Raw genomic sequence first — 72,089 nt, 5'->3', positions numbered from 1 at the left:
TACAATGTTTGTATTTTGTGAACGATTTCCGAAGTGCAAATTGAAACATCAATAAACTTATTTTAACCTTTAATTGTGGCTTATTCATATGTAAATAGTAATTATTACCCTATGAAACGAAGCCGAAAAATAACTTGCAAAATTCAAAAATTACTGGGCGTTATTTTTGAACTGGAATATCTGGGAGAAGTCAATACACAAGGCGTATTATCTCGTGGTTATCGAAACGTTAACTGTGTCAAGACATTTAATAAAAAAAAACGACGTTTTTCATTCATTTCAATATTGTGAAAAAAAGTTCTCGGCTCGACGGTCGATGCAATAATAAATATTAGTAAGGTACCAAGAGCACGAAGTTCATAGTTTAAACCACACTCTTTTTATACCGTCTAGTACGACGCTTCGGTCTGCGAGACTTGGCGCCACCGCTGCATGGTTAAAAAATATTTATAAACAAAAAATATACTGCAAATTATACCCGAAACTGAGCATGTCACTATCGGCTGCAGTTTGAACTCTCACCATCTAGGTTGGGGCAGCAGAGATAACAACGCTCGAGATGTCTCTTTATGACTATATTATTAGAAAGGATTTTGTATATCTTAAATAGAGGCATCGAACCTATCTCTATTAATTTTCGTATCCAAACAGTCATCGATATCACGTTAGCAAGGGCTAGCGCAATATATAGAATGTAAAATATAAAATGTAGAAATATCGAATAAAATTCAGAACTGGCAGATATCGGAGGACATCTCTATGTCTGACCACCGTTGGCTAACCTTTAATATTAGTCTGGAAACAAGGCTTGTCACATCTCGCTACCCTAGGATGATATAGGTATAACTCTATAGCCGACTTTTTTAAATACTCTGCAGAATTAAAAGGCTTTAACTCGAGTAACTAATACATAATTAAAAAGGTATACGGTATCTATCCAAAACAAAATAAGCTATGCTTATAAAAAATCCTGTCCAACAAGAATGGTCCAAGAAAGTCGCAAAATCAAATCTTGGTGGTGCACTGAACTGTAACACAGGCAGATAGCACGAACAGCTTTTAATAGAGCAAAACGCATCAAACTCAAAGAGGATTGAGATTCTTATCAATCAAACCTCAGAGAGTTTAAGAAAGTCTACAGAAAACGACAAAGAGCTGTTGGGAGAACCTTCTGTGAGAAAATCGAAGATTTTCAATAGGCTTCCAGGCTACAAAAAGCGCTCTCAAAGGATCAACATTGGCATATCGGCATATTAATGAAGGAAGATGGAAGCAAAACTTCTAACCATTGCGGAAGTGCTGAGATCCTAATAAAAACACACTGGATAGACAAAGGAATCATACCCTCACCAAACGACCGGCATCTCGCCAGAACAATGATTAATGAGGAAAAAATAGGATGGGCCATATTGTGCTTTATCCCTTTCAAATCACCAGGGGCTGATGGCATATCCAGCCCTACTACGGTGGGGACTGGATATCCTTCTGCCGCACCTTGTGGAAATTTGGCTCTTAAATATATTCCTAGGAAGTGGAGAGAGGCCCGTGTAGGCTTCATACCAAAACCAGGTAGGATGGACTCCACCCTACCAAAGGCTTTCCGACCAATTAGCCCAACATCGTTTCTCTCGAAAAAGATGGAAAGGCTATACGAGAGGTACATAAGGGATTGGTTCTGGTTCATAACCCACTTCACCCAAATCAGCATGCATATACTTAGGGAAGATTTACTGATTCTGCACTTAATTAAGTAGTGGGAAAAATTAAAAGATCGCTGGATAATCCGAAAGAAAGAATCCACAATAGGTATATTCATAGACATTGAGGAAGTGTTTGATAAAACCACATTCCCAACCATCACCCAACAGCTCAATGTCAGGAACGTTCACCTGGCCGTAAGCAAATGGATATTCAGTATGCTTTCTAATAAAGCAATAAGCATAAATGTAGAAGACGTTTCTGCTAGAGGCATCGCTACGAAGGGGTGTCCACAGGGAGAAGTCCTATTACTACTCCTCCGAAAAATAGTTCTAGGTACCCTGGTCGACCAACTCAGCAACAACGGTTTTCACACAACAGCCTATACAGACGATATTGCTGTCCTGCAAAGCGGTAAGTTAACACACTATGTGAGAGACTACAAGTTGCTCTTAAACTAACAGAAACACTCACTAGATACAGATACAGAAGAATTTTTTTCAATTGTTAATAATTATTAAAATTAACAATAAAAACATTTAAAACGCATTTCATAATGTGAGCTTTTATGTAGTTACTATTTTGTAAAAGATGGCGAGAATCGGTCAAGTAGTTTGTAAAAAATTATATATTTGTTTGTCTCATTTGAGAGGATAAAGGTTATTTTCAAATGGCTGTACAGCTGCTTTGTCACACTTTCAATTTTTTTTTAATGATGTACCATTACTATTATATTGGCAACATCCCTAACTTATGCTGTGCAGTATATATTAACGAATGTTAATTTATATGTAATAAGTGTATGTATAATATGTATTGAAGTTTTATTGAATTATTTAACGTTAAAAAGTAGCATTTACCGGATTTTCTGCTACGATTAGGATATTTATCAGCATAAGTTCTCTTACAAAAGTTCTGTAATAAATAAAATTTTAAGATGTCTAACGAAAAAGAGAAAATATCTAAAATAAAAATCAGTGAGGGAGAATTCGTAAGTCAGTTTTTCTTCCGTTATACCGAATCGATATAGACAAGTTTGACGCTTGTATTTGGGAAAAACCTCTCTCGCTTGCATAGATATGATTTCTAAAAGATGTAAAAGAATTTGAAGTAGCAAAGTTTAAGGAAGTGTAAAAGATATATTTTATATATCCGGCAAGTTATCAAGTTTGTAGAAGTAAACGTTTAAAATATCCAATGTTTAGTATTCACAAAGCATAACCTTTGTTTTATCTTTTTAGTTAAATAAGTCAAAATTTTCTTAAAAATACACGGTAAAAATATATCTAAAAAGTAAAGATTATAGTAGATAATATGTATACAGTTGTAATAGTGACACCTTCTAACGCCAATTAATTTTCTGCAAGATTTGATTAAAATTTTTAACAAGCAGCTACTCAACATGATAGAAAATTTTAACTTAGATACTACGCTTACGTGTATCAGATTTTCGTTTATTAAAATGTGCTAAACAGCACAAACCGCTCACAAAAATTAAACAATATCCTTATTGTCAATAAATAACAGACATATAATAAAGTTCGAAGTAGTTATCAGTGATCTCATATGTATACACTGCACTGCATAAGTTAGGAATATTGCCAATATACTGGTAAGGGTACTTCATTCTGCCTTAATTATTTGTAAATAAACAAGTAAAAATTAATATCTTCTTCTTTATCAACTATTTTCTACCCACTCCTAAATGTAGGTATCTCCCCCTTGCTTCCATCTTTCTCTATCTTGCGCCAATCTAATCCACTGTTTGCCTGCCACTGCTCTTATGTCATCTACCCATCATTTTTCAGGTCTTCCCATGCTTCTTATTGTCATCCTTGGTCTCCATTCTAGAATTCTCCGTGTCCACCTGTTTTCATTATATCGGACTACGTGACCTGCCCAGTGCCATTTCATTTTTGTAATTTCTTCCACAATATTCCTAATCTTCGGTCTATGTCTTATCTAGGTGTTTCTAATCTTGTCTCTCAGTGATATTTTAAGCATGATTCGTTCCATTGCTCTTTGCGTTGTTTCTAATTTCTTAGCAGATTCTTTGGTAACGGCTACTGTCTCCAAGCCGTAGGTACAACCTGGTAGTATGCATGTGTTAAACACCTTTTTCTTTAAGTTTACAGGAATGGAGGTGTTTTTCAAGATATATGCTAGTTTGCCGAAAGTACCCCATGCCAGTTGTGTTCTTTTTTAATTTCAGCATCTTAATTTGGTTTTCCTAGTTTGATGACCAGACCATAATCCATTAGTAGGCGTAATGCAGATATAATTGAAAAAGATCCAAAAACAAACAAATATACCACGGTTTGATGTCTCAAAGATAAAAGAAGAACCTATACATCAGAGCTTAAAACAAGAAATAAATGATAACTTAAAGAAAATCAAACAGGACGTGATAAAAACAACAGATGTTAATGACAAATGGAACATGGTACAGCAAAACTTTAATAAAGGCAGGAGAAAAGCTACTGCAGACAAAAATAAGAAAAAAACAGAGATGGATGACTTCAGAAATTTTAGATCTAATGGACAAAAGAAGGAAACATAAAGGCAGGAGTAAGGCAAAATACAAGGAACTACAGAGATTGATAGGAAAGAAAATAAAAGAGGCCAAATACACCTGGCTTGCTAATCAATGCAGTGAAATAGAGGCATATGCTAAACAGTATGATAGCTTTAACATGCATAAGAAAATAAAGGAAATGACAAATACACTGAGAAAAAAGAAAGATGCCCTTCTGAAAGACGCAAATGGAAAAATCATTATAGAAATTAAAGAGAAATTAAAAAAAATTGAAGACATACATAACAGATCTGTTTGAGGATAATAGACAAGAACCGGAAGAAATCGGCAGCGAAACGGGGCCAGAGATCATAATAGAGGAAATCGAACAAGCAATACGAAACGCAAAAAACGGAAAAACTGTAGGTCCAGATGAAATACCTGCGGAACTACTGAAATGTCTAGACGATGAAACTCTACCTGTACTTCTGGACCTATTTAATGAAGTATATAAAACTGGAAAAATCCCACAGGAATGGTTGGTGTCGACCTTTGTAGCAATACCAAAAACAGTATATGCCAAAGATTGTTCAGACTATAGGACAATATCACTAATAAGCCATACCCTCAAAATATTTCTAAAGGTGATTCATGGAAGATTATATAGAAAACTAGAAGATGATATGGATGAAACTCAGTTTGGGTTCCGCAAGGGACTGGGAACGAGAGAGGCATTATTTGCTTTTAATGTCCTCTCTCAAAGATGCTTACATATGAACCTAGATATTTATTCCTGTTTCATCGACTTCTAGAAGGCATTCGACAGGGTGCGACATGAAAAACTAATAGAAGTACTGAGAAACAAAGATATAAACAGACGAGACTTACGAATCATTATCAATCTGTATTGGAATTAAAAGGCCAATATAAAGATAGAAGAACAAAAGTCCAAAAATATAGATATAAAGAGAGGAGTAAGACAGGGCTGTGTTCTGTCACCATTACTGTTTAACGTGTACAGTGAAGCCATATTCCAGGAAGCGATAGTCGATCTGGGTGATGGAATCTCTGTAAACGAAAGAATAGTAAATAACATAAGATTCGCTGATGACACCGTTATAATGGCAGACACCCTGGAATCGCAACAAGAATTGGTAAATAGAATTAACGATTATTGCATTAGATACGGACTAAAGATAAATAAGGGAAAAACTAAATTTATGATTGTCTCAAAAACGCAACATGGAAATGAAAGATTAATGATAGAGCAAACCCAAATAGAAAAAGTAGAAACATACAATTATGTGGGAACCTGGGTTGATAACAAAAATGACCAAAACAGAGAAGTCCAAATTGAAACTGGAAGGCAAGCATTTGTGAAAATGAAGACAATACTTACCAACAGAGACCTTCAGTTGCATCTCAGATTGAGGGCTCTAAGATGTTACATATTTTCTATCTTACTATACGGAATGGAAGCTTGGACATTGAAGAAACAACACATAAGAAAAATAGAAGCGTTCGAAATGTGGTATTACAGAAGAATATTAAAAATTCAGTGGGTTCAAAGGATTACCAATGCTGAGGTACTACGACGTCTAAATAAGGAGTTAGAATTTATGAACAGCATAAAAAGAAGAAAACTAGAGTATTTGGGTCACATAACCAGAGGAGAAAAATATGAGCTGCTGAGAATTATTATGCAAGGAAGAATCCAAGGAAAAAGAAGCATAGGAAGAAGACGCATCTCCTGGCTGAGGAACCTTAGAGAACGGTTTAACTGTAGTTCACTACAACTTTTCAGAGCAGCAGCCAACAAAGTGACCATAGCCGTTATGATATCCAACCTCCGATAGGAAATGGAACTTTAAGAAGAAGAAGTTGATGACATGACCCAGATATACATAATGTTCAACATTTTCTATGATATGATTTTGTATTGTTATATTTGTCTGGTTTCGGTTCAGTATTTGTGTTTTACTGTAGTTTATTGTTAAACCTACCGCTCCTGAAACTGCATTTAATTGTTGTAATATATCATTTATTTCTTGGATATTATCAGCTATTAAAACTATGTCATCTGCGAATCTCAAGTGGTTTAAGTATGATCCATCGACGTTGATACCATTGTTGTTCCATTCTAGTTTCTTAAAAATGTCTTCTAAAGCAACGGTAAATAGTTTGGGAGAGATGGAATCTCCTTGTCTTACTCCCCATTGTAGTCTTATGGAATTAGCTTTTGTGCTTTCGTCCAGTTTTATGTGCAAGGTGGCAAATGAATATACTTTTTTAAAAACATGTTAATTTGAGATTTTATAAAGGAAATCAGATAAAAAAAAGGATTATTTTAAGTTTTGACAAAACACGTGTACCGCCATTTGAAAATGACCTTTTTTTCTCTCAAATTGGATAAACAAGGGTTTATAATTATCTTAATAATTATAAACAACTGAAAAAATGCTTACTTTAAGGTTTAATTTGAAATAAATTTTTTGTTTATAAACATTTTTTTATTTAGATAATCTCATTTTAAAAACAACTATTTTCAAAAAAGTGTATTGAACGTTTTTATCTAGAATGCCTAGTTTTATCACAATATTGAAATGAGTAAAAAAAGTCGATTTTTTTGTTTAAATGTTAATAAAAAAAACATGACGCAGTAAATATTCTTCTCTGGACTTCCTCCACATACTCCAGTTAAAAAATAGCGCCCGGTAGTTTTTCGATTTTTTAAGTGATTTTTGGGCTTCGGTTCCAAAAATTTAATTTCAATTTAATTATTTATTTCTTTAAATAAAAAGAAAAGTTAAAACAAAAAACTAGTGTTAATTGTTGATGTAGATATGTGACTTAATTGATTTATACTGTTTCAGAAGTGAAAATTTTGACTAATTTGTGCTCCAAAGAAATAATATTTGTCTTATTTTATTAGAGCAGTAGCATGCTTTTGCTGAAAGTTCCAATCGTTTGCACATTTCGATAGCCCAAAAGAACAGAGATAATAAAACGTTCTCTTACCTTGCTGTCAAAGTAGATGGCACCTCTGTGAGCAAACCACTAAAAGTGAGAAGATTTTGGAGACATTAGTATAGTTTTTCTTTCAATCTGAATTTGCTCGAACAGCTGACGAGGTAGGGATACCAAAATAACAATTAGGTAAATAGTTTTAATAATTCCGATTCAGATGAGAAAAGTTTGACTAGTTTGTGCTCATTTTTCGCTTCTCGTTGCGCAATTTCTGCTGAACTAATATTTTTGTTTACTTCATCACTGTACGAGTTATGACGTCATTATCATTTTTTTAAATAGTAATACCTTATTTTGACACTATTATCGAAAAAACGAATATTTTTGTATACGAATATCATATTTTTTCTTATGTCGCTATGTCACGTATGTTCGAGAAATAAAACATATTTAAACGCAATTTATAAAAATATAAACAGGACTAAATAAACCTAAAAATTATTAAATGTCGACCTCTTTGCCTCTTGACAATATGCAGGATAATGCTGAAACTCTTTTAAAATAATATTAAGGGCATCAGCATTAATTAAATTAATTTATGTCATAATTCTTTCTTTATGTTCATTAGTTTTATTAGGTCTGTTAACGTAAACTTTAGACTTAAGTATCCTCATAAGAAAAAATCTAGCGGGAACAGATCAGGAGATCTAGTGAGCCAAAAGAATATAAATTTTCGTTGTGTAAGATATTTCTTGCAAAAGATTTTGAAACTGTGGGATACATGGCAGATAGTCTTTCCAGTGTATTCCTCATTAGTAAAAACCATTTTTGTTGAGTTGAACTTATTGTGTTTGAATGCCACAAAGTAAAATCTAAAAGAGAAACTTCACGAACTGACAAGAATTTGACAACGAAAAAGGTAGGTTATAGTTCTGTTGACAGTTCAAAGACTACTAGTGCAAAAAAATTTATTTTAACTTTCATGACGAAAAAACTAAAAATTTTCTAATCGATTTTTCTGGAAAACAGTATAAACCTACCGACTTAAAATAAGAGTATATTTTAATACTATGGTTTGTTTTTTTACCAGGAGGAGTAATTCAAATTTACCGTGTAGTAATGCTTGTTTTTAATGATGACATTAAATTATGACATTTTGACACTAATGACATTTATGAAATTTTAGAATTCAAAATTTATATCGACGATTTTTTGTATTTTCTGCGTTATTCGTTTAATTTTTAGATTTTTTGTTTGCATTTATATAAAAAACAATTCTTTTCAGAACTATTTAGCCAAGTAGATTTGGGTCATTTATCATCAAATGAAAAATAATGCATTATAAACATGTACAAACAAATAAAAATTAATAATCCTGGAATAAAAATAACAGTCATGGTAGCAAAAATAACACAGGCAACAGGTTAGTTTTGCGGAATAGTTATTGTTAAAATCAAGACTTACTAAAGTAATGTGCTAATTTTAGGTATTGCGAATTCAACTATTTACAAAACAATTAAGGAATATAAGCAGACTGGAACGATGATTAACAAGATGTCCCAGACAATATGTAAGCCTATACCTGTATATTTGAAAAATGGGCAGTCCAATAAAAACTGGTTATATTCCCATAAAATGGCATACAATATTTGTTGTTTAAATTAATGCGCTGATGAAATCTTGTAAAATTCCATTGGATTTTAGATATAATTTTATCACGAATACATCGCTTTTGTATACGTTTCAGGCGATTTTCTTCTACAATGTGATAAATAAACTCTAAGAACTCTTCAAATTCTTCATAACAATCCAACATTTATTTATTGTGATTAGAAAAACAAAAAAATATATATATAAATAAATATAAGGTTGAATGCTCGAATAAATGAACTTTGATCAAATAAAAGGCATATATCGAGCACAGTTTAATTTAATCTTGCCCAAGTACTTTCGATCCCTCGATCATTCTATCTCCGGCTTCTGCACGCAATGTAGCTTTCCTTCAATAATTTTAAAGTGTTTGTTTGTCCTTTTGTAGTGTATTGTGATGTACAATTATATGTTTATGAGATTTTGTTCTTGTCGGATAGGCCGCAATTGATGAAATGCCCCTGAAGATGATCTAGGGATCGAAAGTACTTGGGCAAGATTAAATTAAACTGTGCTCGATATATGCCTTTTATTTGATCAAAGTTTAGATATGTGATCTGCACCTTTTGTGTCGGATAGGCCGCAATTGACGAAATGCCCCTGAAGATGATCTAGGGATCGAAAGTACTTGGGCAAGATTAAATTAAACTGTGCTCGATATATGCCTTTTATTTGATCAAAGTTCAAAAAAATATATATTGGAAGTGAAAAAAATATAACTCAAACATAAACAAATAAAGTTAGGTTAGAATTGATTACTGGATTACCGCAAGACCGAGATAATCAACCAAAAAATAAGATTTATTTCGTGAATTTTCTAGTAACTTTCTTGGATGTGAATCTGTCTTTTTAGTTTACTCCTCCTGGTTAAAAAATAAACCATAGTATGATGAATGCTTAAAAGTTACAGACAAAAAAGTTATGCGTTAAAATACCCATTGATCTACCCAAAATGGACGCCTATGAACGGTACTAGGAATTAGCAATTAATGAAATCGATTCAACTCTGGAGGATAAATAATCGTACCAGTTTTAATTTTTCTAAATAGAAGCGTTCTGGAGGTATTAAAACAAAACTACTTACAAGGCGTCATCTTTAAAGAGCTCCAGCTCCCTTAGGAAGCATTTTCGGACTAGCTGAATTGGGTTAAATTGTCTTAAAATTATTTGAGGAATCTCCGGTTTTAGTTTGTCAGGAGAGTTTCTGGACACCCTGTATAAGAACATTCCTTGTATAGGCATCAATTTATTTTCCCCACCGGAGACCTGAGGAAACATAGTAAATTAAAGTATGCAAAACCGGTCGTCTGTGGTAGAATATATTGATTGTGACCAAGACCTTTTTATTTATTAAAGGAAAAGACCAATATTTTTTTTTACATACTTATGACTAGACTTCGGCAAATATGCAAATAAAAATGTAGAAAATATGCGCATAAATATGCACGTGTTTACCCGAAAATATGCAAATATTTTACAAAATATGCATACAAATAAATAAAAAAATCGTAAAATAGTAACAATTTTATTTAAAAAAAAGTGTACATAACTAAATATTTCCTACTATTCATTAAGATTTACATTTATTTTAAGTAACTACATCATTTTTAAGTATGAATAAACTTATTTAGAATTATGGTAACAATAAATGACCAAGTGGTGTTTAATATTTTCTAACAAAAACTTGTGGCTTCTGTCTGAGTACATATATTTATATATGGAAAAACTTCGTTCAACATCAACTGATGTAACGGGAGCATTTTTCAAACTAACCAAAACATTTGGTTCTAAATTAATTGTTTCCGAAATATTTCCAGCTAGAACACTGACTACTTCAGAAAGAATATGGTAACCTTTATTTTTTTCCATAGTAGCTTCAAATTTTTTTAAAACATCTTTTCCAATATTACCTCTAACGTTCCGACAACATGACGCAAATTCTTTTATTAATGCTGTACTTTCGAACAATGACAGTTTTGGTGATTCTAACTGAGTAATTGTTTTTTGAACAAAACTAAAATTTGATTTTATAAATGAAAGTTCTTGTTGAAGCAAGTTACTCTGAAAAGTTTGTTTAGAATCCAAAAGAGATTGGGAACTTTCATCTGTTAACGTATCAATTATGTTCTTTATTTTAACAAAATGATCTGCATACAAATTAGCTGCTTCTAACCATGTTCCCCATCGCGTTAAAATAGGTTGTGGTGGAAGAAGAATGTTAGGTAGCATTTCTTTATAAAGTTGAATTCTTATAGGAGATTTAAGAAATACTTTTGACACTGGATATCATGGTATTTACAAGAGGACTGCTTTCACCATATAAGGAGCAGCATCCGATAAAATAAGCAGTAATTTATTAGAAGGAATAGTTGTCGGAAGAAACAAAGTTGCTAAATGTTTCTTGTATAAAACGCGAAATTGTTAAAGCATTTGTTTTCTCAAGTTGCTGGCATGAAATAAGATAAGATTTTGGTAAGGTATCTTCTTTAAGAACACCAATCAATAAATGAGCAATATACTTTCCTGAAGAATCAGTCGTTTCGTCTACAGATATGTAAAAATAATTATCTGCAATTTCTTCCTTAATATTAATTAACACCGACGAGTATAGCCCGTTCACATATTTCTTCTTAGAGACCGATCACTTGGAACATTAAGTTTGCAATATTTTTTTAGAAACGAACTAAAATTTACATTTGCTAATTTTGAAAGCGGTATGTTTGCAGACACTAATGCGCGACACAAGTCTTCATTAAAAGTTTCTTGCTCATCTAATTTTTTTGAAGTAGATTGGAAACATTTAGCCATTGAAGTTTGATGTTTTCCTCCTATTTTTCCTTTTTTTGCAATGTGTGAAGAAGTTCTCACATGTTGGTCTATCTGAAATTTCTTCTCACATGCTATCTATAAATAAAAATAAAAACCTTTATTTTAACCCAACCTTTAAAATATACAAATATACAAGGTGTTTTTGGTTAATCAAATAACTGGTTTGGAAAAAAAAAACACTCGCTAAGTGTTTTAAATGCAGTATTAATCCACAAATTAGTTTTTGTTACTAACCATTAGTACATCATATAACTTTTTAAAATTCAACAAAAGTTTTTTTTTTGTTAATTCAATTACAATTAAAATAATTGTGTTTTAGAATAGCTGACTTCATAAAAAAAAGTAAAGGTGAAAAATTTTTCTAAATACACACCATTGTATTGTACCATGGACAATTTTTTCTCACTAAAGGAAGCTATTTTTCATTTAAAAACAACCTACGAGTACTAAATTTCAAGTAAATACGTTTATTGGTTTTAAAGTTATTGTTGTTATTAACTAAAAGAATTTAATTTTTTTTAATTTTAACACCCTGTACCTCGAAAATTAAATAAGTTTGACCCCTCATTAACTATATCGTTTTGTTCAATTTTTCGAGAAGTATCTACAGTCAAACGTTGTAAGTGTCATTTGGAAACACCCTGTATGTATGAAATATTAGATATTTAATAGAAAATATTAGATACTTACAATTTTGCCACAGACTGAACAGTAGATTTTTCCCATATCCATAGACAGCTCTTTATAAGGTTTAATCCAAAAAATCCAAAATCACAATCTTCCTTTTTGTTACGCACAACGAGTGTTTACGCTTTGAATATCAAAACAAAAATGATTTACAAATCTGAGCATCAAATTAGAAATGTTTAGGTACCTAATTCAATAAACTGGGAGATTTTGGAAAATCCCTAAATTAGGAACAAAACTATTAGCCGTTTACCTGCTGTTAAGATACAATAAATTGTAGATAGATTTGGGGATTAGATCATAAAATGCAAATGAGCGAACCCTTAGCGATTATCCAATAACTGAATGCCTCAGTGACCGAGACTTTCTAAGAATGTTGAGGGCTACTTAAATTGATCTTCTTTGAAATTGTAAATGATTTTTACCTGTAGAGATTACGTACTTAGATCATTTCTTGATTAAAATGACTACAAAATTTTATACAAGAATTGAAATAAATTGGTATGTTTAAAAATTTTCAAATACAGTATAAAAATCTGAACTTTTATGCACTTTATGCAAACTTTTATACAAATATGCCAAAATATGAAATATTTGCATAAAATATGCACAATATGCAAAATATGCAATATGCATATTTGCCAAAGTCTACTTATGACAAATCGAAAGATGGAAAGGGAAAATATTTTTTAAGTGTGTAAAACATTTTAATTCTTAGCTGAGCGCTTTCGGCTTACAAAGTCATCTTCGGAAATGGTCAAATATTAATCCTTAATATCCTGAATTATTATATTTTTGAAAAATGATATATTTTATGGTAATTTATTGTTCGTATAAGTTCTCTTCTCGAGTTTCTGAGCTTATTTTCAAAAAAAAGTTAACAAAAAAAGTTATTAGCTGTGACATATATGTCACTCTAGGACATACAATGAGCAAAGTAAGAAAAAATGCGAAAGTTTTGTTAAATTCTATATAAAACAAATAATATGTTTTACATAGGTTACTATAGAGAATTATCATGTACGAAACTGCTCATTACAATTAATGCACAATCCCAAATCACACTTTCTACATATGGTTCTAACAACAGAAGTGTAATTTTAAAATGCACACCGTCGTCTTTTCTTGTTTGGAATATACATCAAGATGTGATCTTGTCTGTCAAATCTGACGGTGTCGCTGGTTCGACTACCGAAACTGCTTAAAATTGAAGGTTTTGGTCGACCTACACCTTTATCTTCTTTGACCTTCTACACCATACTTCATAAGATATGACGTGGCTATATCTCTGCGAAAATCGATTTGTTTTATAGAATTGCTGGTCTTTTTATAAATATGCCAAGCATTTTCCAGTGATGCATCTAGTAACCATAAGCCAATAATGGCCACCACCATTTTTTGGATCTAATACCAATCTTGCACCTTCCTATATTTTGATCCATCAAGTCCGTCCCTCCCATCAATGAGTTATATTTCCCTATGAGACACGGACGAGGTACTTGAATAATTTTCTTCTCTTTCTGAGAAAACCTTTTTACGTGTGTCATGGGTTGAATGCCATAAGAGGTAGACGCAGCAGTAACAATATTATTGTCGGACCAACGTACAAAAATTATTCCGTTGTTATGTTCAATAACGTCACTACATTCACCTCGATCTGTCTGTTTTTGAAAATCAGTTTTAGAGGGTAAATGTATACCCTTAGGTAAACGATTTTCACGAATGGTACCAGTGCACCAAATACCATTTTCTTGCATCTTGGATAGTAGGTTAACACTGATAAACAAGTTGTCTACAAAGAGTTTATATGGTAGGTTCCGCTTATTGGTGGGTAACTCACGCAACATGTTTAGCAGTGGAATAGTAGCTTTTCCATATAATTTCTACTTCGCTGGATTTTGGGTTATTTCCTTGATATATATATTAAAATTAATTAGATAACTGTCTTTTGTGTTTAGAGACCACATTTTAAATTCCAAATCTGATTGGCTTTCCTCTTATGACGATTCCTCTATTAACAAAACGATGCTCTATATCTGGTTTTGAATTTGAACATTTTTGAAAAGAGCTTATTTTTTAGTTTCTGACTGTAAGTATTGGAATAACGGGCCATCCCAGAATAACTCGAACAATTTAACAGTGTTAAATTCTCATAATCAGAAAAATTTTATGTTGGTATCCAGACGATTTTGAAAATCACCTCCTTTTAACCAAGAATATGAACATTTTGATGGCTCATCTCTAGGTGCGCTGGCTTCAGTGGCGCCAAATCATTTAAAAGTTTTACCTCGACTTGGGAACGAAGTTGTCTCCCTGGCAAATGGTCAAGATCTCCATCATCAATTTCATCTCCAGATTCTTCTTCTGTGAGGACATTTACTTCTGGAGGTTCTATGTAGATGGCATCTAAATCTTACTCTATATCACCGTAAGCTATTTGAAGTGCTTCTTTAAGGGTAAAACCGCGCCTAAAACTGAAAAAAACCCTTAAATGCGAAATAAGAAATACATTCCCATAAAGGCGTTTATGTATTACATAAAACCAAAATAGTTTCTTTAAATTCTCTGTTGGTAAATCCCCAGATGGCAATAATCGTTGTTCCTCAAATCGCCGAGAATATCGTAATATTTATTATATTATAAACATGTGTGATGACCCAGCGACCAGCGACCGTGAAATTGATACCTATATATATATATATATATATATATATATATATATATATATATATATATATATATATATATATATATATATATATATATATATATATATATATATATATATATTTAGGGATTCTACAGTATTCACTGCCTTCCCTCGCTCAACCGTTTCCATCTCTCTCTGTTGTTCCATTCTCCATCGTTTAGGCCTCTCTTACTGATGGCGTCGTCTACTTCGTTCCTCCAGGATTTTCGGTGTCGTCCTCTTTTCTTCCTTCCTATGGGGCTCCATTCGGTTATTCTCTTTATCCATCTGCTGTCGCTAGTTCTTCTTACATGTCCATACTACTTTAATCTTTTTTGTTCTATATATGTTAGTATGTCTGTTTCTATTGATGTTCTTTGCTTTATTTCGTCATTACTTTCCTATCCATTCTTGTTACTCTGCAGCATCTTCGCAGGCATTCCATCTCTGTTGCTACTATCTTACTGCTGTTTTTCTTGTTTATGATTAAATTTTCAGCCCCATATGTCATAATACCTCGCACTAATGTTTTATAAATCTGCGTTTTTGTCTTCATATTTAGGTGTCTATCCCACCATATTAAGTTGTCGGATTGCTGTTCTTGTTTGTCCTAATCTTTGTGTAATTTCTTCCTCTGTTGTTGCCTTTTTCGTGATTATAAACCCCAGGTATTTGAATTTATCCTTTCCTTTGATTTTTACGTTGTCATCAATCTGTAGATCCATGGCCATGTTTTTTATGACCATGAATAATGTTTTTATTTCTGAGCCTTCAGAAGTATTGTGGACTGTATTCCTTGTATAAAAAATATTTATTCTGACTTTAACACCTTTATTATAATAATTTTATAAAAACTTAAAATTAACAAAACCAAAAAAAGAATGTCTTATTTCTCCTTGACAGCTACGCGCCGTCGTTGTCGCTAGTGTTCGATCCATGCGCCCTGTGGTCCGTGCAGGGACGGCTCTTGCACTGTTGACTGCTGAACATGCCGCCCCCCTTGAAAGGCTTAAGTGATGCCTTTCAAACAACGCTTCTTGTAAACCATAACCATTATTGTTCATCCTTTGGCAGGACGGCTAACTTTACACAAGGCCTTTTGAATTCACCTTTAGAAGTACGCACAGTCACAACCCGCACAACATTATCTGTCCCAGCATGTAGTTGCAATATTCTACCCAATTCCCATTTAGTAGGAGGAAGACCATCCTCTTGAATAATAACCAATGATCCAATTTTCACGTTGTCAGCTGCTGTTCTCCATTTGGTTCGCTGCTGAAGTGAAGAGAGGTACTCACGTGACCAGCGTACCCAAAAACTCTGAATTATCTGAGTCAGGTGATGATACCGTTTCAACTTATTCGGATTTATTTCAGTTAGCTCTTCTTGTGGCAGTGCTACAAGTGGTGCTCCAATTAGAAAATGTCCAGGGGTGAGTACACCAAGGTCTTCTGGACTTTCCGACAGAGGTAATAAAGGACGGGAATTTAGGAGAGACTCAATTTGCGTCAACAAAGTATACATTTCGTCATATGTAAATTTATTATTACACATTACCCTTCGTATATGAAACTTTACCGATTTTACAGTTGATTCCCAGATGCCACCAAAATGTGGTGAGTGAGCTGGAATAAAATGCCAATGAATCTTATGTTCCGAAAAATAATCTAAAAAATTTGATTTTACCGTTGCATCATTCATAAATGAATATAACTCCTGCAAATGATTATTTGCCCCAACGAAGTTAGTTCCATTATCAGAATACATATTTTTACATAGACCTCTTCTAGCAATGAAACGTTTAAATGAATTTAAGAATGAATTAGTACTTAAATCATATACAAGTTCAATATGTGTCGCCCTTGTTGTAAAACATGTAAAAATACATATATAGCATTTAACTACTTTACAATTCCGTAAATAGCTTGTTTTCAATTCAAAGGGACCCCCATAATCTACACCACAATTATAAAATGGCCTTGTAGGCAGAAGTCTAGATTTAGGTAAATCTCCCATAAGAAGAATTTTAAACAAGAATAAAAACATTATTCATGTGGTCCTTCGAGCCGGATTCCGATGGATGAATAATGTTTTTATTTCTGAGCCTTCAGAAGTATTGTGGACTGTATTCCTTGTATATAAAAAATATTTTATTCTGACTTTAACACCTTTATTACAATAATTTTATAAGAACTTAAAATTAACAAAAACCCAAAAAAGAATGTCTTATTTCTCCTTGACAGCTACGCGCCGTCGTTGTCGCTAGTATTCGATGCATGCGCCCTGTGGTCCGTGCAGGGACGGCTCTTGCACTGTTGACTGCTGAACATGCCGCCCCCCTTGAAAGGCTTAAGTGATGCCTTTCAAACAACGCTTCTTGTAAACCATAACCATTATTGTTCATCCATTGGCAGGACGGCTAACTTTACACAAGGCCTTTTGAATTCACCTTTAGAAGTACGCACAGTCACAACCCGCACAACATTATCTGTCCCAGCATGTAGTTGCAATATTCTACCCAATTCCCATTTAGTAGGAGGAAGACCATCCTCTTGAATAATAACCAATGATCCAATTTTCACGTTGTCAGCTGCTGTTCTTCATTTGGTTCGCTGCTGAAGTGAAGAGAGGTACTCACGTGACCAGCGTACCCAAAAACTCTGAATTATCTGAGTCAGGTGATGATACCGTTTCAACTTATTCGGATTTATTTCAGTTAGCTCTTCTTGTGGCAGTGCTACAAGTGGTGCTCCAATTAGAAAATGTCCAGGGGTGAGTACACCAAGGTCTTCTGGACTTTCCGACAGAGGTAATAAAGGACGGGAATTTAGGAGAGACTCAATTTGCGTCAACAAAGTATACATTTCGTCATATGTAAATTTATTATTACACATTACCCTTCGTATATGAAACTTTACCGATTTTACAGTTGATTCCCAGATGCCACCAAAATGTGGTGAGTGAGCTGGAATAAAATGCCAATGAATCTTATGTTCCGAAAAATAATCTAAAAAATTTGATTTTACCGTTGCATCATTCATACATGAATATAACTCCTGCAAATGATTATTTGCCCCAACGAAGTTAGTTCCATTATCAGAATACATATTTTTACATAGACCTCTTCTAGCAATGAAACGTTTAAATGAATTTAAGAATGAATTAGTACTTAAATCATATACAAGTTCAATATGTGTCGCCCTTGTTGTAAAACATGTAAAAATACATATATAGCATTTAACTACTTTACAATTCCGTAAATAGCTTGTTTTCAATTCAAAGGGACCCCCATAATCTACACCACAATTATAAAATGGCCTTGTAGGCAGAAGTCTAGATTTAGGTAAATCTCCCATAAGAGGTACAAGCAATGTAGGTTTGACACGAAAGCAAGTAACACATTTATGCAGAATGTGCCTAACCGTGCTACGTCCAGATAATAACCAAAATTTTAAACGAATTATTGATAGCAATGCTTGTGGACCTGCATGCAAGTATTTATGATGATACGATATCACTATAAGTTTAGTTAATACATGACCGTTCGGGAGTATGATTGGATGCTTCTGGTCAAAAGACAATTCTGACTTTTGAAGACGTCCACCAACTCGTAATAGTCCTGTATCATCAAGAAAAGGATTTAATGATAAGATTTTACTCGATTTATGTATTGGTTTTGATTTTTTTATTGTTTGTATTTCCTGATGAAATACTTCATTTTGTGCCATATATACCAAACAGAAAAAACTTCTTTCTTTTTCATCTACAGTAAAAGGACCCGTCGTCTTATTATTAGATGATTTACAATTGGTGACAAACCGAAGTATATATGCAAAAACACGCTGCAATTTAGCTAAGCTGGAAAAACGGTTCCAAATTTCAGCAAATTGCACAGTTGATATAAATGTTTGAATTACCTTCTGGTCAGGTATGATAGAAATGTGTGAATTTGACAAAGCCTTAGTAGGCCAAGACAATTTATGAGAAGCTAACCATGGTGGCCCATTCCACCACAATTTTGAAGTGTTTAATAACTTTGGTTCATATCCGCGCGTAATTATGTCGGCTGGGTTATCATGCGAGTCAACATGATGCCAGCTATATCCATTAGAAAGCCTTTGTATTTCCGACACCCTATATCCAACGAAGGTTTTCCATTGTGACGGTTCGCCCAAAATCCAATGAAGAGTTATCATTGAATCAGACCAAAAATGTACCTCATCAAAGCTAACACCTATTGTTGCGATAACCGCCGATGCCAATTTGGCAGCCAATAAAGCACCACACAATTCCAATCTAGGCAAAGATATTGTTTTTAAGGGTGCTACCCTTGATTTCGCACATAATAAATGAACTAAGCAAGAACCACCTTGATCCAGTGACCGAATGTAGAGTGCTGCTCCATAAGCAGACTCTGAAGCGTCACTGAAACAATGTAATTGTCTATTAATTGGATTAGAACACAAAACTTGCCTGCTAATGTGAGTTTTCTCCAAATCTGCAATTGATTCCCTAAACTGGTTCCAAGCTGTGTGTAAATCTAAAGGTAAAGACTCATCCCAATTTAATTTTAATTGCCATAGTGATTGCATTATTAATTTAGCTTTAATTATAACTGGCCCTACTAGTCCAAGAGGATCAAATATCTGTGAAACTAAAGACAGAACTGTTCTTTTGCTAACCTTTGTGTAATTAGAAAAATTGATTTTATATTGAAGCGAATCTATCTTTGAGTTCCAATAAAGCCCTAATGTTTTTGTTGTAACATCATCTGCAAGATAATGTTCAATGTCTCCCTTTATTTGAATATCCTCATCAAAAATTTCAGGTTTGTTTGATACCCATTTTCTAAGTGAAAATCCTGCTGTGCACAAAATATTATTTAATTCATCCTTTAATGATTTTACTTCTTCAATTGAACTCCCTCCTGTAAGCAAATCATCAACATAAAAATCCTTTAAAATCACCTGGGAAGCTAGAGGCAGGTTCAATTGATTCTCATGAGCTAATTGTTGTAAGCTTCTTATAGCCAAAAATGCTGCTGGAGCGGTCCCATATGTTAGCGTTTTCAGCTTGTATGTCTCAATTGGTTGCTCATCCGAAAACCTCCATAATATTTGTTGTAGTTTTTGCTGAGTTTTGCAAACAAAAACCTGTCGATACATCTTTTCGATGTCTGAAGCTATAACTACATTATGTTTTCGAAAACGAAGAAGAATGCACATTAAATCATCTTGTAATTTTGGTCCGACCATTAGAACATCATTTAATGACAAACCACTGTCAGTTCTAGCTGACCCATCAAACACTACCCTTAATTTTGTAGTTAAAGACGTTTCCTTTAAAACTCCATGATGTGGAAGATAGTAGTTGGGTGTTTCTGAATTGAAGTCAGTTTTATCTTCAACCTTTGACATGTGACCCAACTGGATATATTCCTGCATAAACTCATGGTATTTAATTTTCATTTCCAAATTTTTATTTAATTTATTTTCCAATAATTCAAATCTTTTTAGTGCATTACTATAAGAATCTCCTAAGTCAGAAATGTTTGACCTTGTTGGTAATTTAACAACAAAATGACCGTTTTCATTTTTAATCCTGCTAGCTTCAAACAACTCTTGACAATAAATGTCCTCCTTGGACATAACCTTTTTTGCACCAAATTCTTCTATTAACCAAAATTTTTCAATTTGGTTTTCCAAAACATTAGACGAAAAATTACATACCACTGAATTGTTGCTAACCTTAATTGATTGACTAACTGGCCCTGAAATAACCCATCCCAACTTAGTTTTTTGGAGAATTGGTTGATCTTTGCCAAGTTTTATCTGACCCACACATAATAATTGCCAAAAAACTGATGCTCCCAGTAATACATCAATTTGTTTTGAAACCCCAAATGTTTCATCTGCAAGTACAATGTTTTTAGGAATATTTATAAAATCCAAGTTTAAATCCAAAGTTGGTAAATTGTCAGAAATTTTATCAATTACCAATAAAAATGCATTTGTTTGATAATTGCTAAACTTTGATAAAAGTGTCCCATTTAATGCCTGAGAAATGTTTGTTATACCTTGACCTAAACCTTTAACCGGAATGTGTACCTTATCTGCCCGTAATTGTAATTTTTCAAAAAATGAACGTGATATAAAATTTGACTGTGAACCTGAGTCCAATAAAACTCTACATTCATGCAAAATTCCATATTTGTCTTGCATATATACTAAGGCCGTTGAAAGTAAAATATCAGTTTTTAATCTGTATGATATACCTTGCTTAGAATGATTTAAAAAATTAATTGAATCCTGACCTATATCACCCGAATGTGATTCTAAAAAACATGTCTGACCTATATCACCCGAATGTGATTCCAAAAAACCTGTCTGACCCAAAAAGTTTAATTGAGATGTACCTTCCATTGTATTATTATGGAATGCACCTTGTCCCTGAATATATACTTCCTTTCCCTGATTAGATATGCCATTTCCCTGTGTGTGTGTTTCTTTCTGGGTAGATATACCACAAATTTGTGATTCAACCTTTGATCCGTTGAGTTGAGTTGCATTTGTTTGTAAATGAGAATTGTTTATAAATTTACCATCCATATGTAAAAGAGTATTGTGTCGTTTTCCACAAAGTTTACAACCTCCCCATGTACAATGTTGTACTAAGTGTCCATCCTTTAGACAGTTCCAACATGCTTTTGATTTTGTTACCTCTTGTCTTCTAGCTGACACTGATAAATTATGAAATTTTTTACATGAATAAAAATAGTGCGGTAAATTACAAAGTGCACATTGTTTGGACGTTGCAATGAATGACTTTGATAATGTCATTTTTTGCACCCTTTTTTTTGTTTCCTTTGATATTTGCTCTATATCTTGTTTATCCCTTTCTGAATTTTGTAAGTGTTGTACTTTATGATCTATAAATGCTAAGAATTCCTGTATCGTAGAAAATTCGTTAACTGGACCCTTTTCTTGCCATTCCTTATTTGTGTAATAATCAAGCTTTTTCTCTATGGTACAAAGTAAAAGAACATCCCAATGTTCAACTGGATAACCTAACATACCTAGTGACTTTAAATTTCTTTTTATACAACCTGACAATTTCTTTAATTCTAAACTATTTACCTGAGTTATTTTTGGATATTCATATATAGCTTCAATATGACCACGTGCAATAAGTTTTTTCTTTTCATATGTTTCAGATAAAAGTTGCCATGCAATAGTAAAATTTTTGCTAGTAGTTTTTAGCTGCTCCAGTTCATCCTGGGCATCCCCTATCAAAGCCCTTTTTAAATAGTGAAGCTTGTCAACATCATTTAAATCAGAATTTTCTATGACCATACTAGTAAAACTATCTCTAAATTCTAACCAATGTTGATAACAACCATTAAAAGTTGGAACCTCCAGTGGTGGTAACCGTACATTTTTTAAGCTATTTCGATCTAAACTAGTATTGTGACCTGAGTTTGCTATAGTCTCGTTTAAATTAACTTCATTCTTTAATATAATTTCTGCAGAGGCTATTAGTTTAAAATATGCATCCTGAAAATCTAACCTTTCTTGTAATTGTTCCTCTGATGTGTCTAATAAGTCAATTTCACTTTGTATTTGATCAAAATCATTCCACCATTCTTTGCATTTGTCAACCCTAACTTGTAATTCTACTATTTTATCGTGAGTAAAACTGCTTATAAATGAATCAAATTTTGTAATTTGTGCCTTAAAGATACCACGCTTTCTTTTTAAAACTGTTAACTGATCCATTGCATCGACTATGTATAATATTAATAAAGTTTAAAGCTTGTTATTAATAAATCCTAACAAACCGAAATTATAATAACCTTGTGACACAAATTAATATCTCTCTTATTCCAGGATAGGTATTATAGGAATGAAAAAATGTGTACTCACCACATACCATGCCATATAAACTTTTTCACTTGCCGATAAAAAATACACTAACTTGTTGCTTGTTGATAAAATCCGTTCGAATGACCATGAATAATGTTTTTATTTCTGAGCCTTCAGAAGTATTGTGGACTGTATTCCTTGTATATAAAAAATATTTTATTCTGACTTTAACACCTTTATTACAATAATTTTATAAGAACTTAAAATTAACAAAAACCCAAAAAAGAATGTCTTATTTCTCCTTGACAGCTACGCGCCGTCGTTGTCGCTAGTATTCGATGCATGCGCCCTGTGGTCCGTGCAGGGACGGCTCTTGCACTGTTGACTGCTGAACACCCTGTATAAGAACATTCCTTGTATAGGCATCAATTTATTTTCCCCACCGGAGACCTGAGGAAACATAGTAAATTAAAGTATGCAAAACCGGTCGTCTGTGGTAGAATATATTGATTGTGACCAAGACCTTTTTATTTATTAAAGGAAAAGACCAATATGTTTTTGTACATACTTATGACTAGACTTCGGCAAATATGCAAATAAAAATGTAGAAAATATGCGCATAAATATGCACGTGTTTACCCGAAAATATGCAAATATTTTACAAAATATGCATACAAATAAATAAAAAAATCGTAAAATAGTAACAATTTTATTTAAAAAAAAGTGTACATAACTAAATATTTCCTACTATTCATTAAGATTTACATTTATTTTAAGTAACTACATCATTTTTAAGTATGAATAAACTTATTTAGAATTATGGTAACAATAAATGACCAAGTGGTGTTTAATATTTTCTAACAAAAACTTGTGGCTTCTGTCTGAGTACATATATTTATATATGGAAAAACTTCGTTCAACATCAACTGATGTAACGGGAGCATTTTTCAAACTAACCAAAACATTTGGTTCTAAATTAATTGTTTCCGAAATATTTCCAGCTAGAACACTGACTACTTCAGAAAGAATATGGTAACCTTTATTTTTTTCCATAGTAGCTTCAAATTTTTTTAAAACATCTTTTCCAATATTACCTCTAACGTTCCGACAACATGACGCAAATTCTTTTATTAATGCTGTACTTTCGAACAATGACAGTTTTGGTGATTCTAACTGAGTAATTGTTTTTTGAACAAAACTAAAATTTGATTTTATAAATGAAAGTTCTTGTTGAAGCAAGTTACTCTGAAAAGTTTGTTTAGAATCCAAAAGAGATTGGGAACTTTCATCTGTTAACGTATCAATTATGTTCTTTATTTTAACAAAATGATCTGCATACAAATTAGCTGCTTCTAACCATGTTCCCCATCGCGTTAAAATAGGTTGTGGTGGAAGAAGAATGTTAGGTAGCATTTCTTTATAAAGTTGAATTCTTATAGGAGATTTAAGAAATACTTTTGACACTGGATATCATGGTATTTACAAGAGGACTGCTTTCACCATATAAGGAGCAGCATCCGATAAAATAAGCAGTAATTTATTAGAAGGAATAGTTGTCGGAAGAAACAAAGTTGCTAAATGTTTCTTGTATAAAACGCGAAATTGTTAAAGCATTTGTTTTCTCAAGTTGCTGGCATGAAATAAGATAAGATTTTGGTAAGGTATCTTCTTTAAGAACACCAATCAATAAATGAGCAATATACTTTCCTGAAGAATCAGTCGTTTCGTCTACAGATATGTAAAAATAATTATCTGCAATTTCTTCCTTAATATTAATTAACACCGACGAGTATAGCCCGTTCACATATTTCTTCTTAGAGACCGATCACTTGGAACATTAAGTTTGCAATATTTTTTTAGAAACGAACTAAAATTTACATTTGCTAATTTTGAAAGCGGTATGTTTGCAGACACTAATGCGCGACACAAGTCTTCATTAAAAGTTTCTTGCTCATCTAATTTTTTTGAAGTAGATTGGAAACATTTAGCCATTGAAGTTTGATGTTTTCCTCCTATTTTTCCTTTTTTTGCAATGTGTGAAGAAGTTCTCACATGTTGGTCTATCTGAAATTTCTTCTCACATGCTATCTATAAATAAAAATAAAAACCTTTATTTTAACCCAACCTTTAAAATATACAAATATACAAGGTGTTTTTGGTTAATCAAATAACTGGTTTGGAAAAAAAAAACACTCGCTAAGTGTTTTAAATGCAGTATTAATCCACAAATTAGTTTTTGTTACTAACCATTAGTACATCATATAACTTTTTAAAATTCAACAAAAGTTTTTTTTTTGTTAATTCAATTACAATTAAAATAATTGTGTTTTAGAATAGCTGACTTCATAAAAAAAAGTAAAGGTGAAAAATTTTTCTAAATACACACCATTGTATTGTACCATGGACAATTTTTTCTCACTAAAGGAAGCTATTTTTCATTTAAAAACAACCTACGAGTACTAAATTTCAAGTAAATACGTTTATTGGTTTTAAAGTTATTGTTGTTATTAACTAAAAGAATTTAATTTTTTTTAATTTTAACACCCTGTACCTCGAAAATTAAATAAGTTTGACCCCTCATTAACTATATCGTTTTGTTCAATTTTTCGAGAAGTATCTACAGTCAAACGTTGTAAGTGTCATTTGGAAACACCCTGTATGTATGAAATATTAGATATTTAATAGAAAATATTAGATACTTACAATTTTGCCACAGACTGAACAGTAGATTTTTCCCATATCCATAGACAGCTCTTTATAAGGTTTAATCCAAAAAATCCAAAATCACAATCTTCCTTTTTGTTACGCACAACGAGTGTTTACGCTTTGAATATCAAAACAAAAATGATTTACAAATCTGAGCATCAAATTAGAAATGTTTAGGTACCTAATTCAATAAACTGGGAGATTTTGGAAAATCCCTAAATTAGGAACAAAACTATTAGCCGTTTACCTGCTGTTAAGATACAATAAATTGTAGATAGATTTGGGGATTAGATCATAAAATGCAAATGAGCGAACCCTTAGCGATTATCCAATAACTGAATGCCTCAGTGACCGAGACTTTCTAAGAATGTTGAGGGCTACTTAAATTGATCTTCTTTGAAATTGTAAATGATTTTTACCTGTAGAGATTACGTACTTAGATCATTTCTTGATTAAAATGACTACAAAATTTTATACAAGAATTGAAATAAATTGGTATGTTTAAAAATTTTCAAATACAGTATAAAAATCTGAACTTTTATGCACTTTATGCAAACTTTTATACAAATATGCCAAAATATGAAATATTTGCATAAAATATGCACAATATGCAAAATATGCAATATGCATATTTGCCAAAGTCTACTTATGACAAATCGAAAGATGGAAAGGGAAAATATTTTTTAAGTGTGTAAAACATTTTAATTCTTAGCTGAGCGCTTTCGGCTTACAAAGTCATCTTCGGAAATGGTCAAATATTAATCCTTAATATCCTGAATTATTATATTTTTGAAAAATGATATATTTTATGGTAATTTATTGTTCGTATAAGTTCTCTTCTCGAGTTTCTGAGCTTATTTTCAAAAAAAAGTTAACAAAAAAAGTTATTAGCTGTGACATATATGTCACTCTAGGACATACAATGAGCAAAGTAAGAAAAAATGCGAAAGTTTTGTTAAATTCTATATAAAACAAATAATATGTTTTACATAGGTTACTATAGAGAATTATCATGTACGAAACTGCTCATTACAATTAATGCACAATCCCAAATCACACTTTCTACATATGGTTCTAACAACAGAAGTGTAATTTTAAAATGCACACCGTCGTCTTTTCTTGTTTGGAATATACATCAAGATGTGATCTTGTCTGTCAAATCTGACGGTGTCGCTGGTTCGACTACCGAAACTGCTTAAAATTGAAGGTTTTGGTCGACCTACACCTTTATCTTCTTTGACCTTCTACACCATACTTCATAAGATATGACGTGGCTATATCTCTGCGAAAATCGATTTGTTTTATAGAATTGCTGGTCTTTTTATAAATATGCCAAGCATTTTCCAGTGATGCATCTAGTAACCATAAGCCAATAATGGCCACCACCATTTTTTGGATCTAATACCAATCTTGCACCTTCCTATATTTTGATCCATCAAGTCCGTCCCTCCCATCAATGAGTTATATTTCCCTATGAGACACGGACGAGGTACTTGAATAATTTTCTTCTCTTTCTGAGAAAACCTTTTTACGTGTGTCATGGGTTGAATGCCATAAGAGGTAGACGCAGCAGTAACAATATTATTGTCGGACCAACGTACAAAAATTATTCCGTTGTTATGTTCAATAACGTCACTACATTCACCTCGATCTGTCTGTTTTTGAAAATCAGTTTTAGAGGGTAAATGTATACCCTTAGGTAAACGATTTTCACGAATGGTACCAGTGCACCAAATACCATTTTCTTGCATCTTGGATAGTAGGTTAACACTGATAAACAAGTTGTCGACAAAGAGTTTATATGGTAGGTTCCGCTTATTGGTGGGTAACTCACGCAACATGTTTAGCAGTGGAATAGTAGCTTTTCCATATAATTTCTACTTCGCTGGATTTTGGGTTATTTCCTTGATATATATATTAAAATTAATTAGATAACTGTCTTTTGTGTTTAGAGACCACATTTTAAATTCCAAATCTGATTGGCTTTCCTCTTATGACGATTCCTCTATTAACAAAACGATGCTCTATATCTGGTTTTGAATTTGAACATTTTTGAAAAGAGCTTATTTTTTAGTTTCTGACTGTAAGTATTGGAATAACGGGCCATCCCAGAATAACTCGAACAATTTAACAGTGTTAAATTCTCATAATCAGAAAAATTTTATGTTGGTATCCAGACGATTTTGAAAATCACCTCCTTTTAACCAAGAATATGAACATTTTGATGGCTCATCTCTAGGTGCGCTGGCTTCAGTGGCGCCAAATCATTTAAAAGTTTTACCTCGACTTGGGAACGAAGTTGTCTCCCTGGCAAATGGTCAAGATCTCCATCATCAATTTCATCTCCAGATTCTTCTTCTGTGAGGACATTTACTTCTGGAGGTTCTATGTAGATGGCATCTAAATCTTACTCTATATCACCGTAAGCTATTTGAAGTGCTTCTTTAAGGGTAAAACCGCGCCTAAAACTGAAAAAAACCCTTAAATGCGAAATAAGAAATACATTCCCATAAAGGCGTTTATGTATTACATAAAACCAAAATAGTTTCTTTAAATTCTCTGTTGGTAAATCCCCAGATGGCAATAATCGTTGTTCCTCAAATCGCCGAGAATATCGTAATATTTATTATATTATAAACATGTGTGATGACCCAGCGACCAGCGACCGTGAAATTGATACCTATATATATATATATATATATATATATATATATATATATATATATATATATATATATATATATATATATATATATATATATATATATATATATATTTAGGGATTCTACAGTATTCACTGCCTTCCCTCGCTCAACCGTTTCCATCTCTCTCTGTTGTTCCATTCTCCATCGTTTAGGCCTCTCTTACTGATGGCGTCGTCTACTTCGTTCCTCCAGGATTTTCGGTGTCGTCCTCTTTTCTTCCTTCCTATGGGGCTCCATTCGGTTATTCTCTTTATCCATCTGCTGTCGCTAGTTCTTCTTACATGTCCATACTACTTTAATCTTTTTTGTTCTATATATGTTAGTATGTCTGTTTCTATTGATGTTCTTTGCTTTATTTCGTCATTACTTTCCTATCCATTCTTGTTACTCTGCAGCATCTTCGCAGGCATTCCATCTCTGTTGCTACTATCTTACTGCTGTTTTTCTTGTTTATGATTAAATTTTCAGCCCCATATGTCATAATACCTCGCACTAATGTTTTATAAATCTGCGTTTTTGTCTTCATATTTAGGTGTCTATCCCACCATATTAAGTTGTCGGATTGCTGTTCTTGTTTGTCCTAATCTTTGTGTAATTTCTTCCTCTGTTGTTGCCTTTTTCGTGATTATAAACCCCAGGTATTTGAATTTATCCTTTCCTTTGATTTTTACGTTGTCATCAATCTGTAGATCTTCTATGTCTTCTCCACTTGTAGATAGGTACTCTGTTTTCGCGAGGTTAATATCTAGGCCAGCCTTGGTATATTCTTCTTGTAGTTTCTTCATCATGTAGCTGAGGTCGTCTTGGTCTTGTGCAATCACTACCTGATCGTCTGCAAAGCTTAACGTATATAGGTATTCGTTCCGTACCGGTACTCCCATGCCTTCGCATTTTCTTTTCCATGTAGTCAAGGCTTTTTCTAAGTATATTTTGAATAGGGTTGGAGATGTGAAACAACCCTGCAGGAGCCCTTTTGTTGTAGTGAAGTCTCCTATGATTCTTGTTCCCATTTTAATGGACACTTTATTTTCTTTATACAGAGCTGATATATGATATCTGCTAAATTAAATACGAATGATAAATTGATACCTGATACATGATATCTCGTCAATGATCATCGTTATCCAACTGGCAGTTAACAATTATTTATAAATCTTAGTAAATAATTCACTGGTAATGAAATCACGTCTTAAGGTGGGTACACATATGCGAGCCGAACTGTTTGCGAACTGCTCGTGAGCTGTTCGCGAAGAGTTCGTTGAAAATATGTTTATGTTTAGACTATTCAATACCCTAAGTATCTAATAACAAACCGAGAATTAATTTACTTCGTTATTCTAAACATTTCGGTATTTTGTTTACATTATCTGTTATTAATTTCTCTCGTTACTTTTGAATAAGCCGCGCTCGTTCAGCAATTTTGTTGCAAATAAAAATAAAAATAAAAATAAAAACGTTTATTGCCTAATAAAAATTTGACATGTCATTAAATATCTCGCACTCTTGCACCGCCAGCTTCTTGATTATTTGACCTCTCGGCATCCCGGACTTCTTTGTCTGGATTTATCCTCGTCTTCTTCTGTAGGTACTAATTTAAGGCACCGTACCTACTTCCCTGCTTGGCTGTTTTCCGGCAACCATCCGGCTAGACCCTGATCAGATGGTCGATCAGTCTATGGGTAGATCTATGCATCTTCTGGATCCTGTTATTCTCGAGGATGCCCCTGGTCTTATGGAGTCTTCTTGTGGCCTGGTGGAAGAAATACCTGGTCCTTTTCTCGGCCACCTCCCTCAGTGGTGTATACTGGAGCCTTTCTCTGATGGTTGCATTCGTGATTCTGTTCTCCCATGATGTTCCGTCGATGATCCGGTAGCATGATGTTTCCGTGGCTTCTAATCTTCTCCAGTTTGTCTCTGCTATGGAACTCCACACTGGTACAGCATATAGCATCACCGATCTATCATAGGCCTGGTACAACTGAATCTTCTTGGCCTTGGACAGCGGACTGGTCCTAAAAATGAAAGGGAGAATTAGTCTTTTAGCTGCATTAGCTTTTATCTTAGTTTTTTGTGTATACACCCGGAAGTTGAGTTTTCTGTCGAGGTGGACTCCTAGGTACTTGAGTGTATCTTCTTCCTGGATCCTGTTGCCTCCTACTCTGATTTGGTTTCGTAGTGGTCTCGAACTCTGGCTGAAGACTATGAACTGCGTCTTTTGGGCGTTGATTTTTATCTTCCATTTTTCGGTGTATCTCGTGATTTTGTCCAAGTGATTTTCCATGTTCCTGATGATTCTTCCTTCGTCTTTTCCGGATGCATACACTGCTGTGTCGTCTGCATAAAGAGCTGTTGAAGTTCTTGGATCTGTAGGTAGGTCTGAAACAAAAATGTTATACAAAATTGGTGATAAAATGCTGCCCTGAGCCATTCCTTCCTGAATATCCTGGATTGCTGACATCTTTTGGTCCGCTGACTTAGCAGAAACAATTTATAGTCTCGAACACCGTCCAAATTTAACTGCGAACATTCTTTGTGTTCGTCACCAAAAACCGACAGGCCGCGGTTCCTGACGAGCAACGAACGAACAGCTCGCAAGCGTTTCGTCCCATCGTACAAATTAACGAATATAGCGTTCACAAACGGTTCGCGAACGTTCTGCTCGCATATGTGTACCCGCCTTTATGTTTTTTTTTTTGCTGAAATACGGTAACATTATCCTAGCGTTGCATTATATGTAATACTGAAGTTTGGGGCTACACAGAACTAAGTGGTAGTGAAATATTTAAATATAATTTGAAAGATGTAGGTTATGTACCTTTATCTAAAGCCTAACTTTCAGGCACAAAATTTTCGCACATTATGTCTGCAAACTAGTAAACATGCATTAAAGGAAGTGTCAAATTGCACAATACTTACACCATCTATGCGATCCTATCACAAGTTTCCTTACAGGGAGCCGTTTAAATTACACAATATTGCGTAACTTATATGTCACGCTAGGATATTAAGGGTTAAGTATCCTACTAGGAGAGATCATGTGGTAAGCAGAAAATTGCTGGTTCTATTTTTTATTTTTTCTTTTCTTTCTTTAAACAACAAACAAAATACAAAGGATTGCACACTGGACTCCACAAAAAACATATTATTTTTTTTTAATTATTTTTCTTTACCTAAAACAAATTTAATAAAAGGTTTGTAATACTATTTATTATCTCAGTCATAATCACAGCTATTTTTTAGTACGTAAATTAGGTTCCAGGTTAACATAACCTAAAATTGCTACTTCTGCCGCTTCAGTCCTTATACGTTTTCACACTCTCTTTTTATCAGCCACCGATTCAGTGTCATGAAATTTTTTAACTAGTTTTAATATGTATGATTAATAAAGTTGCTTATCTTGATTAACTAAGTGTATTAATTAAGACATTTCTTGTTTCAATAAACGGAACACTACCATTACTCTGCTATCTTCTTAGAGCGTTTTGTCATCATCCAATTACAAAATGTTTTACAAACATTTTTGTAATTTAACTTGGACTCGGCAAACCGAAAAACTTTCTCGGGCGGCATCTAAAATCTGTTCATAACAATTTCATAAATTTTTCTGAATACAAAATACGAAAAGTTTTACTAAGCTCATATAGCTTTAAATCGCTTGGTAAAACTTTAGGTTTCTAAAGTTGATAAGTTCATGGTTATATACTATTACAAGATGAAATTCTATATGCAACTTTTGCCACGCTGCTAATGTCTTTTATACGAGATATTTCGTAAAAATGTTTACATCTAAAAAGTCTTAATAAAGTTAGTGTAAAGATTAGTTGTCTTGTTTTTTCAACGTATCTCTTTCGTCTTAACTAGCATAGTAACTAAACATTAAAGAAAATCTGTTTTACGTACATCTATATATCTTGCCTGCAAAGGTAAAATAGTATATGTGAAAAAATCGATTTTTGAATTTATCGCCGAAACTGGGCTATTTTTTCTGTCCTTTCTTATGTAATTTTTGGATTTTTTCTCTTATTTAGTTTTCAAAATATGACACAGGTAAAACAGTATATGCGTACGTGTATTTGCATCTCTTTTATGGTAAAACAGTATATTCGGCAAACTCTACAAAGGCAAAATATTATAAATCGTCTTATATTGCTTTGATTAAAAATACAGGTATAAATTACTATGGAAAAAAAATAGGTATAAGCATTTATATTGGTTATTCCTGGAATATATGTTATAAATAAATATATATATATATATATATATATATATATATATATATATATATATATTTATAAATGCTAGTGCTAATATTACAAATACATTTATAGATGTATTTTTAACATCTAAACCTATGCATTTGACATTGTTTGACATCTTTATATGACTTTACAATCATTAGAACTGAAGAAGTGCAGAAAGTACTACACGAAACGTTTTCTATTAAAAGATTGAAATAGTTTTTTCATAGTTTTTTTCTAGTGAGATTTTAATCTCACTCACATTGTGTATTGACATTTAGCCGGTCGTACTCCTTTCAATATATATATATATATATATATATATATATATATATATATATATATATATATATATATATATATATATATATATATATATATATATATATATATATATATATATGTATACATATATATATATTGCAAAATTTAAACTATATTCAATGGTTGAATTGCAGAGGTCTGATCGGTCAATAATTGGCAAATGAAAGTCGTCAATTATTTCGTCAAAAATTTTACTTGAATACGTTTCGCTTTAATTCTTTTTTTTTTGGCACCATCAGTTCACTCCAAATAGAAATGATCTTAGAATATAAGTAAACAACGAACAGGGTTTATACTTATTAAAACAATTTGTAGGTTTTTTTTAGATGTTATAAACACGGCAACATCGAAGAAATATACGAGCATATAAAGGCGAGTATAAAACAAGCAGCATTCGAAGCCCTTGGAGAAAAATAACATATAACAAATAAACAGCACTATTATGAAATAAATCAACCAACAAAAAGAAAAAAAGCAACTATACAGAAAATGGCTGACTACAAACAACGAAGAAATTTATAAAGAATATAGAGAAAAAGATAGAGAAGTGAAAAACAAATAACAAAACAAAAGAATGAAGAATGGGAAAGAACCTACTTAAATATTGAAACATACATAGGAGGTACAAGAACTTGTACCTCCTAGGTTGAGTCATGGAAAGTACTGAGAGGATTGAAACAAAACTCAAAAGAAAAAATTAAATTGGGAAATATACAGGACAAAGAATGGAAGGACTATTACAAGGAAATGTTAACAGAACAAAGACCACAATTCATTGGAAAAAAAAACAGGCGAAGACGAAGCAGATCCCCACAACTAGAAATAGAGATAACAGATAGGGAAATGAGAACGGCCATAAAAGCAATCAAAAATAAGAAAGCACCGGGATCTGGAGGCATCTCACCTGAGCTTATAAAATACGGATCAAAAAAAATACACCGGATGATAAAATAGATATTTCAGAAAGCCATAAATCGAGAACAGCTCCCAAAGGAATGGACGGAGGCTTATATCTATATTCAAGAAAGGAGATAGAAAACAATGCGAAAACTACAGAGGAATAAGCGTAATATCATCAATAGGAAGATTATATGAGAAGATACTGCAAGAAAAGATAGAGCAAGCGATAAAAGGCAAAATCGGGGAGGATCAGGTAGGCTTCACGGCAGGAAGATCATGCATAGACCACATATACACACTGGAACAACTGTTGGAAAAGAAAAAAGCAAAAAATAGAGATATACATTTGGCATTTGTGGACTTGAGAAAGGCGTATGACTCTGTACCAAGGTCAGAACTATGGGAGGCAATGTACAAATTAGAAATACAGACGGAACTCATAGAAGCTACAAAAGCTCTGTATAAAGAAAATAAAGTGTCCATTAGAATGGGAACAAGAATCATAGAAGACTTCACCACAACAAAAGGGCTCCTGCAGGGTGTTCCACATCTCCAACCCTATTCAAAATATACTTAGAGAAAGCCTTTCCTATATGGAAAAGAAAATGCGAAGGCATGGAAGTATCGGTACGGAACGAATACCTATATACGTTAAGCTTTGCAGACAATCAAGTAGTGGTTGCACAAGACCAAGACGACTTAGCTACATGATGAAGAAACTACAAGAAGAATATACCAAGGCTGGCCTAGATATTAACATCGGGAAAAAAGAGTACCTATCTACAAGTGAAGAAGACATAGAAGATCTACAGATTGATGACAACGTAACAATCAAAGGAAAGGATAAATTCAAATACTTGGGGTTTATAATCACGAAAAAGGCAACAACAGAGAAAGAAATTACACAAAGATTAGGACAAACAAGAACAGCAATCCGACAACTTAACTCAGTATGGTGGGATAGACACCTAAATATGAAGACAAAAACACAGATGTATAAAACATTAGTGCGAACTATTATGACATATGGGGCTGAAAATTGGATCATAAACCAGAAAAACAGCAGTAAGATAGTAGCAACAGAGATGGAATGCCTGCGAAGAAGAAGATGAAGTAATGACGAAATAAAGCAAAGAACATCAATAGAAACAGACATACTAACATACATAGAATAAAAAAGACTAAAGCGGTATGGACATGTAAGAAGAACTAGTGGCAGCAGATGGATAAAAAAAATAACCGAATGGAGCTCCATAGGAAGGAGGAAAGGAGGACGACCCCGAAAATCCTGGAGGAACGGAGTAGACGACGCCATGAGTAAGAGAGGTCTAAACGATGGAAAATGGGACAAAAGAAAGAGATGGAAACGGTTGAGCGAGGGAAGGCAGTGAATACTGTAGAATCCCTGAATATATATATATATATATATATATATATATATATATATATATATATATATATATATATATATATATATGGGACTCACCTTTTTTATAAAAGGAATTCATTTTTTATTTATTTTATTTTTCCTCTTTTTATTAAATATATTAGGTATACTTAATGGAAAATGGACCAATTTGGAGTATTAGTTAAAAAAAGAAGAATAGGAATAATGTTCATGTCTTGTAATGGGTTTTTTTTATTTGTTTTGTATGATGAGAGAGTGATATATCTGGCTCAAGTTGTCGATGTAGGTTCTTTTATTTAGGGACGCTGGATGTTTTAGAATTTGTTACCATTACGTGTCCATTACGTAAGCGTCCATTTCTAACAAAATACAGATTAATAATTCCCCTCTTACTCCTAAACAAACCACAAAATATGCTTCGCTCCCGTCCTTCCCACAAGTTACGAATAAGCTTAATAAACTGTTCAAAGACTTACCTGTTAAAATAGCCTTAAAAAACACCAGAACCTTAGGAAAGTTATTTTCGAAGACAAAAACTCAATTGGTCCCTCTAGAACAAACTAATGTCGTGTATCATATACCCTGTGCAGAGTCCAACTCCTGCTACATTGGCCAGACCAGCCGCTCTCTTCAAGGTCGAATAACGTCCCACAAAAGCGACATTAGGATTTATAAACCATTTTGTGGCCCTGCACAACATGCCATTTCCAGTAAACACAGTATCGATTTTACGAATACCAAAATACTGTGTAAACAACAAAATTATCACAAGCGATATATCCTTGAAATGTGTCAAATTCTAAAACATCCAGCGTCCCTACATAAAAGAGTCGACATCGACAACTTGAGACAGATATATCACTCTCTCATCATACAAAACAAATAAAATAAAAAAAAAACTTACAAGATATGAACTTTAATCCTATTGTTTCTTTTTATTTTTTAACTAATACTCCAAATTGGTCCATTTTTTATTGATTATAATATATTTAATAAAAAGAAAAAAAAAACCAATTCCCTCGATAATCGTACCTCACTGCATTCCAAATAAACACATTCTACAAATGATAGAAAATAATCGAAAAGTTTAGTGTGGTGTGTTGTAGAAATTTTCCTTGACCGACCCCCAGACAATGGCTTCATTGATTGATTTGGATACTATTGGTTCTTCTAAAATTTCCAGTTCGTAGACTTCATATTATTGGACAATGAAAGATTCTACAGCAGCATCAACATGTTATCCGAAATTTGTATATTATTTTTCTTTACTGGTGGACGCCGATAAATCTTGTTTGGTATTTTCGGCCACACGTTTACTTTTTTTGTTCTGTTCCATAGTACTCGATTCATTTTCATTGTCACTAGAAGCAGTTGGTTAGTACTCGTTCGAAAGATACGTTTCGCCAAACTTATCTGATTCTTCATCTGACAGAATTTCTTGCCAATATTTTGCAATTTTTTGTTGCTCTTTTTCGTATAATCTAAGTACTGATACTAATCTAAGTACTGATAAAAAAAACGAAAAAAAAAAGCTACGGCGCTTTCGCTTGTTAGATTTGCCGACACGTTATCTACACGAATAGACAAGTCAAGGCGTGATGCCACGTTGGACTCTTATAGGTATTTTGTAATAAAAATCTTGCTGGTGGTTACGAAACTTTAACGTGGACAAAATTATAGTGGCACTTAACCTGTTAATTCACTGCCTTCATTGTGTTTAGAGTGGTGGATTAGATGCATTGGAGCGGATATATTTTTGGCAGCTTTCTGGTTGTTTCCATTGATGTTAACTTCTGGAGCTGTAGTCGTTTACCAGCGTTTTCTTAGCTTTTATTTATTTATTATATAGTTATATTATAGTCTATATAACCTCTATTTGTTTTTTTTAACTAGTTATAAATATGATAGTTATGGGGTTGATAATTGTTTATGAGCAATTATATATTATGTATATAAATACTAAACGTTCAGTATATCTCTGTTATAATTTTTTAAGAATTGTGATGTGAATTATTGATAAAATAAACTTATTGCTTTTAATTTATATTATAATTCTCTGAAGTATACTAGCCATTTTTAATACATAGTTCTACCTTTCCTTACATTTTATTTGCTCCCCTGTCATTAAGATATTAATAAACTACGTACAAAGAGCCTTTACCCTTTTGAAACTTGCTTTTGACAAAGCTGCAAAATTGAATGCTTTAAGTAAATTCATAAAAAGATAAAATATTTAATAAAAAGTTAGGTGCCTGCCAACGTCTTTTGACATCAAAAAGATTCTGTTAAGATAAGTGGTGAATACAATATTGACAACGATAACTACAAAGTGAACTGAAGTTTTCGTAAAAGTTACAAGGTAATGAATGAATTTTAAATTTTTAATAACGATTCGATATTATAAACTATGGTTTGCTTTAAGTTTGTAAATTTTAAGGTTTACACGGTGACTGAAAAGAGTTTCACACCATTTACAAATTTGCACACAGTTAAGTCCAAAAGAGTAATAGAAACACGAATCAAGTAACACAGATATACGTAAATAAATAAATATATATACAGATAACGACATTGTTTTGTTTACCATAGGAATTAAGATTTATTGCAATCCCATCTCTAGAGTATATTTATTATAATGTTTTAAAACTAATTTTTTGGTTATTTTTTAGTCTTAATAGCAATACAAATAAATAAGTAAGTAAATAAGTAATAATCGTTTATTGTCACTGAAAATTTTACAAATTTTATGAACAAAGCTTATAACAATAAGACAAGAAAGAAGAAAAAAAATCAGAATAAAAATCGTTTGTACTTTAAATAAAAACAAACAATAAAGTTCTTCCAAACTTAAACATAAAAAATACTACCTAATTAAGAACGTACAAACTTCGTAAAATGTACCTAACAAAAAATAAAAATTAGGAAAGCAGATTAATGAATTAAGGGCTCAAATATTCCACCTCCTTGTGCTAAACAGTAACCAAATCTGTCATACAGATTTCTCCTCATATTTTGGAGTAGGGCTGGTGTAATGCTTGCAGAGAAATGAAGTATTTTTGCCCTTAATTCGATTAAGTTTATGGCCCTCTCAAACTGATGGCTATAAATGTTTTCTTTGAAAAAACCCCAAAAAAAGAAATCGTTAGGCGCTAAGTCACAGGATCTAGCGGGCCATTTAATTGTACCATGTGTACTTATCAGTCGATCAGGAAACGTTTGATTGAGGAAGTGAATAGTTGCTCTACAGTTGTGAGCCGAACACCTATCCTGTTGAAAATAAACCTCCTAAAAATTAACGGGAAGGCGTCGAACTTCCGGAAACGATCTCATTCTGTAAAAGTTGTAAATATTTAAGACCGTTTAAGTTTCCTAACCGATAAGACCGATAAAAAATGGACCGACAATATGGTCGCCTAACATCCCAGTCCAAACATTTAACTTTTGCGGATACTGCGTTCGCACTGCAACACTGAGGTGCTTATTTTTCCGAGAATAATACCTTGCAACGGATGGATTGTGTTTTTTGTGTAATAAAAATGAAGATTCGTTAGAAAATAAGATATTTTTAAAAAAAAATTCATTCTGTTTATCTAACAAAAATGCACAAACTTCCAACCGCCTAAAGTTATCTTTCAGAAACAGTTCTTGTGTTGGTTGTATCTTGTGTTGGTTGTATCTTATTCCTTTTGAGAACTTGCTGGACAGTTCGAGCATTCACGTTATTTTCCCTAGCAATTTGTACATTATTGCAGTGTTCACTAGCTTCCTTCTTCTTCTTCTCGTGCCACTCCTAGCGGAGATTGGAAATCATCATGGCCACTGCGACTTTGTTAGCAGCGCGCCTAAAAAGTTCAATCGAACTACACCCGAACCATTCACGTAGATTACGAAGCCACGATATTTTTCTTCTTCCCACACTTCTTTTGCCCTTAATTTTGCCCTGCATGATATTTCTTAAAAGTTCGTACTTTTCACCTCTCACAATGTGCCCCAAGTATTCCATCTTTCTAGTTTTTATCTCATTTAGAATTTCGCATCTTTTGTCTAAAGTTTGGAGTACTAGCTTCCACAGAAGCACAAATATCAATATTCCTTTTTTGACGCTCCTCATCGATAGTTCTAATACGTTTTTCATTACCTTCATGACACTTTTTACAACTGTTTACACATCCCGAAGTTTGAAAATGTTTAATGGTATTGTTAACTGTTGTAACACTTGGTGAGGGTCTATTTTCGAAAGAAAATAATAAATAAATCAATTACTTCGCGTATCGAATGACCCTGAAAGTACCATGTTACAAGTTGTACTTTTTCCTGTACGGTATATAACATAAGAAGGCATTTTATTAATTATTTGTTTATTCTTTCAGAACTTCGTTTGATTTTTTTAATGTCAATGCGACATTATTGTGAAATGAATATAGAGGTGGAAACGTGTAATATGTCACAGTGATTGCCATTGTGCTGTATGGTCAATAAAACAATGTCGTGATCTGTATACATATGTATATATAATTTGTTATTTCCTGACCGTAAATTTTTAACTTTTTAGCACCTTTTTTATTTTTTATTTCCTGGGTTTTTCGGTCTGTTGTAAATAAAAATACTTTACTACTGCTTAAACGATTCGGCTATTTGCCATTATTAATAAGCAGTTTATTTTATAAACACTTCATTATACAATTATAATTTATGTTTGTTAACATCTCTTTTATTAAAAAATAATTATCATTTATAAATAAGAGTTAATACCGAATGGAACTGAACAACTTAGGATGGAAGTCTACAGCATCCACAAGAAATAATATGGGATCACATACGAGATAAACACAACAATAAACAAGAAAGAATAAATATTGTATTTATAAAATACCGTCTGAATACGATTATTTTCACTTAGGTGAAACCTCAAGACCCTAAAATGTTAGAATAAGTGAACATTAATCTTATAATACGAGATTACCAACGAGATAAACCTAACAATAAACAAGAACGAATAAAGAATTGTGTTTATAGAAGACCGTCTGAATGCGATCATTTTTACTTAGGTGAAATCTCAAGACCCTTTAATGTTAGAATATGTGAACATTAATCTTATAATAAAAAAAGAAAATCTGATAGATCTTAAATATGTAAACACTCATGGGAAAACAAAAATGGGGTCCAGTGGAATGATTTAAGTATAGTCCTAATAGAAACTTGGTAAAAAGGGAAAAATCAAAGAAGCGGCTCTAATTATGCTTAATGAGACCAATTGGGCATTCCTCGGTAGAATTCAGTAGCATCTAGTTACCCATATTAAAGGAGTAAATCAATAAAAAAAAATACCACTACTAGTAAGTTAATAACACATCGAGGATACATCCTTTATGTTTTTAAATAACACACATATAAAATGAAAATTTGGTGTTTATTGAGAGTAAACTAAATGTAATGCTAAGTACTTTCCATGTCAGGAGATTATTATGAGGTTTTTTTCCTGTTTTTTTTCTCTCATGATTTACTATGAGATGATTAAAAGAAAAATTTAGTGGCTGTCTTTTTAAAGACGAATCACTTGCTATGATTTATTTCTGATGGATATCAAGGATGTCAAGTTAAAGTTTAGTAAGTTGAGTAAAGGTTGAATTTCATGTAATCGAATGAACTATCTTACAATAAAGTCGTCCAAGGAACTCAACTCATTCTCTTTAAAATGTATATGTCAGAATTGTCAATATGAATAAGTCAGATAAAATTAAATTATTAGAAGCATTTTTCACAAAGTATCAAAAAAGAAAATTTGTTTAATTTAATAATGTTTTGTATTTTGAGAACGATTTTCGAAGACAAAATTGAAAAGTCAAAAATAATCTTATCTTAATCTTAAATTGTGGCTTATTCTTAATGAAAATATGAATTGCATTCAGATGCCACAAGAAAATAGCGTCAGAATTTTATGGTTATCCTATAAAACAACAATAAACACTTCAGCAGAAACAGAACAAAAGCAAATTCATAAATTTATTACATTTTTAATTTCATTCTGTCGCTAACAGAAATCATTGAAATTGCTTGGGTACATTATGTAAACTAAATTTGGATAATAAGCAATCTAATTTTCTTTCTTTTGAAACGTTGATTTTAAAACTCATATCCTCACGGCTGAGCGTAACCTAATCACCTAAAAGCATAGGGTTACAAAAATTAATAAAACAAAGTGATTTTGTTTTTTTTTTTTTTTTTTTTTAGTTGATTATCAGTTGATTATCAGTTGATTATCAGTTGATTATCAGTAACTTACTAGATCAACAAATATTCGGCACTACTAGTTTTCCTGTTTAATTTTTATTCAATTTATACTGAACCGATTGCAATAAAATTTTGTAAAATGTATTTGTTGGTCCAATTTAGGAGATATTTTTTATCTTAATGAATGACCCTTAATTTTTTTAACTATAAATTGAAAATATTTTATACGACTTCACCTCAGTTTTACTTCATTTGATCTTTCTTCAGGTTCCTTCTCCTATCGGAGGTTGGAAATCATCATCGCTATTTTAATTTTATTGGACGCGCTTCTGAATAATTCTAATGAGCTGCAACCGAACCACTCTCTTAAATTTCTTAGCCAGGATATTTTGCGTCGTTTTGGGTTTCTCTTCCCTTGCATAATTAACCTAAGTAATACGTACTTCTTTCCTCTCATTATATGACCCAGATATTGAATCTGTCTAATTTTAACAGTTTTTATGACTTCACATTCTCTCTTTATTCTTTGTAACACCTCTATATTAGTTACTTTTTTAGTCCACGATATTCTGTGGATTCTTCTGATAGAAGAATCGTAGAAAATAGAAAAAACGTAACAGCGTAGTATTCTTGTGCTGATATCTATATTAAGGTTACGGTTGCAAAGCAAGTTCTTCAATTTTATGAACGTGTTTCTTGCCATTTCTATTCTAGATCTGATTTCTTTTGTTTGATCTTCATCTTCGGTTAGCCACGTTCCTAAATATTTATAAGTTTTTACTCTTTCGATCGTTGTATTATTGATCATCAGCTTATCTACATTTTGTTTTTTTTTTTGAGAATACATTAATTTCATTTTCTTGAGATTCATTTGCAGTCCGTACCTTTCACATGCATTGTATACATGTTGTATTATGTACTGTAGATCTTCCATGCCACTTGCAAATCTGACCGTATCGTCCGCATATCTAATATTATTAATGCTATTTCCGTTGACCAAAATACCTTCCACAATATCCAATAAAGCTTCTTGAAATATCACTTTACTGCAGAAGTTGAATAAAAGTGGTGAAAGTATGCACCCTTGTCGAACTTCTCTAAGTATACTTACTTCCTCTGTCAGTTCTCCTTCGACTCTTATTCTTGCTTTCTGATTTTGATACAGATTCGATATAATTTGTAGATCTCTACTATCTATGTTTTTGGTCTTAATAATACTTAAAAGCTTTTCATGTTGAACTCTGTCAAAAGCTTTTTTTAATCTATAAAGCAAGCATATATGTCCAGATTCATATCCAGATATCGTTGTGTCAGAACATTGACTCCGAATAATGCTTCTCTAGTTCCTAGACCCTTTCTAAAACCCATCTGTTAATCACTTTTCTTGTTCTAATTTCATGTGGATTCTGTTATGTATGATTTTAAGGTTTTCAATGTGTGGCTTACTAATGCAATTGTCCGATAGTCATTGCAATCTTTAGCATTTGTGATTTTTGAAATCATTACAAAAGTTGAGAGAAGCCATTATTTGGGTATCCATTTAGTTATAAAATATACGTGCATATATAAAATGACGTTTAACAAACGTAACTTTTTTTGTAATAAATCAAGTAAGACGAAATGGATTTGGCTAATTATGGTTTAGAAATATTAATCTGAAATCCAAGAAAGGTGAGATAAAATGATGAAATTTTAAGGAAATAACTAGAATCAACCGCATTATTTTCCCATATAAACAGTTAAATTATACTCTTATAAAAAATGTTTTATACAATCTACAATTACAGTGGTAATTCATTTAAACGTAAAGTGACGTTTAACAACAAACTTCCCTGTTTACTTTTTTCGTTTCGCTTAAACTCGAGAAAATATTATGATGAAATTGTAAGGAAAACAGTAAAAGCTGTTTTAGTTTCCCATACAAACACTTATATATAATTATCTATATCATAGTACCATCAGGTATCAACTTTTATTATTTGTATATGAATTATTTTTTATCATTTTTTTTTATCATCAATTATTATATACCATTCGGAAATAAATTATAAGTTTAAAATTAAATTTCAGATTGAGATTCAAATCTTTATATTTGTATATAATATATTTTTGTTCACATGAGTTACTCTTTCAAACAAGTGATCTAACTTAGACTTTAAGCTTATAGTGTCTACTGGTCTGCTTTAGTAAATAAGTGTATATTGTAAATACTTTTAAGTGCATAGTATATATGTGAGTATAAACACAGATGGGGAATAAACGCTCAAATTTCCTATAGGAAAGCATGAAAAACGTTTGTCGAAAGCTTATATGTAATTTTAGTTTTATTTAGTTTGTTATCTAGTAAAAGAATTTAAATGTTTTATATCTATTTATTTATTTGCTTAAAAAAGTGAGCTTAAATAGTAGCAATTATCTAAAAAATACCATTACAACAAAGAATTTTTATTTCCAAAAAGACACAACAAAAAAACTGTGTAATTAAATTATAGTGCACTAAAATTATTGGAGAAATTACCTTATGAATCCACTCGTCAGAGATTTGACCTCTAACAATCATACAAACAAGATGAATTTTGCTGGGAATGTCAACTTTAACACCCCAAAAAATATCCAAAAAAGTTTTACCCCAAGGCTTCCCCCTAAAATTCCTTATAAACAACACTTGAAGTGACCGGTGATTTTCAATGTCAGGTATGCGCGCGAAAACAATTTTGAATAAAATTTCTTTCAACTCGACAGTGAAAATGCAATATCTTTTGATAAGATTCTCCTATCGACAAAAATCAAAATGCGTTTTAAAAGTAAACATTGCATCTTACCTATAAAATATTTGTTATTGTTTTGAAGTTTTTTTCTTGTAGCATTTTAAAATAGATACTATTTTACTGGGAATGAGCCATAATTGAAGGTTAAAATAAGTTTATTGACGTTTCAATTTCCACTTCGGAAATCCGAATTTCCCACGTATAAATTCGGATTTCCGAAGTGGAAATTGAAACGTCAATAAACTTATTTGAACCTTTATTTGTGCAAATTCTAAATAAAATAGTATAACATTTTTCTGGATTGCCATACATACAGTCAATTTTTATAAAGGTGTTAAACAAATTAAGGTTTAGCAATTTTTTCCATTTTTTACCATTCTTATGAGATCAATAATATTTATCAGTTTCATTGATTAATCACTATGGAATTTTCATTATTAGGATCATCTTTTATTCCATCTTTAAAACCTTTTAACATAAAATGTCGATTGTAAGTTTTTGCAACAAATTTGAGGCATTGGAAATATGTCCAAAAATCGCTGAATTTAAACATTTACATCACAAACAATTGCACGTCACAGAAGTTGTGTCGTTTCGTAAAACGTACTTGTTTAATCAAAAAGAAGCAGTTTGAAACATTTAAGATCGTTTGAAATGTAAACGTTTAAATTTAGCTTTTTTTAGGCATATTTCAATGCATATTTGTTGCTAAAACTCAAAATCAAAATTTCAGACTATACGGCTTTATTTTCTCATTTGATAGCTCTCAAATATGTAAACACGCATGGGATAATGAACATAGGATTCAATGGAATGATTCAAATATAGTCCTAAAAGAAACTGATGGTAAAAAGAGAAAAATCAAAGAAGCAGCTCTAATTATGCTAAATGAGACCAATTGTGTCGCAAATTCCTCGGCAGAATGTATTAGGATCTGGTTACCCATATTGAAAGAGGAAGTTATTAAAAGGAAAATACCATTATTAGTAAGTCAGTAACATATAGAGCATATATCATTTATGTTTTTTAAATAACAAACATATAAAATCAAGATTTGATGTTTATTGAAGGTAAACTAAAATGCACGACCAATTACTTACCATGTCGGGATAGTATTATGAGGGTTTTTTCCTGGTTTTTCCCTCATAATTTACTATGGAATCACTAACAGGAGAATTTTACTGTCATCATGGCATGTATTTGTCTAGAAGAATTATATGCTATGATCTTTTCTGATGGATATTCTCAAGTTAAAGTTGATTTCATGTAATTAAATGAACTATCTTATAAGTAAAGTCGTCCCAGGAGCGCAACTCAACAATATTGGAAATATCATTTTAAAGTCGTCTACTTTAAAATGTATAATGTATGTCTGAATTGTCAATATAAATAAGTAAGATAAAATTAAATTATTATAAGAATTTTTCACCAAGTAACAAAAAAACAAAAATTTGTTTAATTTACTAATGTTTATATTTTGAGAACGATTTCCGAAGTGAAAATTAAAACGACAATAAACGTACTTTAACCTTTAATTGTGGCTTATTCCCATTTAAATAGTAAGTACTTCAGACTATACGTTTATATTTGCATCTAATAATGAAAACTCCATGATAACCGGTCAATGGAAGTGATAAATATTATTGATGAGAATAGTCAAAAATGGTAAAAATCAATAAACATATATTTATTTAACACCTTAATAGAAACTGACTTAAGTGCGGAAAAGTCCAAAAATTGCATACAAATGCTGCTCTTTTCACCTTTAAGATGCATTTTAATTTTTGTTGACACTTTTATCACTAGTCAGGTGATAAGTCACTAGGGGACATCTTCCTTATGTGGGCAGGTGTGGAACAGGACTCACCGAACGCGCACCCCCTTTTTGGCGATAACTCCGGACATTCACATAGGACTTTCTACAGTTTCGTCTTCTCGTTTACACTTTCTCTATAGAGGTGTGTCTACTAGCCCCGGTGTGTGAAGGTGTTTGCTTAGTTGACAATGATCAGTTAAAAAACCAACTGTCAAGCGTAGGTTTTTTCTGGTCATTCCCAAGTACTTCTTTGGTGCTGATTTTTCAAGATTACTTAGTATTACCCTGCTAAGTCTACATCCTTGTCCTTCTTTGCATCTTTTTACGGTTTGCGTATGCGAGTGACGTTTGACAATTTTAGCGATTGTTGTAGTTGACCAAGCAAAAAGATCCCCAGGTCCTAAGAAGCTTAGGCCTGCCGACTTCCTAGCCAATTTGTCGGCAAGGCGGTTGCCTTTATTCCTATTGTGTGCTTTAACCCACCTCAAGATGATGGTACTACCATTCAAAGCCTAAGTTAGTGACTCATGATACTCCATTTCTAGCTCTGATGTGAAAAGTGGTCTATTTAAGGTTAGTAAAGCTTGTCTGCTATCTGTGCAGATTATTATTGTTTTCTTAGCTATACCTTTTTGGGTTATCTCTTTGCGGCTATTAAGATACCAGCCAGTTCTGATATATCCCTCATCCTGAGCCTTTTTTCATTTTGGAGCCATCGTTGTATATTCAATACGCATTTGTCACGTTTTTCTCCCTATACTGGCTTGTTTTGATTTTGTGGGGTTTGTCAAAGACAGACTTTGATTGAATTGAGTCGCAGCCTGCCTGTAGCAGAGGTAGCGCATCCAGCTCTCCCCACCACAAACTAGTTCTCAATTGTCCCATTGCTACATCAAGATTTGCGCCATCTAAGCGCAGTTACATCATTGTCACCAGCAGAAGTTGGTGTTGTTTTCATAGCACCTGTTATATTTATGCAAACCATCCGCTGAATGTGGTTTAGTTTGTTAATAGCTGTTGCCTGTAGCACTTTTGATACCGAAGCAATAGCTCCGTAAGTTGGCATTGGCCTAATGACAGCAGTGGCGATCACTCTGGGCGAAAGGCCCCAGTTGCGTCCGACCGTTCGTCGACATTGCTCATAGGCAATATAGGCTCTTTTAGCTCTATCATCTAGGTGTGAATTCCATGTTAACTTCCTGTCAAGGGTAATACCAAGGTACTTCACCTCGTAAGAAAAGTTTAGACTGTAGTTTAGGATCCTTGGTGAATTAAGCCCGCGATTCTTCTTTTTCTGGTGAAGAGGGTAATCTTTGTCGAGAGTCTTAAACTGCGCTAAAAAGATTGATACATTTTATACGACTGTAGGATTACATCAGGAATCAATCCTTAGTCCTTATGAATTCTCATTAATGTTAATTAAGATTTCTGGTAAAACCTAAGTTAAGGATAAGGTATTATCGCAAAGGTGGGAATAGTGCAGACAATGTGTTGACGAAAAAAGTATATACATAGTTTATAGGATCCATTAAAACTAATTTTAATATTTTACGTAAATCAATACTTATACACATCTAATATTCATTTAAAATATTTTTTGGCTAACAAAATAAATTTTGTTAGCCAAATAAATTAATATTATATTATATGAAATGTAAACTTTAAGCTTCTATTTGATTTTCATTGCAATGAAAGGTATAAATTATTGTATACAATACAATAGTATACAATATTAATATATTGTAGATTAAATATCACATATATTTAATTTCGAATATGACCATTATTTGTTTTGTCTTTGAATTTTAGAAACTAACCATGTTCGAAATTTATTTATTTTAGTAAAAATCATTTTGTTTATATTCCGTTTTTGCAAATTTTTACTCGTTAGAACATTTTTCATGCTTTAATATCTTCATGATAAAGAGACCATTTTTCTATCGCTGTATATAAATGTAGGTAATACGCCAGATGTGCACAGTGTTTAATAATTTTTGATGTCACATATCATCCAAATATTGGAAAACATGAGCTTCATGATGTAATTTCCATAGGCGCAACTGTGTAACAATTTTGACGTTTTTAATAGGTTCATGCTGTCGCCCACTGTAATGGAGTTGGTGTAGATCGGCAATGTCAAAATAAAAAGTATATTTTGTAACAAGAGAGAAAAATTTAACTTACCTTGAAACGTGTAGTATTTTATTTTATATTTCAAATATAAACCAAAATATTTTCAATTGCGTCTAAAACGAAAAAAAAAAACATGAATGATAAATCAAAGACATTGATCCTAATACATAGTTATACTACTATAAATAAATTGTATAAGAATTTCTTATTTGCAGACATAAACTATAATCATAGCTTACTAATGGGCAACTTTAAACTGTGGATGAAGGCAAAATAAAATTCCCAACGATCCTGAGAACCCGAATTAGCCTTTTTTTCTAAAAATTTACCTTGGCTCTGTTTACAAACGTTAAGAAATTTAAAATATTAAAGCTTATCCGGTTACAGCTATTCCTCGGTAATTTCCACAATTATTTTTATCACCCTTTTTATGTATAGTACTGAGGTATGATATCTTTCATTCCGTAGGGATTTCACTTATGTTTTGCATTCTTGAAATAGTTGTCGAAATTATTTTGTACAATTTGTTCGTTCCGTACTTAAACAATTCTCCGGGTATATCCCCTGGTCCGGGTGCTTTAATTCTCTTTAGCTGTTTACATACTTTTTTAATTTCCTCTGTTGTTAATCTTATTATTAAAAGTGAAACTGGAACAAACCATGAAGTGGAGATATCCAGGAGTGGCTAGTATACCTGTTGAATACAAAGCACGTGGTGTTCGTGTGTATTAAGGTATAAAAAATGCTTATTAAAAGCTTAAAATATTTATTTTAAAGAAGATCTTTTCGGAATTGAATTATTCCATCATCAGTTTTCTAAAAGAGAGAGTAAAAATACCAATATTAAAAAAACAAGTAAGTTAAAATTTAAATATATAGAATGAACACGTTGGTTTTTTACTACTCACATAAAAAGTTGTTAAAAACATTGTATGGCCACATAAAAACATTGGAAGGACATCAGTATTAAAAAACAATCCTCATGGTATTTATAAAGGTAAATGCAATAGACTGTTAACTTTGTTGATTAATAAAAACTGAAAATGGGGGCATCTTACATGACCCCTTGGAGCTGGTGTGGTTTTATCGACTTACATTACCTCTGATCTGTGCTGGAGTCTAGGGCTAACTGATAGAAAGATGGTATAAAAAATCAGTTAGTACCCGTCAATGTCAAGTGGAATGATGTAGTAGGAGCAAAAGTCATTGTGCTTAAGTTTGTGAATAGGCCGTTTTTAGTGAAGAATTGTATTTTGTGTGTACACACAAAACACAATTCTTGTTATAAAGTTGAAAGTCTTGTTGAAAGTGATACAGAGTATAAAAGGAAATCAGCGTTTGCAAAGAATTTGTGTACAAAGACTTACCATAGTTTTTGTTTCTAGTTCTCGACTTATTTATATAGAGTATATAAGAATTTTTATAATAAATAACATTATTTGATGCATTCTATAACTCAAAATATATACGTGATGAGAATTTTACTTACTTTACTTACTTTTACGTACTTTGTGTACCGTTGTTTTGCAAACATCAAAATCACTACTAACCTTACGAACAGAAGTGTGCGCATCTTCTTCAAAAGCAAGTAGAACATCTAATGTTGTAACATAATTAACAGAGGGACGACCTGATTTGCGTGCATTTTCAACCGTATCAGTTTCTCGAAATTTCTTTTCAATCTTACTTACTGTTGACTGCGTGATGGGTATTTCTGGATATTTATCATTAAATAAATTACACACTTCCAACTGAGTTCCCGATTTGTCTCCATACCCAATCATCATGGGTATTTTAATTCTTTGCTTTACACACAAATTCTTTTATACTTAAAATTAATTCTAAGCAATAATACAGTTTACCAAAAACTAGAAGTAGGCTACTTTTTTACAATTGATAATAAATAATTTATTTTCTAAGCGCATATCTTTCAAATTATATCCACTAGACCCGAGTATTATACTTTTTTGAAATCAGCGCATTTTTATCGATCTAAAAATGTCCTAAAATACGGGGTGTTACATTTAAAAAAGGAGCCGATGACGTCATCACTGTAATGTGTATCACCTTGTATAATGAAATTTTATTGTAAAATGTAGAACATTAAATTTAAAAATCGACTTGTTAGATTTTTTTAAAAAGGCTTTTCATTTAGGAAATATCGAATTTATTCCATACTTTACAGACACACTGTATATAAAATATAAATAAAACTATAAGCAAAAAAAAGTAGACAAAAAAAAACGATGTTTTTAGTCAATTTTAAATATTTAACTTTTTTTGTTAATATTCCCAACCTATTTGAGAGCGAGGATAAGTCAATTATTAATTATTGTGACTGAAGTTATCACAACTTTTTCTGCAAAAATCAGATCCTAACTCGGACATTAAAATGTAGTCGTTTATCACAGATCCGCCCTGGTCTGAATATGCAAAACACAAGACACGTCCCAAGATGCCTTTTTATTTTTTGAGATATCTGAAACGATAAAGGTAGCTAAAAAACCGAAATAGTAATACTTTATGTAGCTTGTGTGTTTAACCTTCACTCATATCTTTCCAAAAGGTAGTTATGTGAAAATAATATTCTTGAACATACTAGATCTGTTATTGATCTAACTAAATTACTACTAAATTGAACAGTTTGCTTGAACGTCACTATTAGACCACCGCACATGAAGTTACTAAAAAGAAACCAGTTAGTAACTTTATGTCGCCTCCGGTGTAATTAATAAACGTATGAAAATGTGTTAGCAACTTGGTGCAAGTTTACCTGTTTATTAATTGTTCTAACTATTGCGCAATATGGTGTAATATTGCATAGTTAGCCGGTACGCTCTTATTGTGGAATTGTCTTGAAGAGACAATGCCTTTATGGTTTTATTGGTGGTGGAAATAAAACACAGTCTTTCTAAGAAGAAAAAAACTCAGCTTCAGAGTCTTAGAAAGTTTGCAGAGCCCTTCGAGCAAAGTGCTCTAGGGAGCTACCCTACACGGGTAAAACCATGCACTAGACACTACTGACACTACTGACTTGACTGACTCGAGATCCGAAAATGTCCCATATTTAAAGATAAATTAACTTCTATATGAAACTTTTTCATTTCTCAACCAATTAAATTTAATTATAAGTTCCAGAAGGAAGGACGATGCACATCGAGGTGCGTGATTAGTGGCACCTGGATGACATTTAGTTATAGCCGATTTTCACTGACGGACGGAAAAATCGACGAGGACATTTTGTCGGACAATGTAAAAATCAGTATTTTTCAGGTTATTTTTGAACGATACAGAGAAAATCAGCTTGTTATTACTAAATGTTTTGAAGTTGTTTTTTTGGCACGTTTAGTTTGGTGGACTCCCTTATGGAACCAAAATTTTTGTCGGACAAGATTTTTTTCATATATTTCACGAAGTCGACTTTTGTATTCATTAAACAGCAATACGTTATTAATAAATTTGATACATCACTTCAAAATGACCACTTTTGGATAAGCTGGAGAGAAAAAGTACCCGGTACAGAAAGTATTCCAAGAGATATTTGGGGGTCGAGGTCTTATGAAGCTATCCTGAAAATTGTAGCCTGTTATGTATGAGTGATACAGTATGTCGCCTGGCACTTAGACTATCACCAATCAGTTGCTTATTAGTTACTGTCCATGTATTTTAATGAGTAGTTCCTAGTTTGTTGTGATATTTTTAAAGCTTACACACGAAATGGCAAAATTGGTCGTTTAATATAAAATTACTGCAAGAAATGGAAAAACATCCCTGCCTATATAACTATACGTTAAATAAATATTCGCGTAAAGATATTACCGAAAAGGCTTGGAATGATATGGTATTCCTTCCCGTTTTCGTACATAATTATGTAGAACACAAACATATTGTGTTATCTTAATAATTTTAACGAGATAATAACACTCAATAATATAATATAAAGGTTAAAATTTAAACACCCTATAACAAAGCTAGTTGTATAGGCAAGAAGTGACTCGTTTCTATTAATTTTCAGTAGCGTAGTGTGCGAGTCACAGTTAGTAAACAGTTGGTAATTCTAGTTACGTTCTAGTTTTAGTTTAGTTTCTTTTTAGTAGCTTCATGTGCGGACGGCCTTAGTCATTGGTTTTAATGGTTTTAGTTTTATAATTATTGGTTTTATTTTTTAACGACTTTAATGTTTATTAATTAAATATATGCACATGTATTAGATGACTTATTATAATTATTTTTTACGTATAAAAATAAAACTCTCTTTTTAATGCTTAATTGATATAAAAAATTATTTATTTTGTATTTGTAGACAGTTACGCCAATGAAAATACATTTCCTCTTTATTGTCATACATTATTGTCATTACTTATATAAATAATTTAAGAATTAGGAGGTACACTATCATATTTTTGACCTAAATATAATATACTGCTAGGAAATATTTTACCCTTTATGTAACTAATGCTGAACATTCTAATAAAATATTTTAAAAGTAGCCTGTGTTTGTTTTCGTCACAACCAATTACAATTTCTGAATTAAATAGTATGTTTAATCCTGCTTAATCTACTAGTTAAAACTTTACCCTGCTTTTATGTTTTAAGTATATAAAGTCTTCCTGAGAATAATTAACAGTAATTTGACATACATAATAGCTTTATCCATTCTAAGCATTTTCTTGAACGAATCCATTATTAGAGAATTCTAAAATAAAATCTTAGATAAGAATAGAAGTTATTGGACTAGTAATTTTAAAAATGAACCACTCTATTATCGACACGAGTTGGTGCAGTGATTCATTTCAGAAAGTTCGACAAGCGTCACACTATACTAAAGGATGAAAAAAGAAAACTAACCAAAAAAGTGTCAACTAACTAGGCATTTTCAAAATAACATAAAAGCCCCTGCTGGGGATCCAAATATAGATCATTTAAAGGAAAAGTACTAGAACAATTACTTGACAGTAACAATATAAACATCTTGAATACAGGGGAACCCACAAGATTTAATATACAAACAGAAGAATCCTCAGTTATCGACCTGAGCATGTGTGATCCGATCTACAAACATCCTTAAATTGAGAAGTCCATCCCTACTTATACGGGAGTGATCACTTTCCTATTCTTATAACCCGTCCTTTTAAAACCGCCTTAACCGCTCCTCTCTCAAAATGGAAATTAGACCAGGCAAATTGGACACCCTTCTCAGACCAAGTAGACCAAAAACTTCCATATCTCCCTGACCCTAGTACCTCAAATATATCTTCAACTTATCTAAAATTCTCTGAGGTACTATTAGAAGCAGGCCACAAAGCAGTCAGAAAAACCAAAACTCTAAAAACTCAAACGCCATGTTTCAAAGCCATCAAAAAATAAAGCGAGTTTTTAACAAATTCAGACGATGCCCTACTACACAAAATCAAATACAATATAAAAAACTAAGAGCTGAATCTCGATATCAGATTAAGCAAACCAAAAAACAAAACTGGAAATCTTTCGTGGCATCCATCAACAGTCCCCTTTTTGCATTATGGAGGAAAATTCGTCAACTATCTGGAAAACAGCAAAACACCCAAATTAGTTTCTTAAAACATAATGATCAATTCATTCCCTCAACAGAAGAAATCACAGAAATTTTTGCAGACCTTTATAAACAAAATTCCAGCTCTAATAACTACTCCCCAAATTTTCTTCAATTTAAATTTAGAAATGAAAAGAAGGAGATAATGATCATAGAGAACACCGAAGACTACATGAACTCTCCAATTTTACTGGAAGAAATGGACGATGCGTTGTTTGGCATAAAAAACTCTTCTCCGGGTCCAGATGATATACCAATAATTTTTCTCCAAAAGCTAAGCACAAACGCTAGAACATACCTCCTTAATGTTTTAAACCAAATGTGGATTTAGTACTAGTTTCCAAACTCTTGGTCAGAATCATATATTATCCCAATCCTCAAACCCCAAAAACCGAAAACAGATCCCCAGTCCCATAGACCAATATCCCTAACCTCCTCAACCTGTAAGGTATTTGAGAAGATTATAAACCGTCGTCTTACATGGTTTCTGGAAGATAAAAAATTACTTATCCCGGAGCAAAACGGCTTATGTCAAAATAGATCAACGACGGATAACCTAGTTGATCTTGAATCCGAAGTTCACGAAGCACTAATTAACAAACAACACTTTCTAGCTATTTTCTGCGATATAACAAAAGCCTACGATTGCACATGGAGATATAGTATAGTAGAAAAGCTTCACTCCTGGGGTATTAATGGAAAATTCCTAAAATTTATTTAAAATTTTCTTCAACTTAGAACATTTAAGGTACGAGCAAATGAAACACTATCATCAACCCGCATCCAGGAAAATAGAGTCCCCCAAGGATCGGTGTTAAATGTAACTTTATTTCTTGTTGCAATTAACGACATCTTGGAACAATGTCAACATCCAGTAAAAGCAAATTCAAATTCACTGTCAAATTAAAAGGTATAGAAAGCTAAAAAAAAGTTTTTAGCTTTAGAACTATTTAAGATCGGAACTTGTTAAACATTAATTTGGAGGGATGTATAAATATGCAACAAATTGTAATTTTGTAAGGACACCAACCTGTAACCAGTATAGCTTCGAGGTTTATGTTTACCGGAAATTCATTATGGAAAATATCACTAGCACAAAGTTGGGTAGTTCTAATGTTCGAAAACCATTGAAATTTTTAAGTTATCCGAAATACTTATCAATGAAGTTTGTTTATTGTAGGCATAGAAAGTCAGAAGACAACTCAGAAATAAGCTGTTCAAGTCGTGGACGACGAGCATAAAAGCCATCACAATTCCACGATATCAGTATGAAGGTTGAGATTAATATTATCAGAAGCATCTTTTGCCGAATGTAACTTAGTTTTAATTTTTTTTAATTAGCTTGTAATATTAGATCATTAGATCTTTCATTAACTTTGTGTTTATTAATTGCAAAGTTAGAGTAAGTGATTTAATATCTGTTAAAAATTTTAATACTTCTGTGACATGGTTACAGCTACCGTAAGCGTTCTTGCTAAAGACAATTATATTATAAGGATGGGCAGTAAACGCTTCCGGGTTTTGTTTCTAAGCTTCTTGAATTGTTTGCTTGGAATCAATGGATAGACTGGAGTCGACAAAATAACTACGTTTTCGTTTTTTTTTTTGTATTTTAGGGGCTAGAGTAACTAGGAACTGTTTTAGGAATAGTTTGTTCTGTTGCGGGAATTTCCTTAGATTAAAGGTTTTGATCGCTTACAGATAATACATAAGAGCATGGCCTCTTAAGTGAAAGTGAAAAAGTTAAACATACCATATTTGAATGTTCAAATATGGTATCATTTTTGCAATTTTCTGGGGAGGGGGGGGGGGAACTCTTTCATAAGAAAGAGTAGAATTTTTAGATGGCAAGTTGTTTGATGAAGTACCGGGGCAATTAGACGCAACAGGTCCTAACTGTTTGCACATGAAACTTCTTGTTCGTAGACAAAAAAATCTATTATCACTGCCTTCTTCTTCTTATTTTTCTTTCTCTTTATAAGCAATTCTGTTTGTTGATTGGCGGATTAATACCTCTATGGAAGGTTGTCACTCCATCTTTTGCGCGGTTGTCTGTTACTTCTTTTGCGAATTGGTGACTTATCTCTTGCTATTTTGACGACACGGGTCTCCTGCATTTTGCTGAGATGGTTATTCCATTCTTTTTTTCTATTTTGAGCCTATTCACTTATACATACGTTACATTTTCTTCTAATGTCTTCACTTCTCTTTTGATCTCTCAGCGTATTTCCTGTTTTTTTTTTCTCAGTACTCTCATCTCTGCATCGTCTGCGTAATACAGTATTTTTATTTCTTTGTTTTCCATTCTTTATCCTCTTCCTTTGTTAACGATTTTGATGATTTCATCCATGATCGAATTGAAGAGCATGGGGCTCAATAAATTGCCTTGTCTTATTCCGCTGTCTATTTCTATACATTTCTATATCTGACACATAAATGCTGGTCTATTATACTCTAGTGATTTTTCCGTAATTTGCTTTATAACGAATATTGCATCTGTACACGATCTTTCACTACGGAAACCCTGTTGTTCATCTACTAAACTTATCCTCTGATTTATTAACACTTTTAAAATTTTAGTTGTACGTTTTAGCGTAGTATTTAACAAGTTAATACCTCTGTAGTTTTCTTTTTTTTTTATTTTCTTTTTTGAATAGTAGAATTAGTTCGTTTGTTCTCTATTCTTCCGGTATTTTATTGTGTTTTATAATTTTATTAATTAATGTTGTTAATTGTTCTGTCATTGCTGCACCATAATATTTCAGTAACTCGTTTATTATCCCGTCTTTACCTGCTGCTTTTCTGTTCTTCAGGTTTTCAAGTATATTTGAAACTTCCTGTACATTTATATTAAGCTCTTCATTTGTGGTAATTTCTGGTGTTTCCAATTCTAGCGTTGTTTAAAATTATCAAAGGAGAAAAAACATACACTTTATTGTTAAAGCTGAGGATATATATGAGTATTCATCAATTAGAATTCCAGCTTTAAGGAAGAACACGCGGAGGCTATTTAAAGACCAACACTCTTCTCTACATTTTGTGCCAGTTAATGTAGAATGTAAGGAAAGCTGTTCAAAATAATATCCTTTTTTTTTAAGAGACAAGTTTTCGAATACTTGGGTCTAATTTGGATAGGTGAGTAGGATTTTAAAAGTTGATCAACGAGATTTGAGTTCGCTAGATATATGCCGATCCTATTCTTATAGATTCAGGATGCAAAGGAAATATTTTTGGTCCGATGACATCACCAATAGTTTTAACGTAGTCTAAAAGTTTAAGATTTTCTTCTGCGTGAAGAACAACCGCCTGTTCTTTTTTGGGAAACATGGTCTCGGTGTAGATTTTACAGCGATTACGTATGAGGGGGATTCAGTTGTTAAACTGTTATTTGTAACATAGCAGACTGGTGAAACCAGTCTCTTGTATGCACTTTGTATAAATTAAATATAATTTATATTGATTTAATAATATAATGAAAGCAATACGTACAAAATTTGTCCAGACATCACTTTTCTAAATTACACTATTAAATCGAAATTAATACACTAATTATTACTACCAATAAGGCAACCTGGATTTTATTGTACTTGGAACACGTCTTACTTGTTCTAGTGCTAAAACAGGAATCCAATATTTGATTTGAATATTTATATCTAATATATCTAATTTTTGTAGAGCAGTTTATACTAATTTTCTACAAGTCATATTTGGCGAGATAAAGAGAGCATTTTTCTATATATAAACAAGATAAAACCAAATACATTTAGGTTGTATAAGTCATAGTATATTTTACTTCCATTTTCCTTGTTATGAATTGTACTTCCTCCGTGTAGAGGTAAATTAGCTTATACTTAATTAGTCCCAATAATTACTTGCAGCGAATTTGGAATACCTTATACGCCTGGCTGTTTCCTTGTGGTTAATTAAGTCAAACAAGTAGATATATTGTGTTGCAGCTTTGTGTGGAGCTAAATTTTTAATTACATTGTTAGACTCGTAGCAGGTATTCGTTTAGCAATAGTTTTGTTTTTAAACTACAGACATATTTAAAATTAAAGACACAAATATATTTCTTTTTCTTTCTTCTCTATTTTCGGTATTATTGAATCGTAGGCACTTTAAAAGTAATATAAATCTTTGTAGGGATATTGTTAGCCTGAAAATGTCAATTCTTGTTCCATATGTAGCCCAAAATAATAATTCGAAAACTTCACGAATTTATTCTGCATCCTTAGGCTTGGTGATACACTTATATTGGTAATTATAATTCTGAGCGACTAAACTGATTTTTTTATTAGCGCATTGAACAATATCTTCTACAATAATAATATTCACAAATAATTCCCAACAAGGAATGGGCAACTTGCAATGTTTTGCATAATTTTAAACACTGAGAAGCAGAGTAATTAAATTTTTTTGTTGTCTTCTCATCGATTTATTTGGACAGTTCTTTGCCTATTTTGTTTTCCTATCCGTCCAATAAAAAACCTAGACTGTCTTACGCTATCATCTTTAAACGTATTGTTGTCTTGAAAAGATTTTTGCGATGATAATTAACTTTCCTGATTAGAAGTTCCAGGCTGACAATTTTTCACTAATTGAAATTGGTTAACACATTCTTACCCTGGCGAAGGCTAACTTGCTGACTTTCATTTTCAGATTCGCTTTCTGCTTCTATCTCTGATCCAGGTAACTTATCTTGCCAAAGCTTTCGCTTTAGCTCATGATATTAAATGCAGGTAACACTTAGACGGGATAAAGTCAAAGATGGAAGCAAAAAAAAGTTTTGAGATCATTCATGTTTCGTAAATGTTGCTATAAAATCTCCTTTTGTTAATAAGTGAGGTTTTATTTCTAAATTTCTTTCTAAACGTAGTTCTTTGGGTTAAATTATTTGTATGTCCTAAGTTTGTAACTTGTTTTTTTTAAGATAAAGCAAAAAAGTGTCTTAGACCACTTTGCTCTACACGGATGTTATGAATTTTAAAACAAGTAAAATAAAATTGTATTTGGGACAAGTGGTATAAGTCCAACTTAGACCACTTTCCCTTAAAAAAATACTTTGCTTACTTTGTCGTACTGTCATAGTTGCTGACATCAAAGATAATGTTATATTAGGAATGAACGTAATGAATTTGCATAGATTTCACCTGAATTTTATGAATAAGGTAATCAACGTTAATAATCAAGGTTAAGTAGATGTTTCTTAATCGCTTTTGACCACTTCTTAGTGGATTTGACTTTTCCATTATCCACGGCGCCACGCTTTCTTTGCTGGCTTTATGACCAAGATAATTAACTTTATTTTTAAACAGCCGCTGGCACTTTTTGTGGTTTAACATCAATTGGACAGCTTTAAGTCAACTAAAAATATCTTACAAAATTCTCAGATGGTATTTAAAAATCTTACCAAAACGATTATATCTTCTAAATACACCAGGCACGTTTTCCAAGATAAGCTTATTTTCCATAAGCCTTTCAAATGTCGTAGAAGCATTACAGGGTCCAAATGGCATAACATTGAATTGTCACAATCCAGATCCTGTGGTGAAGGCTTTCTTCTTTATAGCTACTGGGTCCATTTCTACCTGCCAGTATCCAGACTTTAATTTCAAAGTAGAAAACAATTTACTCTTAATCTTTCTTGGTAACATTATTCAAAAACGGTTAATTCACACAGAACCTTGTAGTTCCGCTTTCTTCTTAACTAGGACCGCCGGAGAGACCCATGGGTTAATATAACGTTCTGTTACGCTGTCTTTCTTTATTTATTGAACATTTCAGATTTCTCTTTCTTCACCTTTGGTAATCGTCAGGCTGTTTAACGAATTGGCTTGGCATTATAAGTATTGATTTTATGTTTGACAATGGTACTTCTTTCTGTCTTTTTTCCTTTTGGTCCAAATATATCCCGATATCACCAAAAAAATTTCATTCATTTCCTTTTCTCCCACTACTGCAATCGTTTGGTCGAATTTCTCGTTGAAATTATCGGTTGTTGCCGTGGTGAATTATAGCCGTGGTGAATTACATATAAGCATCTTTAAAAATAAAAGCATCTTTATATTATACGATTAGGGGAAATCGGTACACATTGACAGAAAGTAAACAATAAAACACTGTTATTAACTAAATAAAATTTGCCGCCATAGTGCCACTAGCGCTGCAAGGCATACTTAAAAATACATTGCGTCCGCCGACAATACTTTATTTTAATATACGGAGTAGTAGATATTATAAGTATATAGTTATATAGATCGATAACCGAATGGTTAGCGATCACCGAATGGTTAGAGTAAAATTAGAGATAAAACATAATAAAAAAAGAAATAAATTTAAAAAAACGTGGAATACAGACACAGATAAACTAAAATCTAATACAGAACAATATAAACGCAAGTTAAAACCCGCAAAAGTATTAAATTCAGATAAACTTAGCTAAAATGAAATGAATGAAGTCATAACAAAGCAACTATTAAATGCAAGCTCAGAAGTGGCAACAGCTAACAGAAAACGAAAATCTAAAATAGATGTAGATAGAATAAAGATGGCCGATGGAATAAGGAAATCGGGAATTGGCAGCCATATGAAGCCAAAAGACCACGAAGAAGACCGCAAATGAGCTGGAGAGGCGATATTAAAAGAACTGTAGGACCAATGTAGAAACGTCTTACACCCAACATAGATGAATGGCGAGAATTAGGAGAGGCCTATATTCGGCAATCTGAATAGAGAGATGGGCTTAAAAAAAAAGTATTATAAGACGTGTTATTGTTCTTTGTGCCTGAGATCTAAAATCTATAGATAAATAAAGACCTATAAATAAATAGTTTTAGTTTTCGTATATATATATATATTGTTATAATACTTGTAATAAATGTCTTTTTACCTATAAATATCGTTGCCAATAACTGCCGGGTTTTACGTTTACATCCAACTGAAACTTTAAACCTGTGGTAGTACACATTGGAACATATAGTGGTGATAACATGTTTCATTGTGTACCATACTGAATCCTTCTATACCAATGGCATTCTATTTCAGGTGTACTATGGTAAGTAGTAAGAAATAAACATCAAGAGCGAAATTTACAAGTGAACAAATGGCAGCGGCTGTCACAGATGTTAAGAAAAAGGAACTTCACTTACCGTTGCGGCAAATATTTTTGGCATAAAATTTAGCACATTAAGGCTATATAGCAGACACGCAGAAATAGCAGAAAAAACAAAAGCTAATGGCATAATAATTTTAACCCTATCCCCACATAAAAGGAATAAGATACAACTTTTAGACAAATCAGATTTTTTTCTTTAAAAACTATTACCATAGTGCGATGGATTCGTGGCTTCTTAACCATCCCGTCGTTTTTATGGCACTATACCAAATACCAAAATGTGCTGGTATTGCCCACTTAAGATCAATGACACCTGAAAATATTATAAACGGCTTTAAATCGACAGGTATGTACCCTTTTAATAAACATGTTTTTAGTAAAACTTATTTTCTTTTATCGTCGATTACTGACAGACAAACTGACGATTTTTAAAACGTAAATAGATTCTACTATTCACGAAGAAAATTCATCTGTATCTTCATCTTTAGTTAATATTGCTTCTACTTTATCTAATACAACCCAAGACTCTGAACCGAACTTAACCCTTAAAATACCTTCAACATCAAAAAGTCCTTATGGGTATTCGATATATGGGGTTTTTTAAGAGCCGCACTTAGAAAAAATTCAAATCATAGACGGAAACCAAGGAAAAGTGTAATTTTAACGGGTATACTAGAAATGACCAGCGGCAGTCAAGAAAGTGGAACGAAATATTTGTAAAGCTTTAAACACAAAAGGCTGTAAAAAAGGACCCTTCTATAAAAAAACCAAGCCACGTGAAAGTGATTCAGAAGCGGATTCCGGAAGTTTAGAGTTGGCGGACTCATCAGATGATGAATTAAGTTCTCCTATGATGCAGGAACATAAGGACGGCTCAGAATCTGAACAATCGATATGCGCAATTGCTGAAAATACTAAAATTTTAAAAGAATCTTTTGTGTAAGCGAAATTTGAGAATAACATCCATTATGTAGCCAAAATTTTAGAAATTGTGAACTCTTATAAATTAAAAATTTTATATTTGAGAAGCACAAAAGTGTCAAATTAATTTTATTTTTCAAAATTTTTGAAATATATTCATATGGGTTTGAAATCTAATTTTGTTATGTTATTGCTTATAGATTTGGTTTTAGGTTTAAAAATTTCATTGTACGCTAACTTAACGATAAGAGAACTTTAAATGGAGATTTTTTCAAAGATTGCATTCCGATTTAAAGTACATTTCCTAAAAAATGTGTCATTGTGTACCAATCTCCCCTATTTAATCTGAGAAATTTGTTAATCTTGAATTCTGTCGAAGTAGTCCGCTTAAATTTGTGGTCTATTAAACAAGTAATCGGAATTAATCGGAGTTTTATTCTCACATTCATTCCAAGCAATGATCTAATTCTGCATAGCAATAACATTCCAACACGTAAAAACTACTATTTTCAATCACACTATTGGAAATGTGCTTTACATATTAATAAAGACCATTCGGGTTCAATTCGATGAAAATTATTCCTGAAAATGCCATTAGTTCGACAATGGAAGAATATACAACTTAATTAAAAGTTCTACGTGTAATTAAAACCATTAAATAGTTACAATTTCGGGAGGAACAAACTTTTACAATGCTGTTTAATTGGAAATTGAAGTTTCCGAAAACATTGATAAAATGTTTGAATTGTTGATAAAAGGTATTGTTTGATAAGTAGCACGGCAAACAAATAAGTTGAGAATAAAAGGTACATTTAACCTACAATGACTAATAAGTTTAAATTAATTAATGGTTTTCCTCATTTTATTTCAATTATCGATTTAATTATTGATATATAAAAAAGTCGCAGCAACACGGTAAGGAGAGTTTGAGAAAGTTTGGAACAAAAAATGTTAGAAGTACAACTAAAAGACAAGATTGGAAACTTAACCCTCCGTTAAAGACGTGACTAAGAATGACATATTTAGTGGCGGGAGGGATAAATGTCACCCATGAATTATAACTTTGTGTTTTGAAAAGGAGTTTTTAAAAATTATTTTATTTACTTTATACAAGTTTACAAAAGATAACAAACAAAAGTGATGAAACAAAAGTTAAGTTGCAAAAGTTTACCAGACAAAAGTTATGTAGCAAAAACTATGAAGCAAAAGTTATATTAATTGAAAAGTCCCTCTATTTATAATATTGTATTGTATTGCGTCGTCTCTATTCTCCTATAATGTGCAGATTCTATGGAATCCAGTGGCGTAACTCATGTTTTATTTGTCATTTTTTGGACTTTTAGTTTATTTTCTATGGAAATAATATAATTAGTAAAGTATATTTATCAAGATAAAACTAAAAAATTATTACAACAAAACTTTATTTTAAAGTAAACGATAATATATATATATATATATATATATATATATATATATATATATATATATATAATCAATAACCCTTCTACCCTAAGGTGTTGGGTGTAAAGTCTCTTTTTAGGTTTCATATACAAACTTCCTCCAATTCTTCTTGTTGCTTGCCAATTTCTTCGCTTGCTCCTTGGTGACTCCTCTCCTGTCTAAGATGGCAATTTCATCGTCCCAGGTCTTCATGGGTCTGCCTCTCGGTCTTTTTAAGGTTCTTCTCGCTTCCCACACTTGTTTCACTTGGCTTTTTTTATCCATCCTTACCATGTGGCCGTACCATCTCAGTTGGGCTTCTTCGATTTTCTTCTCTATTGATTAGACTTTAAGGCGTTCTCTTATTTCATCGTTCCGTATCGTGTCCATTCTGGTCACCCCTAGTACTCTTCTTAGATACTTCATTGAAATACTTTGCAGTTTATTTTTTAGTCTGGTGGTGAGCGTCCAGCTTTCACATCCAAATGTTAAGATAGGTACAAAAACTGTGTTGTAGATAGCTATCTTTGCTTTTTGGGATACTTCTTTTTTCGATAGGAATGTGCTCTTAATTGCGTGGTATATCCGGGAAGCGTTTGCTATTCGATTGTTTATCTCTGCTTCTTGTGTACCCCTACTCTCTAGTTGCACTCCCAGGTATTTAAAGGTTTCGACTTGTTCTAAAGTATAGTTATTGATTTTAATGTTTGTATGTTGGTCTGTTTTCCCACATACCATGACCTTGGTTTTACTTTCATTAATTCTCAGGTTACGTTTTTCGAGTTTATCTCTCCATATCTGGAGGTTTCTCTTAAATGCGTCCTTGTTTCTTCCAAATATGACAAGGTCATCTGCAAATGAGCACTCCGCTATCTGTATCATTTCCAGGTTTCTATGTCCAACAAATATTCTCGATGTTTCTTCTCTAGTTTCTTTCATTACATCATCTAGTATAATATTGAACAGGATGGGGCCTAGTACACCTCCTTGTCGTAAGCCATCATTGACTCTAAACTCTTCTGATTCCATATTATCTGTTCTTACTCTGTTTCTTGTGTTCTTGTATAGTTCTTCTACTTCTCTGTTTCTTAGGCTTTTGTCTATTTCGGTTCGCGGGGTTCTATCAAATGCTTTTTCGAGGTCTACGAAGGCTTGGTATAGTTCCGTGCTTGTATTTCGTGCATTTTGTATTAGATGCTTGAGTGTAAAAACATGGTCATGGATGCTTCTTCCCTTCCTGAAACCGCTCTGTGACTGCTTTAGCTTATGGTCTACTTCTTGTAGTAGTCTTTTCTCCAGTACTCGTTCGTAAACTTTGGAAGGGATACTCAGGAGAGTTATACCTCTGTAGTTGCTGCATTCTCGTCTGTCACCTTTTTTGAAAATGGGTAGAATGATGCCCACTTCCCAGTCTTTTGGGATCTTGTTCTCATTCCATGCTTTATTGCAAACTTTTCTAAGCATTTCATTTCCATTTTCTCCCATATTTTTTAGCATTTCCGCAGTTATCTTATCATAGCCAGCTGCCTTTCCTCTTTTGAGCCTGAGTATTATTTCTCTTATTTCTTCTATTGTTATTTCGTTTTGGTTTGGGTTCTCATATGGGTTTTCTTCAGTGTTGTCTATTTCATTATTATAGTCTTTTTGAGTCAGAAGGTCTTCGAAATATTCTCTCCACCTGTTCATAATATTTTCGTTCTCGCAGAGGATGTGGCCATCTTTGTTTTTAATTTGTTTTGGTGTTTGTTGTCTGTTCTCTGTTCTTAGGCTTCTCAGAGTTTTGTAAAATAGTTTTTGGTTAGTGTGGTAGTCCTTCTCCAGCGTATTCCCAAAATCCTCCCAGCTTTTCTTTTTTGCTTTAATCACCATGTCTTTTACTTTTGCCCTCTGTTGCTTATATTTTTGATAGCTTTCTGTATTCTGGTTCCCTAGATATTTCTTCCACGCTAACTTCTTGGATTTGACCTCTTCTTTTATTTCATTACTCCACCAATTCGTACATTGTCTGTTTGTATTGATTTAGCTATTCCAAAGATTTGCTTGCCCTCATCTAAGAGGGATTCTTTAAGTTTTTGCCAAGTTTCTTCTAAGCCATAGTTCTGGTTTAAGTGCTTTTGTAGACTATTATTCACATAGATTTTGTATTTCTGTGCTATTTTCTTATCTGCTAACTTGTATGACCTAATAACTGCATTGGTGCGATTTCTTGGGGTTGTGTCTCTTTTTCTTGGTACCTTCTGCGTGCGTTTTTGTTCCACACCGATATTAGTTCGGGATACTACCAGATAATGGTCGCTATATATTTCTGCTCCCCTTCTGACTCTGACATCTTTAATACATTGTCTTAAAGGTCTGTTTACCAATACATAGTCAATAATGGACTTTTCTCCTCTACTCTTGACTTCTCTGGTATATTTGTGCACATCTTTGTGTTGAAAAAACGAATTCATAATTATCAGGTCACTCTCTCTACAAAAGTCTATAATTCGTTGACCATTATTGTTTCTTACTTATTCTCCGTGTTGTCCTAGTACATCCGAGGATTCTTGGTCTTTTACGCCTACTCTACCATTGAGATCGCCAATTATTATTATGTTACTTTCTGCACTATCTATGATCTCCGTCGCCTTTTCCCAAAAAATGTCCTTGGTGTTCGCTCTTTCGGTATCGTTTGGTCCATATATAACAAAGATGTTGACTGGTTTCTTCTCTTCGGTTGTCATTCTAATTTTTAGTATCCTTTCGGTAATACATTCCCAATATTTAATGCTACTAGTCAAGTTTCTATTGATGAGACAACCAACTCTTTCACGTGCTCTTTCTGACGGGGGTACTCCACTGAGTATTAAAAAATGGCCATTTTCCAGAAACTGTGTGCTGTTACCTTTTCTTTTGGTCTCTGTGATTCCTAGTATGTCTATTTCAGCCTTATTAAATTCTTCTACAAGTTCAGCCTCCTTGCCGTTGAGACCTCTTACGTTCCATGTTCCTATTTTCCATCCTTCAGGTATTCTGGTTTTTTGAGTTGCCGTTGTTTTCACACTTTTAATCTCATTGATTGCAGTTTCTTTGTGTATTTGTAAGCGTTTCTGATCTTCCTCTTTTTTTAAGTTTCCATACTGGTCTTTGTATAGTGCTTTACTACTACTCATGTCCTTGTTCATTGCCTGTTTCGTCATCGTTTTTCCATTGCCGTTTTTTATTAGTTTTTTGGTTTGTCTATCTTATTTTCTTTATTATTCCATTTCCATTCTTCCTTATTTACCCACAATTTATTTGTGCCAATCTTTACGTCGTTGCCTTTATCTCTCTCTTCTCGTGCAATCATTCTTATAGTTTTTTGTATTTCTCTTTCTTTCATTGTGGTGTCGTTGTTGATATATATTTTTTCTTCCTTGTGGTTTTTTAGTTTGTACTTGTTCTTCATGACTTTGATTTTTTCTTCCTGATCTTCTAGTTCGATCAGACAGGTTTTTGTTCCCAACTTGTATGCATCTTTAATTTTGACCTCAATTCCCATATATGTTTTGGATATCTTCAGCATCGCCTCTTTTATTACTCTTTGATCATATTAATATCATATTAATATTATAATTATATTACTATTAATATACCATTCCACACTACATTGTTTTTCCTCCTTTGTTTTTCCATAAATTCCATATTCTCCTTGATTTCTTTCAATTCCTCTTTGATTTCTTTGTTTTCTTGTTTTAGGTCTTTGTTTTCCTTCTTTAACTTTTTGTTATCTTCGATGAGCTGTTCTATTGCTTCTTTACTGCTCTTTTGGTCGTTCTTTATCTCTGTGACATCTTTTGCCAACTTGTTCATCATTTCAATTATGGTATCTAGTTTTGATTTATGCTTATTCCGTGGTGAGTTTGTTAAGAGCTTTATATTCTTTGTATGCTCTCCTCTTTCTTCATCTTCGATGTCATCCTCAGCATCGCCTCTTTTATTACTCTTTGATCATAGGTATCTATTAATATACCATTCAACACTACATTGTTTTTCCTCCTTTGTTTTTCCATAAATTCCATATTCTCCTTGATTTCTTTCAATTCCTCTTTGATTTCTTTGTTTTCTTGTTTTAGGTCTTTGTTTTCCTTCTTTAACTTTTTGTTATCTTCGATGAGCTGTTCTATTGCTTCCTTACTGCTCTTTTGGTCGTTCTTTATCTCTGTGACATCTTTTGCCAACTTGTTCATCATTTCAATTATGGTATCTAGTTTTGATTCATGCTTATTCCGTGGTGAGTTTGTTGAGAGCTTTCTATTCTTTGTATGCTCTCCTCTTTCTTCATCTTCGATGTCATCCTCCCTCATTTTTCTTTTTATTCCGTCGTCCGTTACTGAGCTATCGCTTTCCTAATCTTTTCCTTTCTCCAAAAACTTTTTCATTATTCGGCGCCAGGCACTATCTTCCACCTCAACGATTCAGAGAAAACAGTGTCTACCGTTTATTTATTACAACCAGCTAAAATATTGTCGTCTGGGATATTTTGCTCACAGTGGCAACGTCGCATAAAAATTGGTGAAGACTTCAGCGAATGCTTTGCTTTTTATCGCGCTTATCAGTTAACCTCTTCGGTGTATTTTGGTTAATTGCTTATAATTATTTCACTGACTCACCTTTTAGAAGTCCACTTTTTATACTGCTGATTAGTTTTTAACTTTGTTTTGCACTCTAACTAATTTTGATTGTTTATTTCTCGTTGTAACTCTCGATAAATCGGGTTAGTTACAGCCGAAACAACAAATGTATTTATCTAATCGCTACCGCGTTGCCGAATCCCTCAAGTAAACGATAATACATTTACATAATCTCATTTTGATGGCAGTTTGTACAGATTTCTTTCAAATGGTCACCACAAACCCATTTAAACAGAATTTTGTGGTGGTGTTATCCCGAACCCTTTCACATACATAACTTCTTACTCAGGATCCGGTTCTAGCTTCGGCTAGCTGCTCATTTTAGTCAATACCAAGCAGCAGTTTTGAACGTTTTCCTAGCTGCTTTAAAATGTTTGAATTTGAAACTTTCGTTTTAATTAAGGTTTGATCAACTCCCAACTCAGGTTGTGCTAGAACCGAACACGTAATATTTTGTCGTTTATATGACGGTGATATTTGTAAATACAAAGCGTATTTATTGCGTAAATGTTTACCAGATTGTAGAACAGTACCATCAACCAACGTCTAGTGTTGCGCGCAACATTATTGTGTTGACAAAGATGGTCAACCAGGTCGACGCCAAAATTGGTCATATTATAAAAAGTCACGACCTCAGGTTTATTTTTATCTCCAGTAGACTCATCTATATCAACGGTGGCATGGAATGTGGATAAAACTAGTACAGCCTTGTTCTTTTCCGAACAATAGGACACCAAAGCACAGCATTCGGGAAAGCCGAATACGGAGGAGTGCTTTACTCTATGTGGTATAGGAAGGAATTCCTTTGGTATTTTTGGTTTATTTTTTCTCTTAGTTCCTACATAAGTTTAGTTCTTTTTCTGTAAAAAGCCTTTTTGCTAAACGAATACGGGTGAACCAGTTATCTCCTGTGATATTTCGATTGGATCCAGATACTGGTTCAATTAACTACAACACTTCTTGTCTCGAGTTGCTTAGTTGGTAAGGACCTTCTGGCTACCTACTTACATAGGCTTCCAAATTCAACGTGTCTTAGTGTTAGGTAAATTAAATACTTTCAGGTCGTATTTAGCCGGCTATCTCGGTATGTATTGCCTAAAGCTACGTTCACCTCTAAATACTAGAAGTTGTTGGTCGACTGTGAAATATTTACTTGATGAAAAGTAGGCTTAAAAATTGTTCAAAAGTAATTCCAGTACATCTGGTATTGGTGCCAATTTGTCAATGGCTTTTCACTTACCTTTATTAATACCACCACTGTTAAACCGTAAGCATAGCATCAAGAAGCGAAATCTGTATTTCCTCATAGATAATTAGCAAGATTCCAGATCATTTCCCTTTGAATTATCCCAGAAACTGTGTAAGTTTTTCCTGGATGATTGCAAAGAACCAATGAGGAACAATACACCAATAAATTCTCGAATTTTTGTTGAATTTGTAATGTAAATTTCGATCTCGTCGGAAATTTTTATTGATTCTATCTAGATAAATATTAGTGAATGATGATTCATAGTAATATTATATAGTAATAAACACTATTATTATTATGTGCACTAGTTCGTACGTTTTTTACATGACCTCTTTTCCTCCATTCTGTTAATGTTTTCTCCATTCTGTTAATGTTTCCTCCATTCTGTTTTTCCGTGTAATACTCTTCTGCTTAATTTTTTTGCCTTATAGAGTATCTTAGCATATACCCGAATTACTATAACTCTCTAAGACGACACTCAGTCCTAACTGCAAGACGCCAGAGTCTCGGACGCTTAGTCTTGTTCTTGCTCAAATCTTGCACTGTCAGTCTTGGTTTTGGTCTTGCTAAAATTAGGCGGTCTTGTTCTTGGTCTTGGATTTGCCAAAACGCAAAAACAAGACCAAGACTGCAAGACCAAGACCGATTCTGGGCACCACTAATCGAAAACCACTAATTAGTTATAGTATTTAGTTTTAGCATTTAGTATTAGTTTTTGTATTATTTTGTGGCATAGACTTTCGTCATTCGGCCAGTCTCGAAAGGTTATAATATATTCCTTAAGAAAGTATATTTATTATTAGTATTTATTAAAATATAATGCATCTCCGCTAAACCTAGGAAATTGTATCTATGCAAATGATAACTTTAATAAAATTTTGAGCTGTCCAGTTGATCTAAACCAAGGTCAATAATCTAAACACACACACACACACGCACACACACACACACACACACACACACACACACACACACAAAATGCTACCATTTGTTTGTATGTGCTAAAAAAGAAAGAAAGCGTTATCTTGTAGTCAACAGTATATGGCAACGATAAAGTAACTGGCACAAAAAATAAACCTGACGTAATTCAGTACTATAATAATACTAAAGGAGACGTAGACAATATGGAAAACCTTCTTTTACACTACCCTAGATGTAGCTTGCGAAGCCACCTATAAAATTTATAAAGAGAATAATCCACAGAGTGCTACTGAAACTTGTGAATGTCGAACTGTAATACAAGACTTAGAAAATCAACTAGTAATTCCTTACCTAATTGAGTGTATCTCAGAAAGACTTCTACCCATAGATTCAAATTTTACATCAGAGTCATTACCTCTTCGAGATTTCACGGGACGCCTCAAAATTGTTGGAAATTGCTACATTTTCATATCCTTTAAAATTTCAAATTAGGCATTTAAGAAACAAACCAAAGATGGTCAGTTGTTATCTGGAACAATATTATGGATGTAGGGCTCTCAATGTATTTATTTTATTTTTGACTAAACACTCCGACTATAAGAATGGACGAAATGATAAACGGAGAATATTCCTAAAGGAACTGTCCACATAATTAATTTTGCCCTACATGAATAGAAGAGCGGAAAACTCCAAAAGCATATTCCTAAAGACGTGGGAAAATTTGTGAAAATTAGCAACTACAATGAAGGGCCGACTGTCAACAAAATTGGATAAAAACGATGCTCCATATGTCCTTCCAAAAAGGATCGAAAATGCGAACGCGTTTAGGCCCATGTAATGCATTTATTTTCAAAGAACATTTAATTTACGTATGCAAAACATGCTACTCAATTAAGGTTTCTTTAATATTATCTGTTTTAATGTGTTACTTAAAAAAATTACTCACTAAAAGCCAATATACTAGTCGGGTTTTTTACCCATATGTTAATGTAAAGAACCGCCCAGTCATGCATTCTAGGGTTAAATAATAATTGAAGACTTATTACAAAAACAACATCCTTGTATTTTTAATGTCTTATATAAAATAGAAAAAACCTAGTTTCTTTGAGAGAATTGGAAATATTAATGATAATATTTGTACATATTCTAGAATAATGTGCATTTGTTTAAATGACTTCTTCTTCTTCTTTTTATATAGACATCACTCTGTCTGTTTTTCAATGTGCCTCCAGTAAGTTGTCGTTCCATCGTTTTCGTGGTCTTCCCACTGATCGTCTTCCTATTGGGGAACCGTCTCTTGCCATTTTACTAGACTATTTGTTGTCATTCGGCTTATATGATCGTTCTATTCTACTCTTTTATTTTTTACCAAGTTCTTGATGTTCTCCACCTTACATTTATAACGTATATCTGTACTTCTAGCTCTGTCTCATAGTGTCTTACCATCAATTTTTCCAAGTGTTTTCATCTCTGCTGTTTCTAACATCCTTTTTGTCCTCTCTGTATCAGGTCTTGTTTTTGCCGCGTATGTCATTATTGGTCTAATGACTGTTTGGTAAAATCTGCCTTTCGTTTCTTTCTCGTTATTTTTATTTCTCCATATTGTTTCATTTAGGCAGCCTGCGGGTCTATTTGCTCTATTCACTTGATCTTTCACTTCGGTTTCGAGCTTTCCGTAGTTAGATAATGTGATGCCTAGATATTTAAACTCCATCACTATTATCAGACCTTCCAGCTTCAATTTACATCTTAGTAAATTTGCTCTTGTAACCATGCATTTTGTTTGAATGTGTAGGTTAATTTTCATTAAAGGTCGTTTTTTAGAAAAACAACAGGAATCTTACATTAACATTTATGTAGTTCTTGTAAAAGTTTGTTACATATGTGGTTCTTGAACTAAACTTATAGGGTATGTAAGGGGATAAATGTTGTTTTTGTGAAAAGTCTCAGAAACAAAACGTTATTAATAAATTTAAAATATATTTATTCATGAAATGTACCGTGAATAAAAGTAAGTGGTAGAATTAAATGGACATTTACTAAGCCATGTAATTACTTCCAACTTGAAGGACCACCCACTGGCGTGGGTAATAA

At 32.7% G+C, this 72,089-nt stretch overlaps 1 protein-coding gene across 1 annotated transcript; it reads right to left on the bottom strand.

Annotated features, from left to right (window-relative positions):
• Window positions 1-17,428: 17,428 nt before the first annotated feature.
• Window positions 17,429-64,202, bottom strand: LOC140448811 (uncharacterized). The gene is made up of 6 exons (XM_072541929.1): window positions 63,926-64,202; window positions 61,023-61,125; window positions 30,114-30,320; window positions 20,765-22,730; window positions 18,953-20,473; window positions 17,429-17,584 (listed from the first exon to the last, which is right to left on the bottom strand). Exons 1-6 carry the CDS (start codon window positions 64,200-64,202, stop codon window positions 17,429-17,431), a joined length of 4,230 nt encoding a protein of 1,409 aa, XP_072398030.1.
• Between the last annotated feature and the right edge of the window lie 7,887 nt (window positions 64,203-72,089).

Source organism: Diabrotica undecimpunctata, chromosome 8 (assembly GCF_040954645.1).
Source record: "Diabrotica undecimpunctata isolate CICGRU chromosome 8, icDiaUnde3, whole genome shotgun sequence".
Taxonomy (NCBI): domain Eukaryota; kingdom Metazoa; phylum Arthropoda; class Insecta; order Coleoptera; family Chrysomelidae; genus Diabrotica; species Diabrotica undecimpunctata.
The sequence above is the reverse complement of the archived record's forward strand: the minus strand, read 5'-3'. Positions and strand labels throughout refer to the sequence as shown.

Coding starts and splice junctions, on each gene's coding strand:
- LOC140448811 (XM_072541929.1), bottom strand. CDS start 64,202: ATGGAATCAGAAGAGTTTAGAGTCAATGATGGCTTACGACAAGGAGGT. Junction 61,126..63,925: donor TAACCTGAGAATTAATGAAA/GTAAAACCAAGG, acceptor TAATATTTTCAG/GTGTCATTGATCTTAAGTGG. Junction 22,731..30,113: donor ACCATCAGAGAAAGGCTCCA/GTATACACCACT, acceptor ATTTATAAGCAG/TTTTACTCACGATAAAATAG.